The sequence below is a fragment of the Pleurodeles waltl genome, unplaced genomic scaffold, assembly GCF_031143425.1.
Source record: "Pleurodeles waltl isolate 20211129_DDA unplaced genomic scaffold, aPleWal1.hap1.20221129 scaffold_37, whole genome shotgun sequence".
Classification (NCBI taxonomy): domain Eukaryota; kingdom Metazoa; phylum Chordata; class Amphibia; order Caudata; family Salamandridae; genus Pleurodeles; species Pleurodeles waltl.
In genome coordinates this window covers 7,971,572-8,043,660 of record NW_027150076.1, presented here as the reverse complement: position 1 = coordinate 8,043,660, position 72,089 = coordinate 7,971,572, and the positions used below count along the sequence as shown (strand labels likewise).

The 72,089-nt window shown below is 47.7% G+C and overlaps 1 protein-coding gene across 1 annotated transcript; it reads right to left on the bottom strand.

Moving 5' to 3' along the window:
• Window positions 1-19,351: 19,351 nt before the first annotated feature.
• On the bottom strand, window positions 19,352-60,990 carry LOC138276098 (zinc finger protein 773-like). The gene is made up of 3 exons (XM_069219154.1): window positions 60,906-60,990; window positions 40,350-40,897; window positions 19,352-22,621 (listed from the first exon to the last, which is right to left on the bottom strand). The coding sequence occupies exons 1-3, from the start codon at window positions 60,974-60,976 to the stop codon at window positions 21,801-21,803; spliced, it is 1,440 nt and encodes a 479-aa protein (XP_069075255.1). The 5' UTR covers window positions 60,977-60,990; the 3' UTR covers window positions 19,352-21,800.
• Between the last annotated feature and the right edge of the window lie 11,099 nt (window positions 60,991-72,089).

Genomic DNA, 72,089 nt, shown 5'->3' with positions numbered 1-72,089 from the left:
GACACTAAGTGGTACTGTAGTAGCTTCACACGTCTCCTAGTTCAGCCTAAGCTGCTCTGCTAAGCTACCATTATCTATCAGCCTAAGCTGCTAGACACCCTATACACTAATAAGGGATAACTGGGCCTGGTGCAAGGTGCAAGTACCCCTTGGTACTCACTACAAGCCAGTCCAGCCTCCTACATGGAGCCACGATGAACACAGACTAGTTTACATGTCTAAGGCCCAGGGAAGGTTGGCCCATACACTTAAATCAGTTTGCAGAGCAGGGAAGATGGGATGGTCTATACAAAATATGCAGCTTGATAGAGTCTTTACCAGAAAAGGTGTTACCGAATGTAAGTAACTTGTTCATGTGATAGAGACTTCTAGTCGTGGACTCCTTACCTTAGAAAAGATCCTTCCTGGAGAATGGCCCACGGAATAGAATGCTTAGACCAAAAAGTCCTGCATGACCGAACAGGTGAAATGCCCATTGCGACAGTCCGGACTATCCAGGCAGAAGTGCTTCATACACATGTGCAAAAGATGTCCATGTTGCTGCTTCATAGCTGTACAGGGGTGTAGGAAAGTACCATCTTGCCTGGCATGTTACCCCCATTTTTCATTGTATATATGTTGTTTTAGTTGTATGTGTCACTGGGACCCTGGTAACCCAGGGCCCCAGTGCTCATAAGTGTGCCTGAATGTGTTACCTGTGTAGTGACTAACTGTCTCACTGAGGCTCTGCTAATCAGAACCTCAGTGGTTATGCTCTCTCATTTCTTTCCAAATTGTCACTGACAGGCTAGTGACCATTTTTACCAATTTACATTGGCTTACTGGAACACCCTTATAATTCCCTAGTATATGGTACTAAGGTACCCAGGGTATTGGGGTTCCAGGAGATCCCTATGGGCTGCAGCATTTCTTTTGCCACCCATAGGGAGCTCTGACAATTCTTACACAGGCCTGCCACTGCAGCCTGAGTGAAATAACGTCCACGTTATTTCACAGCCATTTTACACTGCACTTAAGTAACTTATAAGTCACCTATATGTCTAACCTTTACCTGGTAAAGGTTGGGTGCAAAGTTACTTAGTGTGAGGGCACCCTGGCACTAGCCAAGGTGCCCCCACATTGTTCAGAGCCAATTCACTGAACTTTGTGAGTGCGGGGACACCATTACACGCGTGCACTACATATAGGTCACTACCTATATGTAGCTTCACCATGGTAACTCCGAATATGGCCATGTAACATGTCTATGATCATGGAATTGCCCCCTCTATGCCATCCTGGCATTGTTGGTACAATTCCATGATCCCAGTGGTCTGTAGCACAGACCCTGGTACTGCCAGACTGCCCTTCCTGGGGTTTCACTGCAGCTGCTGCTGCTGCCAACCCCTCAGACAGGCAGCTGCCCTCCTGGGGTCCAGCCAGGCCTGGCCCAGGATGGCAGAACAAAGAACTTCCTCTGAGAGAGGGTGTGACACCCTCTCCCTTTGGAAAATGGTGTGAAGGCAGGGGAGGAGTAGCCTCCCCCAGCCTCTGGAAATGCTTTGTTGGGCACAGATGTGCCCAATTCTGCATAAGCCAGTCTACACCGGTTCAGGGACCCCTTAGCCCCTGCTCTGGCGCGAAACTGGACAAAGGAAAGGGGAGTGACCACTCCCCTGACCTGCACCTCCCCTGGGAGGTGTCCAGAGCTCCTCCAGTGTGCTCCAGACCTCTGCCATCTTGGAAACAGAGGTGCTGCTGGCACACTGGACTGCTCTGAGTGGCCAGTGCCACCAGGTGACATCAGAGACTCCTGCTGATAGGCTCCTTCAGGTGTTAGTAGCCTTTCCTCTCTCCTAGGTAGCCAAACTCTCTTTTCTGGCTATTTAGGGTCTCTGTCTCTGGGGAAACTTTAGATAACGAATGCATGAGCTCAGCCGAGTTCCTCTGCATCTCTCTCTTCACCTTCTGATAAGGAATCGACCGCTGACCGCGCCGGAAGCCTGCAAACCTGCAACATAGTAGCAAAGACGACTACTGCAACTCTGTAACGCTGATCCTGCCGCCTTCTCGACTGTTTTCCTGCTTGTGCATGCTGTGGGGGTAGTCTGCCTCCTCTCTGCACCAGAAGCTCCGAAGAAATCTCCCGTGGGTCGACGGAATCTTCCCCCTGCAACCGCAGGCACCAAAAAGCTGCATTACCGGTCCCTTGGGTCTCCTCTCAGCACGACGAGCGAGGTCCCTCGAATCCAGCGACGCTGTCCAAGTGACCCCCACAGTCCAGTGACTCTTCAGCCCAAGTTTGGTGGAGGTAAGTCCTTGCCTCACCTCGCTGGGCTGCATTGCTGGGAACCGCGACTTTGCAGCTACCCCGGCCCCTGTGCACTTCCGGTGGAAATCCTTCGTGCACAGCCAAGCCTGGGTCCACGGCACTCTAACCTGCATTGCACGACTTTCTAAGTTGGTCTCCGGCGACGTGGGACTCCTTTGTGCAACTTCGGCGAGCACCGTTTCACGCATCCTCGTAGTGCCTGTTTCTGGCACTTCTCCGGGTGCTACCTGCTTCAGTGAGGGCTCTTTGTCTTGCTCGACGTCCCCTCTCTCTGCAGGTCCAATTTGCGACCTCCTGGTCCCTCCTGGGCCCCAGCAGCGTCCAAAAACGCCAAACGCACGATTTGCGTGTAGCAAGGCTAGTTGGCGTCCTTCCGGCGGGAAAACACTTCTGCACGACTCTCCAAGGCGAGAGGGATCCGTCCACCAAAGGGGAAGTCTCTAGCCCTTTTCGTTCCTGCAGAAACCTCAGCTTCTTCTGTCCAGTCGAAGCTTCTTTGCACCCGCAGCTGGCATTTCCTGGGCATCTGCCCATCTCCGACTTGCTTGTGACTTTTGGACTTGGTCCCCTTGTTCCACAGGTACCCTAGATTGGAAATCCACAGTTGTTGCCTTGCTGGTTTGTGTCTTTCCTGCATTATTCCTCTAACACGACTATTTTGTCCTTAGGGGAACTTTAGTGCACTTTGCACTCACTTTTCAGGGTCTTGGGGAGGGTTATTTTTCTAACTCTCACTATTTTCTAATAGTCCCAGCGACCCTCTACAAGGTCACATAGGTTTGGGGTCCATTCGTGGTTCGCATTCCACTTTTGGAGTATATGGTTTGTGTTGCCCCTATCCCTATGTTTCCCCATTGCATCCTATTGTAACTATACATTGTTTGCACTGTTTTCTAAGACTATACTGCATATTTGTGCTATTGTGTATATATATCTTGTGTATATTTCCTATCCTCTCACTGAGGGTACACTCTGAGATACTTTGGCATATTGTCATAAAAATAAAGTACCTTTATTTTTAGTATAACTGTGTATTGTGTTTTCTTATGATATTGTGCATATGACACTAAGTGGTACAGTAGTAGCTTCACACGTCTCCTAGTTCAGCCTAAGCTGCTCTGCTAAGCTACCATTATCTATCAGCCTAAGCTGCTAGACACCCTATACACTAATAAGGGATAACTGGGCCTGGTGCAAGGTGCAAGTACCCCTTGGTACTCACTACAAGCCAGTCCAGCCTCCTACATTGGTTGTGCAGTGGTGGGATAAGTGCTTGAGACTACTTACCACTCTTGTCATTGTACTTTTCATAAGAGAAAAATATACAAAACAAGGTCAGTGTATATACACATAGCCAAAAAGTTTTGCATTTCCTCTTTTCACTCTTTTCTAAGTGCTGAAAAGTACTTCTAAACTTTCAAAAAGTTCTTAAAAGTTTAAAAAGTTTTTTCTGTCTTTCCAAAAAGTTCTGAAAACTTTTTTCTCTTTTTCTATCACTTTAACTCTCTCTAAAAAATGTCTGGCACAGGAAAAAATGTTGAACTGTCCAAACTTGCATATGATCACCTTAGCTGGAAAGGAGCAAGGAGTCTCTGCATAGAGAGAGGTTTGAGTGTAGGGAAGAATCCTTCCTTAGAACTGTTAATTAATATGCTTAGAGTACAGGATAAGGCCATAAGTGCCCAATCTGGTGAAAAAGTAGCTAATGGTTCTCAATCTGATCCAGGGACTCCCCCAGGAAAAGGTTCAGGAAAGAAACTTCTCAGCCTGCCCATTACTAGACAGTCTAGCATAGTTGGTACAGAGGTTGAATCACACCATACTAATGGTGTGCTCTCACATTATACTGGTAGCCAAGCTGTTAGGGTGCCCTCTGTAAGGGACAGGTCTCCTTCTGTTCATTCCCATCATACCTCTGTATCTAGAAATGTCCCTCCCACCCACCCTGATGACAGATTGTTAGAAAGGGAGCTCAATAGATTGAGAGTGGAACAAACCAGACTGAAGCTCAAGAAGCAACAGCTGGATTTGGATAGACAGTCTTTAGAATTAGAGAAGGAAAGACAGAAGTTGGGTTTAGATACCCATGGTGGCAGCAGCAGTATTCCCCATAGTCATCCTGCAAAAGAGCATGATTCCAGGAATCTGCACAAGATAGTTCCCCCTTATAAGGAGGGGGATGACATTAACAAGTGGTTTGCTGCACTTGAGAGGGCCTGTGCTGTACAGGATGTCCCTCAAAAGCAGTGGGCTGCTATCCTATGGCTATCATTTAGTGGAAAAGGTAGGGATAGGCTCCTTACTGTAAAAGAAAATGATGCCAATAATTTCCAAGTTCTTAAGAATGCACTCCTGGATGGTTATGGCTTAACCACTGAACAGTACAGGATAAAGTTCAGAGAGACCAAAAAGGAGTCTTCACAAGACTGGGTTGATTTCATTGACCAGGCAGTGAAGGCCTTGGAGGGGTGGTTACATGGCAGTAAAGTTACTGATTATGACAGCCTGTATAACTTGATCCTGAGAGAGCATATTCTTAATAATTGTGTGTCTGATTTGTTGCACCAGTACTTGGTGGACTCTGATCTGACCTCTCCCCAAGAATTGGGAAAGAAGGCAGACAAATGGGTCAGAACAAGAGTGAACAGAAAAGTTCATACAGGGGGTGACAAAGATGGCAACAAAAAGAAGGATGGTAAGTCTTCTGACAAGGGTGGGGACAAATCTAAAAATGAGTCTTCATCAGGCCCACAAAAACACTCTGGTGGGGGTGCTGGGTCCAAATCCTCCTTTAATCAGAACAAGGAAAAGAAACCATGGTGCTATTTATGTAAAATAAAAGGCCATTGGACAACAGATCCCAGTTGTCCAAAGAAAGGCACCACAGCTCCTACCACTACAACCCCTACTGCTACACCTAGTGTCCCTACTAATAGCAGTGGTGGTGGGAGCAAACCTACTAATAGCCAATCCAAGGGAGTAGCTGGGCTCACTTTTGGTAATTTAGTTGGGGTTGGTCTGATTAGGGAGACCACAGAGGCTACTTTAGTCTCTGAAGGGGCTATTGATTTAGCCACTTTGGTTGCTTGCCCCCATAACTTGGAGAAGTACAAGCAACTAACCCTAATAAATGGTGTTGAGGTCCAGGCCTACAGGGACACAGGTGCCAGTGTCACAATGGTGATTGAGAAACTGGTGCACCCTGAACAACACATACTTGGACACCAGTACCAAGTAACCGATGCTCACAACATAACACAAAGCCACCCCATGGCTGTTGTAAATCTCAACTGGGGGGGGGTAACTGGTCCAAAGAAAGTTGTGGTAGCTTCAGATTTACCTGTAGACTGTCTATTAGGGAATGATTTGGAGACATCAGCTTGGTCAGATGTGGAGTTGGAGGCCCATGCAGCAATGCTGGGCATCCCAGGGCATATTTTTGCTTTGACAAGGGCTCAGGCCAAAAAGCAAAAAGGACAGGGAAGCTTGGATCCTGGAACAATGGACCAAGTGCTCCCTAAAGCTAGGGCTAGTAGAAGCAAACCACTTCCTACTATCCCTCCCTCTACAGTGGATTCAACTTCTGAGGAAGAAGAATTCCCTCCCTGTGCAGAACCTACACCAGAGGAGCTGGAAGCAGACACTGCTGAGCTTTTGGGTGAAGGGGGGCCTGCCAGGGAGGAGCTGAGTGTGGCACAGCAAACCTGTCCCACATTAGAGGGTCTCAGACAGCAAGCTGTCAAACAGGCTAATGGGGATGTCAGTGACTCTCACAGAGTTTACTGGGAGGACAACCTCTTGTACACTGAGCATAGGGATCCTAAACCTGGAGCTGCCAGGAGATTAGTGATTCCTCAGGAGTACAGAAAGTTCCTCCTAACACTGGCACATGACATTCCCTTAGCTTAGCACCTGGGTCAAATGAAAACTTGGGACAGATTGGTACCATTGTTTCATTGGCCTAGGATGTCTGAGGACACAAAGGAATTTTGTAAGTCCTGTGAAACCTGTCAAGCCAGTGGCAAGACAGGTGGCACTCCAAAGGCACCCCTTATCCCACTGCCTGTGGTTGGGGTTCCCTTTGAAAGGGTAGGGGTTGACATAGTTGGCCCCCTTGACCCTCCTACTGCTTCAGGCAATAGGTTTATCTTAGTGGTAGTGGACCATGCCACAAGATATCCTGAAGCTATTCCTTTAAGGACCACTACAGCTCCTGCAGTGGCAAAGGCCCTCCTGGGAATATTTTCCAGGGTGGGCTTCCCAAAGGAAGTAGTATCAGACAGAGGAAGCAATTTCATGTCTGCATACTTAAAGGCCATGTGGAAGGAGTGTGGTGTAACTTACAAGTTCACAACACCCTATCATCCACAAACAAATGGACTGGTGGAGAGATTTAATAAAACTCTCAAAGGCATGATTATGGGACTCCCTGAAAAACTCCGCAGGAGATGGGATATCCTTTTACCATGCCTCCTTTTTGCCTACAGGGAGGTACCCCAGAAAGGAGTGGGCTTCAGCCCCTTTGAACTTCTTTTTGGACACCCTGTTAGGGGTCCACTCACACTTGTAAAGGAGGGTTGGGAACAACCTTTAAAAGCTCCTAAGCAGGATATTGTGGACTATGTACTTGGCCTCAGATCAAGGATGGCTGAGTACATGAAAAAGGCCAGTAAAAACCTTCAGGCCAGCCAAGAGCTCCAGAAGCAATGGCATGATCAGAAGGCTGTTTTGGTTCAGTACCAACCAGGGCAGAAAGTGTGGGTCTTGGAGCCTGTGGCCCCAAGAGCACTCCAAGATAAATGGAGTGGACCCCACACAATTGTTGAAAAGAAGGGTGAAGTCACCTACTTGGTTGACTTAGGCACTGCCAGGAGTCCCCTTAGGGTGCTCCATGTCAACCGCCTGAAACCCTACTATGACAGGGCTGATCTCACCCTGCTCATGGCAACAGATGAGGGACAGGAAGAAGACAGTGATCCTCTACCTGATCTCTTCTCTTCCACAGAACAAGATGCTCTTGTGGAAGGTGTAGTTTTGGCTGATTGTCTTACTGCTGAGCAGAAAGATAATTGCATAAATCTCCTAGGACAATTTTCAGAACTCTTCTCTACTGTGCCAGGCACCACTTCTTGGTGTGAGCACACTATAGATACTGGAGACAGTTTACCTGTCAAAAGTAAGATCTATAGGCAGCCTGACCATGTCAGGGACTGCATAAAGCAAGAAGTTCAGAAAATGTTGGAACTAGGAGTGGTTGAGCACTCTGACAGCCCATGGGCTTCTCCTGTGGTACTGGTACCAAAACCCAATTCTCAAGATGGAAAGAAGGAAATGAGGTTTTGTGTAGACTATAGAGGTCTCAACTTGGTAACCAAAACTGATGCTCACCCTATACCCAGGGCAGATGAGCTTATAGATACACTGGCATCTGCCAAGTATCTAAGCACTTTTGATTTGACTGCAGGGTATTGGCAGATCAAATTGTCAGAAGATGCTAAACCTAAGACTGCATTTTCTACCATTGGAGGACATTACCAGTTTACTGTAATGCCTTTTGGTTTGAAAAATGCACCTGCCACTTTTCAGAGGTTGGTGAACACAGTCCTGCAAGGGCTGGAAGCTTTCAGTGCAGCATATTTGGACGATATAGCTGTCTTTAGCTCCAGCTGGGATGATCACCTGGTCCACCTTTGGAAAGTTTTGGAGGCCCTGCAAAAGGCAGGCCTCACTATCAAGGCTTCAAAGTGCCAGATAGGGCAGGGTAAGGTGGTTTATCTGGGACACCTTGTTGGTGGGGAACAGATTGCACCACTTCAGGGGAAAATCCAAACTATTATTGATTGGGTTCCCCCTACCACTCAGACTCAGGTGAGAGCCTTCCTAGGCCTCACTGGGTATTACAGAAGGTTCATTAAGAACTATGGCTCCATTGCAGCCCCTCTTAATGACATCACATCCAAGAAAATGCCTAAAAAGGTATTATGGACAGCAAGCTGTCAGAAAGCTTTTGAGGAGCTGAAGCAGGCCATGTGCTCTGCACCTGTCCTGAAAAGCCCTTGTTACTCTAAAAAATTCTATGTCCAAACTGATGCATCTGAATTAGGAGTAGGGGCAGTCCTATCACAACTTAATTCTGAGGGCCAGGATCAACCTGTTGCTTTTATTAGTAGGAGGTTGACCCCTAGAGAAAAGCGTTGGTCTGCCATTGAGAGGGAGGCCTTTGCTGTGGTCTGGACTCTGAAGAAGTTGAGGCCATATGTGTTTGGCACTCACTTCATTGTTCAGACAGACCACAAACCTCTACTTTGGCTAAAACAAATGAAAGGTGAAAATCCTAAATTGTTGAGGTGGTCCATATCCCTACAGGGAATGGACTATACAGTGGAACATAGACCTGGGAGTAGCCACTCCAATGCAGATGGACTCTCCAGATATTTCCACTTAGACAATGAAGACTCATCAGGTCATGGCTAGTCTTATTGTCCTTCATTTGGGGGGGGGGGGGTTGTGTAGGAAAGTACCATCTTGCCTGGCATGTTACCCCCATTTTTCACTGTATATATGTTGTTTTAGTTGTATGTGTCACTGGGACCCTGGTAACCCAGGGCCCCAGTGCTCATAAGTGTGCCTGAATGTGTTACCTGTGTAGTGACTAACTGTCTCACTGAGGCTCTGCTAATCAGAACCTCAGTGGTTATGCTCTCTCATTTCTTTCCAAATTGTCACTGACAGGCTAGTGACCATTTTTACCAATTTACATTGGCTTACTGGAACACCCTTATAATTCCCTAGTATATGGTACTAAGGTACCCAGGGTATTGGGGTTCCAGGAGATCCCTATGGGCTGCAGCATTTCTTTTGCCACCCATAGGGAGCTCTGACAATTCTTACACAGGCCTGCCACTGCAGCCTGAGTGAAATAACGTCCACGTTATTTCACAGCCATTTTACACTGCACTTAAGTAAATTATAAGTCACCTATATGTCTAACCTTTACCTGGTAAAGGTTGGGTGCAAAGTTACTTAGTGTGAGGGCACCCTGGCACTAGCCAAGGTGCCCCCACATTGTTCAGAGCCAATTCACTGAACTTTGTGAGTGCGGGGACACCATTACACGCGTGCACTACATATAGGTCACTACCTATATGTAGCTTCACCATGGTAACTCCGAATATGGCCATGTAACATGTCTATGATCATGGAATTGCCCCCTCTATGCCATCCTGGCATTGTTGGTACAATTCCATGATCCCAGTGGTCTGTAGCACAGACCCTGGTACTGCCAGACTGCCCTTCCTGGGGTTTCACTGCAGCTGCTGCTGCTGCCAACCCCTCAGACAGGCAGCTGCCCTCCTGGGGTCCAGCCAGGCCTGGCCCAGGATGGCAGAACAAAGAACTTCCTCTGAGAGAGGGTGTGACACCCTCTCCCTTTGGAAAATGGTGTGAAGGCAGGGGAGGAGTAGCCTCCCCCAGCCTCTGGAAATGCTTTGTTGGGCACAGATGTGCCCAATTCTGCATAAGCCAGTCTACACCGGTTCAGGGACCCCTTAGCCCCTGCTCTGGCGCGAAACTGGACAAAGGAAAGGGGAGTGACCACTCCCCTGACCTGCACCTCCCCTGGGAGGTGTCCAGAGCTCCTCCAGTGTGCTCCAGACCTCTGCCATCTTGGAAACAGAGGTGCTGCTGGCACACTGGACTGCTCTGAGTGGCCAGTGCCACCAGGTGACGTCAGAGACTCCTGCTGATAGGCTCCTTCAGGTGTTAGTAGCCTTTCCTCTCTCCTAGGTAGCCAAACCCTCTTTTCTGGCTATTTAGGGTCTCTGTCTCTGGGGAAACTTTAGATAACGAATGCATGAGCTCAGCCGAGTTCCTCTGCATCTCTCTCTTCACCTTCTGATAAGGAATCGACCGCTGACCGCGCCGGAAGCCTGCAAACCTGCAACATAGTAGCAAAGACGACTACTGCAACTCTGTAACGCTGATCCTGCCGCCTTCTCGACTGTTTTCCTGCTTGTGCATGCTGTGGGGGTAGTCTGCCTCCTCTCTGCACCAGAAGCTCCGAAGAAATCTCCCGTGGGTCGACGGAATCTTCCCCCTGCAACCGCAGGCACCAAAAAGCTGCATTACCGTTCCCTTGGGTCTCCTCTCAGCACGACGAGCGAGGTCCCTCGAATCCAGCGACGCTGTCCAAGTGACCCCCACAGTCCAGTGACTCTTCAGCCCAAGTTTGGTGGAGGTAAGTCCTTGCCTCACCTCGCTGGGCTGCATTGCTGGGAACCGCGACTTTGCAGCTACCCCGGCCCCTGTGCACTTCCGGCGGAAATCCTTCGTGCACAGCCGAGCCTGGGTCCACGGCACTCTAACCTGCATTGCACGACTTTCTAAGTTGGTCTCCGGCGACGTGGGACTCCTTTGTGCAACTTCGGCGAGCACCGTTTCACGCATCCTCGTAGTGCCTGTTTCTGGCACTTCTCCGGGTGCTACCTGCTTCAGTGAGGGCTCTTTGTCTTGCTCGACGTCCCCTCTCTCTGCAGGTCCAACTTGCGACCTCCTGGTCCCTCCTGGGCCCCAGCAGCGTCCAAAAACGCCAAACGCACGATTTGCGTGTAGCAAGGCTTGTTGGCGTCCTTCCGGCGGGAAAACACTTCTGCACGACTCTCCAAGGCGAGAGGGATCCGTCCACCAAAGGGGAAGTCTCTAGCCCTTTTCGTTCCTGCAGAAACCTCAGCTTCTTCTGTCCAGTCGAAGCTTCTTTGCACCCGCAGCTGGCATTTCCTGGGCATCTGCCCATCTCCGACTTGCTTGTGACTTTTGGACTTGGTCCCCTTGTTCCACAGGTACCCTAGATTGGAAATCCACAGTTGTTGCCTTGCTGGTTTGTGTCTTTCCTGCATTATTCCTCTAACACGACTATTTTGTCCTTAGGGGAACTTTAGTGCACTTTGCACTCACTTTTCAGGGTCTTGGGGAGGGTTATTTTTCTAACTCTCACTATTTTCTAATAGTCCCAGCGACCCTCTACAAGGTCACATAGGTTTGGGGTCCATTCGTGGTTCGCATTCCACTTTTGGAGTATATGGTTTGTGTTGCCCCTATCCCTATGTTTCCCCATTGCATCCTATTGTAACTATACATTGTTTGCACTGTTTTCTAAGACTATACTGCATATTTTTGCTATTGTGTATATATATCTTGTGTATATTTCCTATCCTCTCACTGAGGGTACACTCTGAGATACTTTGGCATATTGTCATAAAAATAAAGTACCTTTATTTTTAGTATAACTGTGTATTGTGTTTTCTTATGATATTGTGCATATGACACTAAGTGGTACAGTAGTAGCTTCACACGTCTCCTAGTTCAGCCTAAGCTGCTCTGCTAAGCTACCATTATCTATCAGCCTAAGCTGCTAGACACCCTATACACTAATAAGGGATAACTGGGCCTGGTGCAAGGTGCAAGTACCCCTTGGTACTCACTACAAGCCAGTCCAGCCTCCTACAAGGGGGGGACTTCGCGTGCTGATGAGGTGGTCACAGCCTTGGCTCTGGTGGAATGAGCACATAGACCCTCAAGTCGTTGCTATCAGCTGATGCACAGCAGATCTTAATACAGAGCACTATCCATCTTGAGATGGTCTGTTTATGCACAACCTTCCCTTTCTTGGCCCCCAACATACCCTACAAAGAGTTGATTGTCCACCCATTTGTGCGAACATGGTAGAACAACAACACTCTTTTTAGGCTGAGGGGGTGGATTCTTCCTTCTTCTTTGGAAGGCAGAAGGTAGACAGGGTGATGCTCTGGCCTGCATGGAAGGTTGTCACAACCTTCAGAAGGAAGGAGGCACGTGTTTGAAGAAAGGGCTTGTCTGGATAAAAGGTGGTATTAGAAAGGTGCGGAGAGAGATTACAGTTCGCAATCCCTTCTGCCGGATGTTCTGGGGAAGGGAGCAGATGCAGCACGCATGTGGCTAGGAGAAGCAGACCAACTAGGTGGTGCTGGATGAAAGTGTGTCGCAGCTCACTGTGTTTGGCGGGGTGGCGGCCAGGCTTTCCCTGCCACTCAGGCTGCCACTCATTCCCCAGAACCCCTGTGCCCGACAATCATCCGCCTGAGCCAGGGAGTGAGTGCTAAGTGGCCTGGCAGTGTCTGGTGGTGAGGGTCAGGTGCCCCTGAGTGGGACAATCATCACGGAGGACTTGCCTGTGCGCTGCTCCCACCGCACCGGACACCATCCCTGTTACATCAATTGTGGGGTCAGGGCTAGGCACAGAGCCCAGAGTGGAGCAGTGTGGTGCTGAAACACATTGCGGGACAAAGCAACACCAGGATCAGGACCTCAGTACGGACCACATGAGGGAAGAAGGCCCATGGAGCGGTAGCAGAAAGTTTAGATGCTGGAGCACGGGTACAGCCCCGGCTCATGGAGGTGGCCCAACTAGGTTTGGGTGCAGCTTGAGGCCCGGGTCTGCTCCCCTGCCTTGGCCGACCTGTCAGCCAGCACAGACTACCCACCCCAGAAGCACCTAAGGGACGCTATATTTGCTCCCCTGTAACCTCATACAGAGTACTCGCTTTGCCACACTACAGCCATTGCATCCCTGCAACTACCACCTCTACCCCAGAGAGACGAACGTCAGGTTATTTGCCATGGGGGAGCACATCATAAGCAACACTCAGTACACTGCAGGGAGCGGCCTGAGTAAAAGGGAACTGTGTAGATTTTCCTCAACCCGCCTCTTCACCTCAGTTCCGGGGCAAAGCTAAGGCCCAAGTGAGGAAAAGAGTGGAGGAAGTGAGGCACCGTAGTCTCCCCTCCCACAGTCAATGGTACCTAACTCAACGCTAACTACCACCGGTGCAACACCCAACACTTTCAGAGGGCCCAGAGAAGAGCCAAATACTCAATTTAAGGCATGCAGGCACCTTCAAGTCAGATGGAAGCTACACTACAAGCTACCATACTTGGTGTACAACCTGTACAGTCTGAGACAGGCAACGCAAGGATCAAAAAGAGAGTTGGGCCTAATAGAAGTCCCTCTAAGAGCTCAGCCGTAAGAAGACCTGCCAACTCTATTCAAAAGTTAAATGACCCTGGGACTGCCTTAGCCCCAGCCCCATCTCCATAAGCATATTTTATGAAAGCACCTACATCAGACAGGGAACGCACCATGAAAACCCAGAAGAATCAACAAATACCAATTATATCGGATGAAGAGGCCAACCTAGTAGTACTAACCCGGGAACTACTCCTGGAACAAAATGTCCACGTCATGGCACAGCCTGAACCGCTGGGGGCCTCTTTCAGCTAATGCAGCAAGCAAATTCCACGCTGCAGCACGGCAGCTGTTTCCGTGGTGACCTGTTCAACGCACACAGGCCCTACTCATCACTGCGCCTCATCCCTCCTTTCAAACCACTGCAATGGAAGGCAGTAGGCACAGTAGGGGCGCAGGTCTACCCTGAAGCAACAGATGAAGTGTCACTGGGTGTGTGTACCCACTTGTTCAAACAACACATCCAGGGATCACAGGTTAGTGGCGGTGTACCTTCGTGGCACTGAGTGTGGTCCAGGTGTGGAAGGGCACCAATGGGCTTGCATTTGACGTACTAGCTGAGCGCATACAATGCACGGCCACGCTGCAGCCTCCATTCGGTAGGTCCTGGGAGAAGGGAGAGGCTCAGGGAGGCAGTGGGCGGCGTGAAAATGGGCGACAATGGGGGAAAAAAGGAATGAACGGAGAAAGAAAGGAGGGAAAAGGGGGAGAAAGTAGTCAGAAAAACAGTGGAAAGGAGGGGGAAGTGAAAACAAGGCAGAAACAATGAGAAAGCACTCAGAAAAACAGTGATAACAAGTCAGATAGCAGGAGAAAGGACTCAGAAAAACGGGGGGCGAAAGCAGTGAAAATGAGACAGAAAGCAGGAGAAAACACTCAGAGCAAACAGGTGGAAAAGGAGCGAGAAAGAAGTGAAAACAAGGCAGAAAGCAGGAGGAAGCACAAAGAAAAAACTGTGGGAGAGGAGGAGAAGGCAGTGAGAACGAGGCAGCAAACAGGAGGGAGCAGTGCGGCAGCAGGACAGAGCTGGCCTCTGAACTGCTCATTTTCCACAAATAACTGTGATATCTCTGCAGTCACTCAGCCCCAGTATCCTTCCTACCGCAAAAGAAATGTGCACACTCTCATGAAGAGTGTAATGGAACAAAATAGACACCTTGCACTTGGCAGAATGGAAAAGCAACTGGCAGTCAGAAAACACCAATCGTTCTGGTGCGGACATATTCTCACACTGGTCATCAATAGCAGCAGCTTTGTATCAACCGCTTCAAAGATCAACCAGCTCGCATCCGGCTCTCAAGGAAAAGGAGTGCTGCATGCGACAACCCTAAAGGTGAAAGAGAGCAAAAGAACTGTGAGGTAGGCCACTCGCCTCTACAAAGGAATTGGGACTGAGGAGCTTCGCCATAAAAGCGTAATATCCAGAAAATTACACAACGGTGTGCATGGCAGTATAAAAAAACAGGAAGACTTGCAATGAGCACGTTTACAGCCTCCTAAAACAATGACAGAAATCCATCAGCAGTCGTGCTGGCGGTTTCACCGCTGGCACCGCCTGCCAAAAGGACGCCGCCCGCCGTATTCCAACCAATAATACGCGCGGCAGTGTCCTGCCGGCAGTGGAAGTGCCAGGACCAATCTCCTCCCACATGACCCCCTCAACGGACGAGGTAAGTGATCGGCTGACAGGGGAGGAGGGTGAGGGGTGTTGTGTGTGTGCATGTGTAAGTGCATGTATGTTTGTGCGTGTGTGAGTGGGTGTGCGTGAATGTAGGTATGAGTGCGTGTGTAAGTGGGTGTGCGTGCATGTAGGTGTGGAGGGGGACGTGTATGCGAGGTGAAGGGGGAGTGTATGTGATGTGAAGAGGGAGTGTATGCGATGTGAAGGTGGTGCATGTGTATGCAGGATGGCGGGGTGAGGAAAGTGAGTACAGGAAGGTGGGGTGCAGGGAGTGACTACTGGAAGCAGGGGGTGGTGCCCTGGAACGGGATGGGATTCTGGGAGGGGGCGTGTGCTGGCAACAGGAAAGTATTTTCCTGTCTCTGGCAGCGTTTCCGCCAGGGTTTTTGGTGGCGGTGTGACCGCTGTGAAAACACTGGCGGACCACCACCTCGTAATACCGCTAGCAGTGTTACCGTGACCCCCAGCTGCTAACCTCTGGCCCCGGTGGTTGGACCGCCCTGGCAGTACCGAAGGCATTGTGGCAGTTTGGCAGGAGCCAAACCGCCACACTCGTAATATGGCGGTCTCCACCACCAGGCCCGCGGTGGTAAGACCACCACCACGAGTGTGGCAGTCCGAAGACCGCCATATTCATAGTGAGGGCCTATGTCTACAATTAGCACTAAGCACTGCAGTGTCTGTGCACCCTTGCTGCTTGTTTGTAAGGTCCAAATACACAGTTAATGGCTCCACTACTGGCAACTTTGTCATCCCTTTCAGATGCTCAAAACTGTTATGAGCACATGCTCCGTCTGGCAGGCTCCTTTGACATTTTCGTCCTTGCCTGCCACTCTTGACACACTAGCACCTCTGAGTGCCCTGCCAGCACATTGCACTTCAGTGTTGTTCTGCTTATTGCTGACAGCTGGAAGGGCTTCTCAGCACAAGTTCGGTTTAACGGTCTGGGATCAGGCTGAATAGACACATTTTGTCTTTTATTCCTCATTGTTCTTTTAGAGCCCCTCCAAACTGACAAATAACACTGCATATCATTCTACTGTTCTAATGGCCAACGAATGTTGTGTTATCTGTACTCTCACATATCATGACTTTTGTAACAATTTTAACTAATTATAACAAATAAGGTATTACTTACGCCTGCCCAGTCTTGATGATTATCAGCCTGAGAGGGCAGTTGTGCAGCATCTCAATGGGCATGCACATCAGAAATGTGAGTACAGTGTTCAAAGCCCATTGAGGCATGACTAGTGGCCTCACATCTGGAACAGAACCTCCTACATGACTGCTCCCAATCTGGGTTCCGCAGCAACCACAGCACTGAGGCAGCCCTTGCGGCTATAGATAAAATCCGAGACCTACTCGCCGGAGGAGAGACTGCGGCTCTGATTGTCCTAGACCTCTCGGCTGCCTTTGATTTGGTCTCTCACCACACACTCATCACAAGGCTACACAACATAGGCATCCAATGAGTCACTCTCATATGGATCACTCTCCCAAGCCACCACCAACACCAAGACCAAGTTCCACAACTGTATGACAGATGTCACCAGCTGGATGAAGGACAACTGCCTGAAGTTCAATATGGAAAAGACAAAGGCACTGATTTTTGGAAACAAATGCTCCCTATAGGACACATCTTTGTGGACCTCAAAACTCGAACCTACTCCTACCCCACACTAAGAAACTAGCTCCATCATGGACAAGCTAACCATGACAACTCAGGTCAACTCAGTCTCCTCCTTCTGCTTCTTCTCCTCCTCATGCTTTGTACACTATTCAAATGGCTACCACAAAGGTCAAGACACACCATCACCCAGGCTCTCATCTCCAGCCAATTGGATTACGGCAACGCTCTTAGTGCAAGGATCTCAGCTCACCTCCTGTGACAACAGACCTTACAGAACACTGCAGCCAGAATATTCCTGGATCTGCATAAAATAACCCACATCACTCATTACCAACGGCTCCCTGTACACAAAAGATACCAGTTCAAGCTCCTGACCGACGCAGATATTGCCCCATAGAACTCGGACAAGCCTATTTGAGCCACCAGCTGAACGTCCATGAGCCTACCTGACACTTCCACTCTGCTTACCCTTCTCTGGCCCTCACCACCAGCATCCAATGTAGCAGATGCAGAGGTCCCTCCTTCTCCTACCTAGCAGTAAAGACATGGAACGAGCTACCCTTTTATCTCCAGATCTCCCCATCTCTTCAAGAAAGTCCCTGAAGACCTGACTTTCTGGCTAATCAACTGGAACCTGCCAGTGCCCACATACCCTCATGGGTGATAAGAAGCACTCTGCAAGTCTGCTGATTGATTGAGGAGGAAACGTGTTGCATACCTTTTATGAACCAAGCCGCAATGGGTGACTTAAACACAAAAGGTTGGTCTGCCAGCTGAATGAATGCAGAAGTGGCTGAGAGGTAACCGTAACTGTGCTGGGAGTGGAGCCCTGGTGGGCCAAAGAAAGAACAAAAAGTAGAACCTGGGAGAGAGGTGCAGAAAGAGTGTCAATATGTCTGGATGATCACCACGCTATGAACTTATCCCACTGAAAGGTGTATACAGTTTTAGTGGAGGGACAACTGGCTGCCAGAATAACATCACAAGCTTCAGGAGGAAGATCGAAAGCTGTCAACTGTTGCCATTCAATCTTTACACATGAAGGTGGAGGGTTCACAGGTTTGGGTGCGGGATCCTTCTCTGGTGCTGCAACAGAAGATCCTCCCAAAAAGTCAGCCTGTCTGGAGGAGAGATGTTCATGCTCAAAAGTTCGGGATACCAGACTCTCCGTGCCCAGGTCTTTTAGTAATCTTGGATGACACACACAAAATATTTTACCAATGATTGATTGGTTTCCTCCCTCAGTTCAGCTAGAAGCTCCTTCACTGATTTGGGTTTGCCAGGCACTTGAATAGTAAAAGTTATTCCCTAGTTCATTGTCAGGTTCAATTTGATCTGTAACAGCTCAACATATCACTTTAGCAGTAAACTTTAGAGCACCAGTAACACAAACCTTATGGCGAGGGGTGTCCTTAACATAGGAGGAGACTATGGGCCTGATTCTAACTTTGGAGGACGGTGTTAAACCGTCCCAAAAGTGGCGGATATACCACCTACCGTATTACGAGTCCATTATATCCTATGGAACTCGTAATACGGTAGGTGGTATATCCGCCACTTTTGTGACGGTTTAACACCGTCCTCCAAAGTTAGAATCAGGCCCTATATGTGTCACTCATGTCTACACTTCAGTCCTGTAGACCCAAACACAGAAAATGTTTGTACATACAGAGCGCTGCTTTACCTACTAATTATGAATCTTATTGCAACTTAGAACTCCTGTTGGGCTATGAAGGGCACCAAGCATGGTTTTGTGGAGAACTACTTCATGTATTTCAGAAAATCAGAATGGCACCCTAAAGGTAATAAAGGGTCTTTGTGGTTTACTGTTCACCTAGTTCTCTATTTTTATTTTAGCATGTTGCCTCGATCTGTGCTGCCAGAAGGTCTTTAGAACCTATAGCTCGGACCATATTGTAACCAGTCTGTAGCTTGGTATCTTAGCCCTTGGCTGGAGGTTGGTATCTGAGCTTCTTCCCTTACTCTGTAACTGTTTCCACCTAGGTTTCTGCGTGATAATTGCAACCTAAGCAGATACATACCAAGATCAGCCCTATGTCTATGGTATTCTGTGTGGGCACCCAGTTCAAGTTTGCCATCTTAAAACTACATTGTTTCTATAGAGTGGACTGAGTGACGCCAGTGACTAGCTAGACAAGGAAACTGGTGACATGTCCTAGGCTCCGGCCTCTGTCCTACACACAAGAAGCGTGTGCTCTTCCCCCGTTATTTGTTTCTTTTGTTTCACTCAGGGGGCTGCTTCCTTATGACTCATTCCAGTGGCCACATTTTACGTGTTTTTTCCTGTTACTCTTACATCCTTTTTCTTTGACTTCGCTGTGTCGTAGTTTTACTCTTGCTCTAGGCAAGACTGTTGATTTAAGGTCGACAGCACTTTTTTGTTTGTAGGCGACTATGCCTATCCTACAACAAGTCACAACTGTCGTCCCAACCCTCCCAGCTCACAAGCATTACCTCACCAAACACAACAGTAAAAGGTGATTTGTACCAACCTTTACGCTTGGACTCAATAAGACGACATCTCAGGGAGGTTGAGGTTATTGGACTCAATAAGACGACATCTCAGGGAGGTTGTGGTTAAACGGAGATTACCGTTTTCTGGCATGAGCAATAAGTCTCATTCATACACAGGCAATGAAGGAGATGCAGTGAAGTTTACAATAGGTTTTATTTCAACAATACTGCGAACTGCTATAGAGTGCATGAGCTGCAATAATTAGGATAATGAACAACGCAAGGAACAGAATGGTAAAAACGAGAGTCATAAACACAAAATCCCCACCATCTTGCAATTACATGAAGTATGAATAGTTGTGAAATAGGCCTAGTACCCTAGCATGGAAAACCTAACCCCTAACCTAGAAGAGAGCTAGGTATGATAAACCTAAACTGCCACTGCCATGTCCATGGAAAGCGCCCCCAACCCTCATTACCTTGGAATGAGGTTTCTAGATCAGACTCCGTGAGGACACGAAGGCTGGGTCTGCATCAAAGCAACGTGTAGCATAGATAGCGTTGATGGCATCGGTAGGAATCCCTCTGATGGCCTTGTCTGTGTGAGATGTATGTATACAGATCTGGTGGGACTCCTGACGCAGGTGTGTTCTCAAACAACAGATAAGAAGGAATACTTGGATGGCAATTCTATAAACAATTCCTTGAAAAGTTCATTCTGGTGACTGTCACACATAAGTAGGAAAGTACCTAATGTGAATACCTACGTAACTTCTTCTGACACTGATAAGGATGTCTTTACGAAGTAGCACTGATAATGTATAATATAAACATCGTCCTAACTATAAACATGGCAGCCATGTTTGAAGAAATAATTAAATAAAGGTGCTAAAACAGAGCAGCCCACGTAGGTTAAAAGTCACTAGGTGACGGGACACAGACCTGCAAGCCTAAAGGCTAAACTGAACTCCTGATTCCCGATAAAAACTAATAGGATCCACTACAGCTTCAGATCCAGGTCTTGCTACAAGCAACAGCCCCCTCCCCACCCACGCCCAGCTGTGGGTGGTGAGCTGGACACTGGTGTCTGCGTGACTCCAGAGCAGCCTCACACACGCCCAGCTGTGGGTGGTGAGCTGGACACTGGTGTATGCGTGACTCCAGAGCAGCCTCACACACGCCCAGCTGTGGGTGGTGAGCTGGACACCGGTGTCTGCGTGACTCCAGAGCAGCCTCACACACGCCCAGCTGTGGGTGGTGAGCTGGACACCGGTGTCTGCGTGACTCCAGAGCAGCCTCACACACGCCCAGCTGTGGGTGGTGAGCTGGACACCGGTGTCTGCGTGACTCCAGAGCAGCCTCACACACGCCCAGCTGTGGGTGGTGAGCTGGACACCGGTGTCTGCGTGACTCCAGAGCAGCCTCACACACGCCCAGCTGTGGGTGGTGAGCTGGACACCGGTGTCTGCGTGACTCCAGAGCAGCCTCACACACGCCCAGCTGTGGGTGGTGAGCTGGACACCGGTGTCTGCGTGACTCCAGAGCAGCCTCACACACGCCCAGCTGTGGGTGGTGAGCTGGACACCGGTGTCTGCGTGACTCCAGAGCAGCCTCACACACGCCCAGCTGTGGGTGGTGAGCTGGACACCGGTGTCTGCGTGACTCCAGAGCAGCCTCACACACGCCCAGCTGTGGGTGTTGAGTTGGACACCGGTGTCTGCGTGACTCCAGAGCAGCCTCACACACGCCCAGCTGTGGGTGGTGAGCTGGACACCGGTGTCTGCGTGACTCCAGAGCAGCCTCACACACGCCCAGCTGTGGGTGGTGAGCTGGACACCGGTGTCTGCGTGACTCCAGAGCAGCCTCACACACGCCCAGCTGTGGGTGGTGAGCTGGACACCGGTGTCTGCGTGACTCCAGAGCAGCCTCACACACGCCCAGCTGTGGGTGGTGAGCTGGACACCGGTGTCTGCGTGACTCCAGAGCAGCCTCACACACGCCCAGCTGTGGGTGGTGAGCTGGACACCGGTGTCTGCGTGACTCCAGAGCAGCCTCACACAAGGCCTAATACCGGGTATCTGTAGGTTCGATGCTTCAAGGCCACAGATGAATGTGGCTGGATCTTTTTTGTGGGGTGGCAGAGGGGGAATGGGAGAGGAGACAACCTTCACCAGTATGCTTCATGACTCCATACACTAGAACAATTGCTTCAATGTAAAGGTTTGAAGGAAAGCCTTGTGCACTCACTGATGGCATAGGGCCCAGAGTAATCAGTCTATATTAATCCAAACAATAAGCTCAGTGAATACAAAAGACCAAGCGACAAATGTGCTTCCAAAACAATTACTCTATTAAACTCCATAAGTTGTCTTCGGAAACATCAATGGTGCAAACTGTACTTGTAACACTTGGGTTACTCTAAAAACACAGTGAAGGTACTATCTACACACTTGATTGCCTCACATCGGAGGGACTGCACAGTCTTTACTCTGAGAAAGTGAGAACCCCAGCCCTGATGGATCCTTAGATGCTGTAGATGGCCTAATTTCATCTATACATTCTTAGATAACGTAAAAGATCAGCTTTCTTTTTGTAAATGATGCTGTTTTGGCAGTGCTTTGGAAAGGCTTCTGTCTTTTATGTGTTACTTGATGTTGCTGAGGAGCCGCCTTTTTTTTAAACCTGTTTTCATACCCTGTGCAGCAACATAGCGTTTTCCTGTGTGTATTCTCTGATGTCCTAAAAGTCGGTCTTTACAATCAAAGCTCTTGGGACACTCACTGCAGTGAAAAGGCCTTCTGTGTGTGATTTGATGGTGTGCAAGGGTTTTCTTATGATTAAACCTCTTTGCACACACACTGCATTGATAAGGCTTCTCTCCTGGGTGTGTACTTTGATGCCCTGCAAGGCGTTCCTTGCGGTCAAAGCCTTTGCCACACACAGGGCAGTGATAAGGCTTCACCCTTGTGTGTATAGTGTGATGGAATACAAGGCTTTCCTTAGAAGCAAACCTCATAAAACACAGACTGCACTGATAAGGTTTCTCTCCTGTATGTGTTCTGTGATGTCTTTGAAGATTTCCCTTCTGAGTAAAGCTTTTCTCACAGATATTGCAGTGAAAGGGCCTCACTCCTTTGTGAGTTATTTCATGGAGTATAAGAGTTGCCTCGTCAGCAGACCTGGTTTCCTGCTCAGGGTAGGGACACTGTCTTAGTCCGGTGTGTGTTTTTTCGTGCTGTAAAAGATGCGTCTTTCCAGTAAATGTCTTCGTACACTCAGCACACGGATACGCTCCTGGGCCGCTCTGTTTTCTTTTGGGCCCTAGAAGTGCATCATTGTTAGAACTCTCACTCTTGTGTGACCTTTGGTGTTTCTTTTCATTCATTCTGTGAGCAAAATTCTTCCTTCCAGCAGAAGCGTGCTGTATCTCTTTACCATTCAGACTTTCTCTCCGAGACTGTGGTGCTGTGGAGTGAAAACAACACTGAAAGTTAACACGGGAAATATTTCTTGAAACAAATACACTGCTATAATACGTGAAAGGTGGACTAATATCTAGGAAAGAAGGGGAAACCTACTACCTGTAACCAATCGTTTGCTGCTTGTCGTACTGCAGATCACATGTGGTGCACTATCCTGCCATCACATTCCGGGCTCTGAAAAAACATGTTTAGTTCAAACATTGAGTTTCGATTTGGAGGATGACCCGTGATCCTGTAGCTGAAATGCAGAATGCTTCAGCACACAGACTCAAACTTAAATTATTGTATGTTTTCTCCATAAACAGACATCTGTTTACATGTGGAATATAGAAAATAAACTGCTTAGTGAAAATGAGTAACCTATATACTTTCCACCCACACAGCAAGTAGTTGGCGCATGTGACCATACAACATTACAAGTAATATTTTCCATTTGCACCATGGTGTGCAACAACTTAGAAAAATCTTTACATTTGGGGAGGAGGGAAAAAGAGGTATTTGTGTGACTAATGGTTTCAGAACAATTAGGCACATTTGGGTTTCTTTCCTTGCATAGATGCCCACCCAGAATTACTTTATGAGTGAATGCACAGAACCTCATGTTGCTGCTTTACAACTATCTACTATAGGTATGTTGCTTAGTAAATCCATTTGGCACCTTTTCTGCCTGTGGAACGAGCCTGTGGTTTATTTTGGGGGTCTCTGCGCGAGTGTCAAACCTAGTGCCAAGGTGAGCAAAAAGTGATGGATTAATTGCTTGAGTTAATCTCAGCCCTTGGTAATTACTTGGGGGGACATCCCAGTCCTTCGTTACTTTCGCACACCATACCACCTCAGTTTAAACCAAGCTATATGCAAATCGGTCCTGACCTTGCTCCAATGGGAACAGTCCAGCCAGAACTGTCAAGCCAGGTCTTCCCTGAACCGAACACAGACAATCCAAGGCTGTTTTCACCCTTGTTAAGGGCTCATCGGCTGAGTATAGCTTGGTTCCAGTGACACAGTGTACACCTTACCCACATCTGAGCACACCCTTCCCACTTAGTGTGACATATTAAAGTTTACATAAAGTGATGGATGGAATGCTTGAATTAATCTCATTGGTAATTAGTCGTTATTTTACACACCACGCCACCACCATCACATTCTGAATGCATTAAAATCTCAACTGGGAGCCAGAGTCCTCTAGGTGGCAATAAGCCTCCTCAACCCTTCCACGAACGTTTTAACTAGAGTTTTGTCAAATGTACTCAAACGTAAGTGTAGGCGAGGCCAGCTTCTTTATGTATATTTGTATATGATTTCTATGGTGCAAGCCTATCCTAAAGGCTGCAGAGCACTGTACAGGGACAAAGACAAGCACAGAGTTTGTTTAAAGAGGTGAGTCCTCAACTCTGTCCTAAAATGGACCAGCCCTGGGACGGTCCTGATGGATATGAGGATTTTGTTCCTGATCATTTGTCCATAGATGGAAAAGGCCTGCTAACATGTTGTTTTCTTTGTTACACTTGTAAGTCTGCAGTCTATTGGAGTTCTCCAATGCATTTGTTGTGTTTGAAAATAAGAGCTGGTCTTAAGGGAATAAGAATGACAAACCAGTGATTAACTTCATAAAAGGGATGACAGCTAGACTGACAAAATAGGAGGAAAGGGGGAAGGCTAAAAAAAGAAGCCATTTGTAACCGGAAAAGCAAGAGTACAGACCGGGAAGAGTCTTAACCTTTGCAACACAATACGATGAAGTAAGGAGAGAGGTAAAAAATGACACTGACACAAAGACAACAGGAGCTTCTGGCAGTGGAGTCCAGCTCAGAAGGTCACTCGGACTCAGGAGATTCTGCTGGTACTCCCCTAGAAGAAGAAACCCTAACTGCAACTTTCATTAGCCGAGTACAGGTACTCAGACTGGGGTGGACAGTGGAAAGTCATAAAAGAGGGAAGACACAACAAAAGTGGCACCAACAGAGGAAGAGAAGAAGGAGCAGCTGGAAGACAAAAAGACAACTCGCCTCACAGGAAGATAAAGGTGATGAGCAAGTCGAGGCATGACCATAGGTGGGAATAAACTCTCTATTATCAATCTGACAATGGATGAACAAGATCTCCTGAACCTTGGCTTATATTCCTGCCCCCGTAGGCACTTTGATTACAGTCCATGTAGAATTGACCTATTTCTGTTTCTAAGAGACCTAAAGCTGGTTGAGGCACATAAAATCAGGCCTAAGCCAATGAACAGGAGACTAGAGGAGCCCAAAACAGAAATGTGTTCAAGTGACACTAATACTTTAAAACATCATTGGGGCAGGATAATGGAAATACATGTGCAACAGAAGAGTGGGAAGCCAAGCTAGAACGGGGGTACAGGTAGATCCTATGTGGGTTCAAAAGGAAACCCACATATAACTCCTCACTGCCTCATGACAATCTGGATATCTTTAACACATTACGCAATGACAACAGCATTATCATAAAGTCCTCCGATAAGGTGGGATGTGGGATAAAATCTCTTGCCAAGCACTGTATAAGGATGGAGTAGAAAATACGGACTTGTTGTGTTTTGCACTGTTGCGACTCAACAGTAACAACAAACAATAATTTGATAATTATCTAGGATGTGATTTCACTAAATATATGTAAATAGCACACGTAAGGTTTAAGCGCATGCAAACACTTGTTTTGGAATAAAACAATATCTCAAAATGAATATACATTGATGTTTAGACTTTTGCCTACACAACAGTATTTTCATATTTAAAAGTATGTATTACAGGCAAACCTCTGGTACAGCAATGGCACCTGCTTTCCCCACCTGTGCACGTTTATTCAAGGGCTGATGAGAGAAGCAGGTGGTCTGGACATCACAAAAGTAATGTGGGAAGAACGTAGGAAATAGCTGAAAGCGTCATCCAGAGACTGACTAAACATGATCTGAACCTAACATTCACTCATGAGATCACACAGATCAACGCCAGCATCAGGGACTACCTATCCCAGGATCCTAAGCGCTGCCCCAGATGACTAAGACAAGAAGAGCCTGAGCTATAAACAGCGCTTTCCACTGTCCTGCAGCGTTGGAGGCACGCAGCCGAAGCCTGGGACAAGGACAGGCCATCCACTCCTGTCCGAGTCCAGTGGAGGCTGGGCTGAGCCACCCCTCTAACATTCACTGTCTTTTTATTACTGACTCCCCCCTGTTTGCCTTCATTGCTCACCATGAACTCCAGACGCAACTGGGCAGTTCCGTAGTCTCTATGTGTTTTCAGCACTAGCTGGTGTCAAGGGAAACCCTAAACAACCTCCTGCACCCTAAAACAACAGTGCAGGGGTTCCAGTATTCTAACAGTTTCGGACTTCTGCTGTTGACGCAATAACTAACGAAATCATCTCAGTAGAAGAAGGTCTAGGCGCATCTGCTGCCATACATAACAATCGTATCACTGGCTGTAGGCCTTCACCTGCAGGGGGTGTTCCTTCCACAGGTGAGGTCTCCAGTTCACCCACAGCGGGCAATGTACATTTGGTTGAGGCCACCAGCCACCTGCAGAGGGTTCTGTTCTACCATCACCACCCCTCAGCCTCTTCGGAAAAGAAAGAAAGTTGCAAAAGTCGGGGCACCATAGCAATGTTGTGGTGTCACCGGAATTTGTGGGTGACATGCATGTAAATCACTTTAATGAACTGCAAAAGGCACTACAATCCAATTTTCCAGCTTGTAATGATTGGTTGGCTAAGGGAAAGTTTGCTTTGTCGATCGAGTGGAGACATTACCACCTACTCAGTCGCCTGCGTTAGGGGTTCTGTTGTCTGGTATTATTTCAACAGTACGGTCCCGGGACTTAACATCATCAGAAACAGGTGATCAGCATACCATCCCAGCTCATCTAGTTGATTAGCTCCAGTCAAAGGTTTCCCACAGTTAAAATAAAACGAAGTTATTCATTGGTTAGAGGGGCAGTTAAGAAAAAAAAATCTACATTTGTATAATTCTATTATTATGGCACGAAAGGTAAGCTGGTTAGGCAGGCTCCCTAAAATATGGAGGGGGCTGTATTGTTGTGAACTTTAATAATCCTAGTATTGCTGGCCATTTGTTGATGGAGCTCTCACATCCGTGTATGACCCATGCCACTAAGCCGTCACGCCCTTTGTGTTATTTTTATAGACCTACAATTAAATCCTCTGCTCCTAAAATGCGCCATCAAATACCCTTAATTACTCATGCTGGAGCTGCAGTTAGAGACCCTACTCAAGGCGTTTCTACCCAAAATAGGTTTGGCCCTTTGAGTTGGCTCAATGACAATGAATGACTTTCCCGTGGCACGCCCTCTGACGACAGCGTCACCACAGTGACAGGATTCTGGAAAAGTTTGCTTAAGGTCAACCGGTTATTCTAAGTTGGAATAAGGCTGGGGTATCCCAAAATGCTAATAATGCTGGGTGGGTCTCTTTGCTGAGGAAGCACAAAGTGTTTTTCTTACATGAAACTTGGGGGGCATCGAACTGTTTGTTACTGGAGGGTTACAAGGGTTTTGTAGTCCAGGTGACAGGTTTTGGCTCGGGTAGAGCTAAAAAGGGTCTCTTAGTTTTTATTTCTCTAAGCCCGACCTCCGATGCTAAGCAAATGGATACTAGTTCCCTGAATTTGCATGCTGTTTGCTTCTCATTTCGGTATTATGGAAATAATTTGCTTGTTAGTTTTATAAACGCAAACCCGTCCCTATCCCAGATGACAATGCACTCAAGCTAAGAGATTTGTTGGATAAGCATTACTTTCCACAGTGCTTCTGGGTGATTTTAACACTCACCAGTGTGAGCCCGGTCCCATTCAGGATGATTGCAAGTGGTCTCCTCTCCCCCAGTTGCGCACCATTTTAGTCTCTCTGCCGATGGTGAACTTTTAAAATCAATTTTTAGCAACTTCAACCTGGTCTTGCTTGAAGATCCTAGCTCATTCATGTGTCTTTCTCCGAGTGGGCCCACCTTCTTCAGGAGAAGCTATTTGTCTGTAATTTATTTTATTTTTGTTTCCTTGGGATTGGCTCTTTCTTTATTGAACTTTGAGGTGTTTTGGGACTCTTGAAGCGACCATAATCCCTTAATGCTACTTTCAGCTGGGCAAATAATTCTGTACCCTTCAATCACGATTTGTGCGAGCCAGTTTCTATTAAAGATCAGGGATGGGGAATTAGCTGGGACAAAGTTATTCCCAGTCAACTCTATCAAGGATTTTTCTACTTGCTTTTACGAAGACCAGTAGATTTCAACCTCTATTACTACCATCTGCACTGAGGTGAAATCCATCATTATGACCAGTAGGACTAGTCTTCTAACTCCTAGATGATTTGACCATTCTTGTTCACTAACTCACAAAAAGCCCATGGAAGCCTTAAAGGAGAAGCCCAGAAACAAAAAACTAAAGTCAAATCTTGTTGCGATTATCATTCTGCCATTAGGAGTAGGAAGTTGATATTAAGGCAAGAAGTCTGAGAAGATTTGGTGAGCTCATGTAATTCCAAAGAATGTTTGAAATGCTGGGAAATAATTAATCGTCCTCCTTTAACTTGTTCTTCGAGGAGTGTTATTTCTCAGGTTATTTCTGTATAGTCATGGCTTAAGCGCTATGCTACCATTTAGGATGTCCCTGCCCCTGATGGCGGCACAGATGTGCAGCTGGATAAGTCTACGTCCCTTTCTTTGGTCTTTGTTAGTGCTCAATTGAGAAGAAGTTAGGGTTTCCATTACTGATCTCCCAAAGAATAAAGCCCCAGCTCTGATGCTGTACCACCCATTGCTTTTAAATCAAATGTTGACCTTTGGGTACCCTGCTCTAGGGTTTACGTATTATGACACGTATTTAGGGTTCCCAAGAAAGTCGTGATTGGAATGCGGCTGCGGGGTGACCACGAGGCAGCTAGAGCTGGTTGCTAATGAGGAAGGAAGTGCTTTCTGTGCTCTTTTCTCAATCGCTATTTTGCTGGATCTAAAAAAACGTTTTCCATGACAACTACATGGTGGAGGACCCCTCTTTTTCACTAAACACCTTTTGTAACTCTTTAAATCAATCTAGCCATTAGACAACAACTTCCGTCCTCATGGTCAAATTCTGTCATTGTTCCTGAGGGTGAAAAAAATGACCCTTGGTGTTGTGGCCCCATCTCTTTGATTGTTTCCACTGTAAAGGTGATGGGGATAAATCTGTTAGGTAGGTTAACCAAGTGGGCTAACAAGCAGCAGATTCTGTCGGAGGTACAATATGGTTTTCAGGCTGGCAAGGGTATGGTGGACCAAGGCTTAAATCTCTAAGGTGGGTACACTTCATCTAGGCTTCATGGACCTAACCTCTGATTTTGATAGGGTCAGCAGATCCAAACTGTGGAAAATGATGCTGGCCATGGGTGTTGACAGGTCCACTATGGGATTTCTTAGTGAGCTTCACTCTGATCTCACTGCTACTGTTCATTATGGGTCTTCAGGTGAGTGTACTTCAAAATTTGCCTTGAATAGGGAAGTCAAGCAAGGCTGTATATCAAGGCCTATTTTACTGGTTTTGTATATCAATAATTTGAATAAGGTTCTTTGAACGGTAGATCGCGAACTTTTTAAGGTAGGCTGCCAGTCAGTATCAGTTTCACTGTATGCTAATGAAGCTATCTTGATTTCTAGTACTGCAGCACCTTTTGAAGAGCTTTATCAACTTCATGGATAGTTTCAATTACACAAATTACATAAAATCCAATTTTATGATTTTCATACTAAGAGTAGAGCATATTATACCAGAGGTAAGATGTTCAGCTACAAACTGGATACACACTGGTGACAAGGAGCTAAAATAATAGAATACATGTAAAAATCTATCATTAGAAAAAGCAGTCGAAGAAACAGCATATAAGATTAAAAAAAGTATGCCATAGAATTAAACAACGGAATTGAGGAAACATCTGGTAAAGTTGAAGCAAAACCATCACCTCCAAGGAGAACATTTTTCAACATGGATAATTTTTGTTTCAGATGTGAATCTAAATTTCATGTAGATGCATCTAACAGTATCTTCCTAGAAGGGAAGAATGTGTTAAATGTAATTTGTTAGGGACTTTGGGTAGAATATGCAGGAATAGTACTAGAAAGAAGGTGGTCAATATGGTGGTGGTGAAGACAGACAAAGGGTTGCCACCCGGCTAAATAACGTGGTGTGCGTGTGAGTGGATGGGAAAGATGTACCACTGGCCAAGGATCCTATTCAGGGCTTCAATACTGTCTTTTTGGGGAATATTGGTAAACAAGGATGCATTATCAAGGGTAACTAGTAGCCCATGATTTGGATGCTGGCCACCTGGAGTGTATGTTGATCAGTACGGACCGTAATCCTTTCTTCAGCAATATACGCTGTTGGAAACGGTACACAGATGACATCTTTTTGATCGGGTAGGCACAGAAGGTACACTGAAACTTTTCACTGACTGTCTCAACAATTGCCAGCCTCACTTGAAATTCACATTTAATGTCAAACCCAAACTCTGCTCGCCGAAGCCAGCTGGAAGTGGCTGCCGGGAGCCCTAAATGCCCCCGCCTCGCATGAGAATCACAACCATCACGGGCACATCCAGACCAGGAGCACCTAGGGCTGCTATCCTGGAACATAGCAGGTGCCCAATCATTGTTGAAAACAGGCTCGCCACCAAAAGCTTGGCAGAACATGGATTTATTTGCACTCCTGGAAACCTGGTCACAACAGGTCTTTCCGCTATTGGGTTTCACGTCCTTTAAAAAAATCCACAGTTAAGCACAAGCAGCTTGGGAAAGAGAGGGGGGGTCTAGCAGTCGGCCTCTCACTAACCCTGAAAATGGACATAGAAGAACTGCCACAAGAAGACAAAGACTGCCAAGTGCTCAAACTCTGCAACTGGAATTCCCAAAGTAGGCCACCGGTGTTATTGGTTAATGATGTACACCCGGCTCTTACAGCAAACGAGCTGCATTAAAAAGCCTAACAGCCATCCTTACGTACCACCTCCAGACCTACCCTGGTTGGGACATCATTTTGAGAGGAGACTTCAACTCAAATCTATTCAAGGCTCAAGAGGAAGAAGAAATACTAAGCGCCGACAATTCCTACTGGAACGTCCCGACACAGGTGTCATCGACGTTTACTCACCGTGATCAACAGGGAGCACAGTTGGTGACGTCACTGGAATACCTCAAACTATAGGTATTAAACGAGAGACTCACTGGTGACCCTCCCCTGAACGACACCTTCCACGTCCCTAATTCACAGTCTATTCTAGACTACACCCTAGTCACGCTATGCCTGATCCCATTGATACAGCAATTTCAAATAAAATATACCACTTTCAGTGACCATTCGTATCAAATCCTGACCCCAAGGTCCTCCTTGCCTGTTCACGAACCTGCCCTACCACAAATGGGGCCAATAGAGTCAACGAGCTTGAAGAGACTACGCTGGTCATCTGCCACAATAGAAGCCTTATCTTTATCCGCAAAATTGCAGATGCTGGAGAACCTTAAAACCCGCGAACGCATAATGGATGCCTGGAAGGACTTCCATGTGAAAATACTGGACCATTATTCACATCACAACCCATCACGGCCAACTCGTCAAGTCACTCCGGCCCACCTCTCAAAACAAGCTCAACTCCTCAAAAAAGTTCAAAGGAAGCTTGCGAGACTTCTGAAGGTCCGCCTAGGCAACCTGCTACTCTGGGAACAACTTAAGAACTCAAAGAAAGCGTACAAAAGACAAATACATAAAGACAAGGCCAAAGTCACGAGCTCCTTTTGACTAAAAATAACACATGCCGCTAAAGGGAAAAATCCCAGGGAATTCTGGAGTATTATCAATAATCTAAATATGAGCGGAAACTCAATTAACAACTCAAACATCCCGGAAAAGACCTGGGTGAGTCACCTTAAGAAAATCTTTACAGCAAAGCACAACCCCAGGGGAAACACCCAGCAACTGCCAGCATGGACGCCCGACACAGGAAACATCTCGCTGGACAACGGGGAGCCGATCAAACTCACCCAGCCGTCTAATAGGACGTACCAAGCACTCCTTAAGGCCAACCGGGAAGGAGCCCCGGGTCCAAATGGCCTTCCACAGGCCATTTTTAGGGAAGAAACAGTTTTCTGTTCAGAAGTGCTAACCTCCTTAATAACTAGAAGCAAGTTTAGGAGAAGGCATCCCTGAGAGCTGGCGAGGCTCTATAATCAATCCAATCTTCAAGGGCGGCAATAGAGCCAATCCGGGGGACTACAGGTTAATCGCCCTTATTACCATTGAGGCAAAGACCTACGCCTCCCTGCTCCTTGCTGCACTAACAACATGGTCTCAAAAATATAAAATCATCCCCATCAACCAAACAGGCTTCAGGAAAGGAGTGGGTACCACGACGAATATCTTAATAACTTCCCTCCTGGTAAAGCAGAGTAAATGGCGGCATAGGAAATTAGATCTTGGCTTCATCGATTTCAAGGCCGCCTTCGATCGAGTAAACAGACAACTGCTCTGGAGCAAGCTTATGCAATGGGGCCTTCGGGCCCCCCTTCTCAACACAATAATTGCTCTATACTCAGACACATGGGTACGGATAAAGATGGGCGATGGCACAAGGCTTTCAAGGAAAATCTCTACAACCCTTGGCCTGAAACAAAGCTGTGTACTCGCTCTCATCTGTCCAATATATTTATGGCAGACCTAACACCTGCTCTGGACGCCGGAAACGTTCACCCCCCTCGCCTGGGAGGGTGCTCATTGACACACCTACTTTACGCGGACAATACTGTTCAGCTGCACTAAGGTCAGGCTACAAAGATCTCTAAACTTTCTTGCAGAGTATGTTCAATCCAACCAGCAGGAAATCAATGCGTCAAAATCGAAAATAATGTGTGCAGGCGGCAAGTACACCCTCAAATCAAGGATGGCCTTAAGCAATGTGTCACTGGAGATGGTGCCGTGCTACAAATATCTTGCAGTAATTTTAGATGCCCAAGGGCTCCTTCCATCAACAGAAGAAATTCATCGTGCAAAGAGTTCCAGCATTAATTTACGCTTTCTCCCTACTGGCCAAAAGGCTACACGGTCCATCACTTCATCCTCTATTAACAGTCTTTTCATCCAAACTGCTTCCCACACTAACCTATGCAAGAGTAGCAATGCACGGTCAAAAAGAGCCCCTGATAGACAAAGCACAGCTCAAAGTATTCAGACGAATCTTCAAATTACCAAACTTGCCTGCCAGGCACAGCTCCGTCTTGAATTCTGACTTGTACGGCAAGACTTGGCCGCAAGAGCAGAGGCGGTTAAAATATGGTACAAAATCAGTTGCTCTGCAGTCAAACTGAATGAGGGTCTTTGGCAGGCCCTAGAATATGACCAGCATTCAGCCCACCATAAGTACCTTTGTTCATCAATTGTCAAATTACGACTTAAAGATCTGTGGGAGGCAACCCGACATACAATTCTTTCTCAAGAGGGGCTTCTAAGGCCATTAAAATCCTTTCGTTCACAGAAGACAAAGACAAATTCAGCACCCGGGCACACGCATGGATGACCACAAAACACTATGCCAAACTTGAACCGGCTGCCTATCTCTCCACAATGTTTGCACCGCACATGAAACATAATCTTATGACAATGAGACTAGGCAGCCTGCCAACCCTGGCCAATGCTCCGTCCTGGAAGAACATCACCTCGCAACAGTGCAGACACTGTGCATGCCAAAAGGAAGATCTAATACACACAATCTGCATCTGTCCGGGCCTGCTAGATCTCCAAAAGAGATTTCTTAAGAGGATATTCACAGACAGACCCATCAGGGCCTGCAGGGGAGCCATAGTAGCCTGCTTCAATCCGCACGACCCCCAGCTAAACTGCAAGCTTGGCAAGTTCTTGAAACACCCAAAATGAAAATGAATGTCCCAAGGACACCTTGGGTACCAAATACGGAATCTCAGGTGCGTCTTAAAGAAGAGATCTCAGGATAACAAACCACAAAAAAGAAAAAAGCTTGAACTGATGAAAATTAAACATACACAATACAAAATTAATTTATATATAATCATAGTTTCATAATCTATATAAGCAATTACTAGGACCTAATAAACACTATAATGAACATCCTAAAAATGGACCCTGGAAAGAATAGAAATACTAAAACCAAAAAATCACAATCATACTACTTCATTCATACCATGTTAAAAAATGTGTAAGGACTCAATTAAATGCATTAAGACCAACACGGATAAAGCCACAAAGGCTGCAAAGTATTAACATGCCTGACGGGCCACTGAGTTTTCATCAGTGATAACATACACAAGTAGTAGTCCAATAATGTCGTAATATCGTGGTATAGGTAGGCCCAACAAAAGGAATCCTCAATGTCTATTATATATTTCTTAACAGTTCTACTTTCAGACTGCAAAAGTCCTTCTTAATTAGTCGAATATAATCTTTGAACTTTCCTCATGTTAAATGAATAAGTTGATTGTGGATTCCAAAGAAATATCCATGTGAGCCACAGCAAGTGTCTTGTTCGTGAAGAATAGTGCCGACGTACGTTTCGGTGACCAGCGGCCTAGAAAAGGTCGCCCACCTTCCTCAGGGCACAGGCCTTTATATGTGTCTAAACAATTCCAGAGAACAATTTGTTACATACCTGATCCTGAAATATAGAACATAAAATAAATGTGGCTGTAATCATGAGATCTCACAAAACAGATAATACAAAGACGAGAAACAAACCATGACACAAAAAGAAGAAAACAAAATAAAAGAGGAGAATAAGGAAGGATGAAGAAAATGGTGCCTAGGTCCAAAAATCCTTACAGAGAAGAAACCTTTGAGATACTTATATATCTCTGTGAGGTAAGCATGAAGCAAATAAATATATCCAACAATGTGCTGCACAACTCAAGTATAGTGCACCCAAATACTCTCTTCCTTATGACCCCAAGTGCTCTATAAAGTAAGTACTATAAAAAAGTTACCGATATCTAGATGTGTACCACATGAAAATGATGCCATAAGGGGAATGGGCTCACTACTAGCCAAATCTTATTTCCTCTGTGAACTGGTATCTGCAATAAATAGAAAATAGTATGTAGAGTATTTATCTCCTAACGGAAATGAATATCTGCAATACCACCATGAGCATGAGAGCTCATGCGCTGAAACGTCTCCTTCAATTGTTGTACTTCGGCATATCAGAAAACATGGACAAACTGTCCCATGTCCTACCTGCTGTATCTCACGATGGACTGGAGGATCAGCAGTCTCCTACATCTGTGGACGGGCCAACTCCGATCTCCCCGACACACTGGGCATGCGGAGAAACGTCCGATAGCGTAACCCACTCCAGAATTATACAATTGTGGGCTCAGCACGCTCTTAAAATGTGCATGGTCGTCAAAGCAACAAAAAATCTCATCAGGAGGAAGGACGCAATCCTGACTGACGAGGAACCCATAGTGCTTATGGACGCGAATACCGCGCCATGGTCTAAATAATATACATTCAATGATAGTATAACAAACACAAACAAGGGACTAGAATACCTAAAAAGGTAACTCAGAAGGAAAACGTGGGTGCCATCTTGGAATGTATATCGGAAATACATGGGTAGCCACCATTTCCTTGTATTGAGTCCTAAACCGGAACCTAACTAGCATCATCTTAGGAAAAACAGTAAAAATTCAAGAATAAAAGCTTCATATGTATACCCAAAACTAAACAGAAATAACAGAAAAATAATATGATTATTCTGAATGGATGCTCAGAGAAAAGCAAAAAATGTAATAATGCATAATCCTGGCTTACTATTGAACTCACAAGGGGACACAGCATATGTAAATATATATGTGAAAATAAACCGAGGTTCTATGAGGGCCTCCTAAAGAAGTTTATTTTAGTGTTATTAAAAGGATAGAGAAAAATAACATGTAAAACTTGTGTTTAAGGATGCTAGCCCCATTTTACAGGAAAGTGTCTCCCATGGAATACGTTCATTAAGACCTTTATGTACCGTATCAAAAAAGTAGATCCAAAAGACTTCCCTTTTCTTCCTATATTTCTCTTGATCCTCATATGTGAAATTAATTTTTTCTAGTATAGTCCACTGTAGTTTGCTTTCCTGATGTTGTTCTTCCATACAGTGATACATTGCTGAATTATGCTCACTGAAACGCACTCTAAACTGGCGCCCCGTTTCCCCTATGTATCCTAGATGGCATGGACATAGGATACAGTAAATGATATTACTGCTTAAACAATTTGTCAGGTTCTTTAGACTTATTGTATTGTTGTTGTATTTAAATACATCAGAGACTATGGCTTGGGCACAAGCATGGCAAGTGCCACAACAGTGGTTGCCCAATGAAGGTTGAGTCCCTGTAATACTCTTTTGAATGAATGTATTTTGACAGTGAACACAAGCTTGTACCAGTTTGTCTCTAAGATTAGAGTTTCTTCTGAATGCAAACATAGGTCTTGGAAGAGGAGAATCCCCATTGTTAGTATTAAAAAAACTCCAACTGGTGTTGATTATTCCTTGTATCTTATTGTTTATGTTAGAGTGTCTGATGACACACACCATCTTGTTTTGTTCTTTCTGTCGTTTGTAAAGGGTTTCTAGCAAGTTTTCACGATTATAATACTTACTACCCTGTAGGGATACCCTCTCTGAAGAAAATGTTCTTTCATTTTGGCTGCATTCTTATCATATTCAATTAAGTTACTGCAATTTCTTCGGATTCTGAGAAATTGACCAAAAGGGATGCTTTGTCTTTGGCTCATGGGATGATAACTATTGAAATGCAGTAGCGTATTCTTGGCCGTCGGTTTAGTGTACAAAGTTACTTGCAGATGTTTGTTTTCTTCAAAGATCAAAATATCCCAAAACTCTATCATATGATTGCTATAGTTGGAAGTAAATTTAAGATTAATGTCACAAAGGTTAAGCCATTTTTTGAACTCCAAAAGTTGCTCTTCTTTTCCTTCCCATATGAAAAAGATTTCATCAATATATCGCCTCCAGTTTGTGATATTCTCAAAGAAAGGGGCAATTTCATTATATATGTGTTGCCTCTCAAAAAGGCCCATGTATATGTCTGCCACACTAGGAACGCAAGCGGCTACCATGCGGACACCCTGGATCTGTTTGAATACTTCACCTTCGAATTCACAAAAGTTGTTTGTTAACACTATATCCAGACAGCGCAGAATAAACTCTACTGGAGCATCATTGGTTTCTTCCATGAGTACCTGCCTGACAGCATTGTAGGCTGCTTGTTGAGGGATGTTAGTATAAAGTGCTTCAATGTCCAATGTAACTAGGAAGGCCCTATTAGGATTCAACTCTATCCCCTCAGTTCTAGTAATCATGTGTCCTGTGTCTTTTATGTAGGAAGGGAACTTGATAACCAAGGGTTTAAGAACAAAGTCAACATATTTAGATATTGGTTCAATCGCGGATCCAATAGTAGAGACAATGGGTCTCAAAGGAGGATCCTGGGTATGTTTATGAGTTTTAGGTACTCCATAGATGGTGGGTAATCTAGGTTTGCTGGCAAGCAGATATCCCTCTTGGGCTTTAGTTATGGCACCACTAAGGATGCCGCTGGTACATATAGCTCTAATCCTAGAGCTAATGTATGTGCTGGGATTGGTTCTTATTTTCTGATAGTGGGCTGACACTGCTAACATAGTTCTCATCTTTTGTATATAGTTTTCAGTCTTCATCATCACAATGCCTCCTCCTTTGTCACAAGGTTTAACAGTGATTTCCTTATTATTCTGAAGTTCTCGTAAGGCTATACATTTTTCTTCTGAGAGGTTGGGAACCGGAGCAGGTATATATTTGAGTACCCTATTGATTTTACTGTGTTCTTGAAACAGGCCATACACGCTGTTTCCCCCAGCTAAACCTTTTAAAGATTTATTTATTTGCTTAACTTTTAACTTTCAACCTACATTTTATTTCTTTGTATTACAATTTTAATTTCTTCCTTTCTTTAGAATGTTTTACCATGTAATCTGGCAAAATTGTTATGGTTTTAATCAACTGAAACAATAAACAACCAATCAATCAATCACATTTAATGTAGACAAATACAAGGATATCCTTCTTCGATTTCCTGATCAAAAATGACAACCAACTTGTCACACCTTTCAGCAAACCAATTGAACGCGATGCATTACTGCATAATGTCAGCTTCTATCATAGGGGTCTTAAAGAGGGCTTGCCCTAGGGCCAAATCCTTCGCCTACAAATAAATTGCACCCGAAGATTCATTATTTTGGAGAAGGAGCTATTCTTAGCCAAAAATTGCAGGACAGAGGATATCGCAAAATACTGATTAGGAATTCCCTCAAAAGAGCATGGTGCAGTTCAAGGGAAGTAATTCTACAGACTAAAGAAAGGGCTCCATTGGATAAGATTGTCTGTGTGACTACATTTTGGCCATACACAAACACGATTATTAAAATTACCAAAAAGCACTGGTCCATCCTCAGAAATGTGGACCCCATTCGAGAGACTCTTCTTTTCTCCTATAAAAGTTGTAGAAACCTAAAAGATCACTTAGTATGTGCAGACCCCAGGATTCAAAAAACGGATATGACCATATTTCCTTTACTTGGTCTGGATCCTGTTAAGGGTCATTATAAATGTGGAAATTGTGTTGCCTGTCAATATATGTCTAATATAAAGCTGTTCATACATGGTGATATTCAGGTGACTTGACGGCATCATACCAACTGTGCTTCGACATTCTTGAACTGACTAGCCTAAAAGCACTTCCCATACTATGGGAACCTATTGGGTTTTATCTTCAACTGCTAAATGTATTCTCTATCATGGTCATTACATGTTTTACGTTTTGAGCTATACAGTCGCCGTGTTGCATTGCAGGACGCATAACATAATGATCCCCGCTGAGATATGGTTCCCTTCTGCCCAGGGTCATTCTATATGTATAAGATGCTATTTAGAGCAAATGGCTGAGCCCTGGCAATGGGTTATAACTTGTGCTCACTGTTTTTATTTTTACATTCCTCTCACAGGTTCCCTTTGGGTTGGTTGCCAGCAACAAGTCCAAGACAATTGCACAGATTTTTTGTATCTGTTTCAGACGCTTCATGTGCATCAGAAATTTGCCATTGTGCTTGTGGACTACATGCCAAGGTGGTTGGAAGTGAGGTTTGTATGTGCCAAAGTAGGTTTTCGGTGAATTGGTACTGGATAAAGTTATACAAATTGTCTTGGGGGAGATGGAGTTTTTTTTTTGGTGGAACTGTTATCAGCCATAAATGTACTAGTCTTTATCACCCAAAGAGTAATGGGCAAGCAGAGAGGATGAACAGAGTAGTCAGTGAGTGTATCAGAGGTTCTTTGGTGGCAGATATCAAAGTGGAGGACTATGCTTTGGGATTATCCTAACACAGGGTACTGCACCATTTAGTGCATTCAACGTAATGTACATTGGATAGTCTACACAGGCGCCAATATACATTAGCCATCTAAAGATGGCGAAAATATGAATCAACTCTAAAAAATGCATGTTAATTTGCAAAGCTATTGTTCGCACAGACATGGTCATAGAGCCAACAATTTCTTCAGCAATCATCCTACTCTAGAATTACTGGGGGAAGCAGATGTCAAATTTCCCCAGTTATTCTACATATCTCAGAACAATCACCATTAACTTCAACCACCCCGCAGCAGAGTTACTGGTATTGCTGATATTGGTGACTTAGTGGTAGGAAAAAGTGACAGAAATGTAAAGGGAGATATACCTGCAGGCACAGCAGAGGCATTATAATGGTGCCCATTTCAGATAAAATAAATGTTAGCAAATATATGACCTAAGCCTGTATACTACAATACAACTAAACAAGCTGGACCTTCAGACCACCTTATACTGTGTGCATAAGCCTACAGACTACAGCATCACAGACCCTAATTAATCTTCAAACCCCCTTGAACTGATATGTTGTTCTACATGATACAGTATACAACCAGCTCTCTCTGACCTGCAGGTCCACCAGTTCTACGCACATGTCCTTACACAATACAGTAAAACAGTCAATGTTTAAGAAAACACTGTAGATGCCATGGCCCTTGCCCTATCCATTCCATCACTACAGACCAAGCCTGACCTACACATCACTTTCTCCTCTACACACGGTCTTCCTCCCCTCCTGTCCTGAGCCACCTTTAATATGTTTAGTATGCACTAGCAAGAAAAAAGGAAGCTGTCTTTTACTCTCAGTGATTAACATCTCGCTCGCATCTGACACTTAAAGAACAAGGAGTACGAAGGTGCTTGGGGTGAAATCCCAGATTCTGCCACTAATTCCTCAGAGCTCCTGAGACCGGAATGTGGACTATTATGCATGGACCAGAATGCTGATCGTTTTTCATATGCAGAGTCCCAATTCTCAGCCTAGTTCTGAAGAGTATGGAACAGCTCCATTGTGGAAATAGAGGAAATACCAGGTACAAAACCACTTCAGGTGTATTCCTAAATTGTGATGGTTCACCCAAATCACGGCCCCCCCAAAGATACCGCTCCACGCAACTCAGATTAAGCCCACTTCAGGTGTTACTAAAAATCTGGAAACATCCACTTGGGAGAATTTTATGTTAAGTTCATTCAGAACTACACAGGTTAGTACCCACTTGTTACAAAACAAATACCTGGAATGGCTTTGAACAGCAATACATCTGATTCCATATTTCCTCTCTCTGATGGATCTGTGGTGATAGCTCCACCCTGAAATGCTGGATGTATGCAGTGGTTTTGCTGTGGACCCTCGCGATCAAACCACAACAGCTCTTGTTCATCTGGTTCCTTCTCATCTGACCTACTGACAGAATATTCTCCATCCCTCACCGGACTGACCACCTCCGAAGACACACTATCATTGTCAAGGTGATACTGACCCCGTGCTATCCAGATTTGTTCCGTAAGTCCAGCGACCCTAGACGGTACATCCTCTAGGGTATTCTGTAAGTTATCCAATTTGGCATCCAACTTCTCTAGCATAGATAAAAGGATCACATTGGACAGGTTCCCAGATAGAGGCTCCAGCTGATGGTTCCTCTCAGCATTATTTTGGGATCTTGAAGCTGACACATTATGGACAGGAGAAGATGGAAGTGTGGCTCTTATAGGTTCAGGTGAACAATGTACTTTTCTTTTTTTTCCTGGAGCTGCTCTTCTCCCCATTCTGATATTCAAGTGCCTGTGAAAGGAAGAAGAGAGAACAGAAAAACACATCATCACATGATAATTAAGTCACAATACTCCATCCTGTCTTGCCAAGCCCCTGTGTTCTCAGTTTCAGCTTTAAGTAAACATATGATTCATTATTTTTAATGCTATATGCTGCCCTTTTCAGATTACTAAAATCTAAATGTAAGGAAATGCATCCTTTTGCATGTTCACCACCACTTTTTGGAACTAATGCTGCTTGTTTTACTTTAAGAGTTCTCTGAGGCCTGCTAACCATACCTCAGTGCCAGTGATTAACTCTATACAAACGTATGTTTCTTTGGCTACCCCCCAATTGGCAAGCACTGCCTTACTTTTAAGTCCCTAATATATGGTACCCAGGGCATAAAAGGCAGTGTGTCCACACAGGACCGCAGCACTGTTTGTGCCAGACTACGTGCACAAATCGTGAAAGACACTCCGGGGTGCCACGGAATACTTGAAAGGGCAGTGTCAGAATCTTTTAAAGCAGGGCTAAAAAGCCATATGGCAGGGAGCAATATATTTGTGAATGAAGCATATGTTTTTATATATCTTTCCAGCAACACTTCCAAATTGTCATTTTGCTGGGGAAAATTAGAAGCCCCATTGGCTAACACAGGGTTAAATGGTTTACCCTTAAACACGTCTAATTCCTGAAGGGGACCACCTAACCAGGTCAAGTAAGGCATCAAATGAATGGTGAAATTAAATCCGATCTGATGGTCAGATCAGATTTAATGTCACTATTAATTTTATGCAACTTTAAGAAAGTTGCTACCTTGCACTTTAGTTAGTATATGGGCTCAAAACGGCCATTTATACGGACAGGGTTTCTGGCCGCCTGGTGAGATGTGTGAATGACTCCCTTACCTGGGAACAAAGGCCCTGGAGCGAGGTGTGACCTCCTCCCCAGGAAGGGTGCAAAGGGTGTTAGCGTAAAAGTTGAGCTTCAGGCGAAGCGCCTTTGAAGGGTTGCTGGGAACAACACTCCTGAGCAGTATGCCTTTTGTTTCTGCAGACATTTAGGAGACAGGGCCAAGAGGGAGAGACCACGGTTAGAACCAGATTTGATATGGGCATGTAGCCCACCGGTAGCCACACCCAGAGGGTGGGTACCCTGCTCCTCAAAACCAAGGAAGGGTCATGCCATTTTGGAAGGGGAAAGAAGGGGCACTTCTGGGATAGCATGGTGCCACACATCACAGGAACTGCATCAACAGAGAGGAGGGGACCCAATAGCTGACTGGACAGTGATCGCGTGGTCCTCTAAAGGCATGTTTCTGAGATAAAATGGGCAACCCTGGCACCCTTAGTTCACCACTGGAAAAGAAGAAAGTACAGGAGAAGGCTTATCCTGCTGGCTTTCGATTGTGCAAAGAGAAGCTGCACCGCTGAAAGGACTGCATCTGCTGCACTTTTGGGCTAGTGAGCTGGGATCCTGCCTGTGGCTCTTGACCTCTGGAAAACTTGATTTCCAAACTTCACCAACTCCAGTGACTCCAAGGATCAGGTGGCTGGTCCTTGAACTGACATAAGGGACACAAGAATTGAAAGGGCCCAAATAGACAAATTGGTAGCCTCTGTGGAAGTTTCCCTACTACCTGTCCCTGGGCGCACCAACAAAGGAATCAGAGATAGAACAAAGACTGCTAGACCCGGGAGAGCTATCAGTGACTAGATTCGTTGGATTACAAGGGGACAAGTCCCAGCCCAAGGTTTTGCCTCCAACAGCGGTGTACTGCCCCAGTAGTACAGCAGCACCTGTGCAACTACTGCAAAAGAAAGGGCTTTGAGGGACGTTGATCAACGTGACCAGGTTTGCCCCACATCACCCATGGACTGAAGAACCACAGAGACACCCCAATTGACCGGACCACAAATGGAGCATCCTTGTGAGCATCTTTGCCTGTATCAAGCATCAGGAATACTCTGTTGTTTCCTATGGCGGTCGTGTTCAATGTTGGAAACTTGCTTTAAAAATTGCCCTGGAGGGCAGCGAACTGTGCAAAGTATCCTTTCTGGCCCTCTGGTGCTCGTCCCCATCGGATTTGGTCACCCAAGCCGGGCCAGAACACTCTAAATTTTCCAGACCTCCCAAAAGTTTTCGTATTTTGTGTTTGCCAATGCTTGTTTGTGGTTGCACTTAAAAGTATTTAAACATTCTAAAATCTCTAACTCTAGAACATTCTGGACGATTTTAATGATCAAAGACTCCAAAAATTAATAAAAATACACTCTATTGTTATAAATTGTTGCTGTGTCTATTGGTGTGTGATTTTCTTATTTCGCTATATAACGTGTGGTTAAATGCTTTACACTTAGTTTGTTTACTGTGCCTTACTGCTCCCTGCCACAGCTGCCCAGGGTTGAGCTAGAGGTGAAGTAAATAAAACTGTTCTTTCCCAAAGCTCCCTGGGAGTGTACTTCACAATACGGCTACCTAGCCCTATTATATAGTACACTCAGATCCTCACACTGAATTAATGCTCTACACTATTTGAGAGCAGAACTCACTGTAACAGTCCCGTTTACCTCCCACCAACCTCCCACCCCAGCACTAGGAGCTCTCTCAGTAATAGTTCAACTACCAGCTTAAAACACTGGTCACTACAACAAAATTACTAGCACATGTCAAGAGCTGGGAAGGATCCACGCTCCTCAAGTTCAGGCTGGAGGATCCACCCTACTTGAGGTCAGGCTGAAGAAATCCACCCTACTCAAGTTCAGGCTGGAGCATCCACCCTACTCAAGGTCAGGCTGGAGGCATCCACCCTACTCGAGGTCAGGCTGGAGGGATCCACCCTGCTCGAGGCACTGCTGGGTAAGAATCAGAGCTGGTATATATGAAAGATGAAGTTTGCAGAAAACACTTGAATGTAAAAGAAAATCAAGAACCAAACACAAAAGTATTAGTTTTGGTTAAATTATCTGTCAAATCATTTAGTTTGTTACACTCTTCCAGTTGATCTTACTCACAAGACCTATCAAACAGTACATTAACCTTCTTATGTCTTTGTCCCTTCACCTACTGAGAGAATGTGCAACTTTTTTGAGAGTGTTGGACAAATCAGAAGAATAGAGGCCGAAAAATGAAGCAAGAATAAATTGCTGCTTTGCACCACAAATAGAGTAAATATGTTTGGTCAGTTGATCGTTCAGCCCTACTCGTACCCGTTGCCAGGTGTCAATATTGTGATCTGTAAGAAGTATTAACAATGAACGAGAAATATCTCAGCTGTGTAGTTTCTGTCAAAGCTTAACTCAAGCACCTTATTGAATACAGCCAAATAGTCTTTAAAGCATGTATACAGTTTCTCATCCTTAATGAGTTTTGTGTATTTACATTGCAGCACTGCAAAAGTCAATATATTGTCAGTGGCGGGGTACGTCATTGCGAAAAGGGGAGAATCCAAGTGGCTTTAACCATTCTTTAGGTTCATACAATTTTACTAAAGATTTGAGCATCACTACCAAGACGGGCTACGAGGCCATAGTTTTTCATCTCTTTTTGATCTTCCTTTTTAAATATCGATCTATCAAAGAGTCACGCCAAGAATCTAGGATAAGTTCTGAAGAGAAAGTATTTTTGAGGAACATAATTAAACTTTTGACTAAAACCTTGGGGCAAGCTTGAAACCTATCTACTGGAAGGCTACTAAGGGCAGGAGCCGTTCTGACTTCATGTGCAAGAGTTTCTACATCCTCTGCATGTACATGTGAAGGGAAATTAACATCTAAACAATGCAAATTGAAAACCTTTGTCAATCAGTTTACCCAAGTATGTGGTTTTACATGAAATGTTTTTATAGTTTAAATATTTCAATCTCTAGTATTTACTGTCTCCTAAAGGCTTTTCTTGTTTTTTTGCTGTATAATGATGAAGAGTTCCAGCCATTTACATTCATTCCAGACGGAGTCTAATGACTTCCAAGATGGGCAGATTATATACTTTCCTTCTTACGTTCTATTTCGTTTTTACATTGATGCTTTGATTGTGGTTTCTTTAAAATGTTAACATGTTTTAAAAGAGTTTTGGTAATTTCATCTAATAAGTGATGATTGTATCAAAGTTTAATGAGACTGTGAAGATCATACAGTACATTCAGAAGCTCAGGAATCAAAAAGCAGGCCTATGGTTCTCTCCAAGGAGTACATCAATTAATTTTTCTTACAAACTGGAAAAATAGGGTAACTGTGATAGTTAAAGCTCAACAAGGTTAACTAATTGTTAGGCCCCTTCAGTTTTTTATTAGACACAATGGCCCTCATTATGACCCTAGCGGTCATACCCCGACCCGACATCTCTGCTCCGCCGACCTTGCCCTCACAACCGTCCCACGCGTCGGCAGAACTACAACCGGTGGTAGATCATTCTCGCACCTCACCGCCAAAACGTGGAACACTCTTCCTACCCACCTGCGTCAGACCAAAGACCTCCTTACCTTCAGGAAACTTCTCAAGACCTGGCTGTTCGAGAAGTAGCAGCACCTACCCCCCACCCCCCTCAGCGCCTTACGGGTGAGTAGTGTACTTTACAAATTCCTGATTGATTGATTGATTGTGGTCCTAGGACTGCCAGGCCCGCGGTGGTGGTCAGACCTCCACGCTCGTGCAAGTCCGGCAGTCACATTAAGACCGTGGCGGAGCCGCCACAGTCGGACCACTGACACCACTAGGTTGCTGCCAGTCGGCAGCCTGGCGGTCCCGCTGGTCGTAATCCACCAGGGTGGCATGCAGCACCGCCCGGGGGATTACGAGTCTCCATTCTGCCAGCCTTTTTATGACGGTCGGCCCGCCATGGAAAGTTTGGCGGAATGGGGGTGTCAGAGGCCCCTGCACTGCCCATGCACTGGGCCTACGGCCTACCTTAGGGGTGTCTTACATGTAGTAAAAGGGAAGGTTTAGGCCTGGCAAGTGGGTACACTTGCCAAGTCGAATTAGCAGTTGAAAACGGCAAACACAGACACTGCAGTGGCAGGTCTGAGCCATGCTTACAGGGCAACCAAAGTGGGTGGCACAACCAGTGCTGCAGGCCCACTAGTAGCATTTGATTTACAGGCCCTGGGCACCTCTAGTGCACTTCACTAGGGACTTATTAGTGCCAAATCCACAGTACAACTTATATGGGGAGCACTTGCACTTTACCACTGATTAGCATTGGTACAGTGCGCAGAGACAATAAACCAGCAAAAACAGAGTCCAGTACACCATAAAACCAGGAGGTCAGAAGGCAAAAAGACTGGGGAGACCGCCAAAAAGCTGCCAGGTCAAACACATGTCCCTCCAGCTGAGAGTAGGGGGAACTACTCAACCCCTGGGGAGTCCTCGTCACTAAGGCAGAAGAACATGGACACACTATCAGTGTTGGCGTGTTCTGTGCCAGGGCGGTGTTCCACCGTAAAGTCCATCCCCTGTAGGGAAATGGACCACCTCAGCAGTTTTGGGTTCTCACCCCTCATCTGCATTATCCATCTGAGGGGCCTGTGGACCTGTGGTCGGTCTGAACGCGGAAGTGAAACCCAAACAAGTAGGGTCTTAGCTTCTTCAGTGCCCAGACCACAGCAAAAGCTTCCCTTTCAATTGCACTCCACTTCTGTTCCCTGGGGAGTAGTCTCCTGCTAAGGAAGACTACAGGCTGGTCTAGAGAGTGAAAGTACTGCTTCCACACCATGCGCAGAAGCATCTGTCTGTACCACAAACTCCTTGGAGAAGTTAGAGGCTGGAGGACGGGCGCTGTTCACATGGCCTCCTTCAGGGTGTCAAACGGGGTCTGGCATGCCTCAGTTCAGATCACCTGTCTAGGCTGCTGCTTAGAAGTCAGCTCTGTCAAGGGGGCAACACTGGTGCCATATTCCTTGACAAACCTTCTGTAGTACCCGGTGAGGCCTAAGAAGGCTCTCACCTCTATCTGGTTCTTGGGGGGGTGCCAAAGCCCGAATGGCATAAATTTTGGGTTGTAGGGGTGCCTCCTGGACACTTTCAACCTGGTGTCCTAAGTACACCACCGACCCCTGCCCTATCTGGCACTTACTGGCCTTGATAGTGAGGCCTGCAGCTTGCAGCGCCTTCAACATTTCCCAGAGGTGGTGCAAGTGGTCCTTCCAACTTGAGCTGAAAACAACAATGTCGTTAAGGTAGGCGGCACTGAAGTTTTCAAGCCCAGCCAGGACCTGATTGACCAGCCTCTGGAAGGGCCTGACCGGGAACTGGAAGTGCCCCTCTGTTGTTGAGAATGCTGACCTCTCCTTGGCCCCCTCGGTTAAAGCAATCTGCCAGTACCCAGACGTTAAATCGAATGTGCTGAGGAACTTGGCTGCCCCCAACCGATCTGTGAGCTCATCAGCTCTGGGAAGGGGTGGGTGTCTGTTTTGGTGACGGCACTGAGCACCCGGTAGTCCACACAGAACCGAAGTCCTGGTGTGGCACTAGATGCAGCAGGTTTGGGTACCAAGACCACTGGGCTGGACCAAGGGCTGCTAGAGCGCTCAATCACCCCTAAAGTCATCATCTTCCTTGATGCTGGCTTTCAATCTATCAGCCAACCTGTAAACTTTGTTTTTCACAGGCAGGCTGTCCCCAGTGTCCACATCATACAAGCATAGATGGTTGACACCTGAAGTGAGTGTGAATAGAGTGGCAAAGTGTTTTAGTAACTGGCGACACTCACTCTGCTGTTCTAGAGTCAGAGAAGGGGAGAGGACTATGCCTTCTACTGACCCATCCTGCTCCTTGGCAGACAGGAGGTCAGGGAGAGGTTCACTATCCTCTTCTGCACCATCATCTGTAGCCAGAAGCATGGTTAACTTGGACTTCTCAAAGTCAGGTTTGAGGCGGTTCACATGTAGAGCCCTCAAGGGGTTCCTAGGAGCCTGCAAGTCCACAAAGTAGGTGACGTCACTCTTGCACTCCTTCACCTCAAATGGCCCTGACCACCTGTCCTGCAGAGCACAAGGCTCTATGGGGGCCATGACCCACACTTTTTGGCCAGGCTGAAACTCAACCAGAGTGGTATTCTGGTCGTACCAGAGTTTCATCCTCCTGGCTTGCCTCATGGTTCTCTTGTGCGAGCTTCCTGAAGCGGGCGGTCTGGTTTCGGAAGGCCAGCATGTAACTAAATACATCCTGGGGTGGCTTCCTAGGAGCTTGCTTCCAGCCCTCTTTCACCAGACTCAGAGGTCCTTTGACCGGGTGCCCATACAACAGTTCAAAGGGGCTAAAGCCAACCCCTTCTGTGGTACATCCTGGTAGGCAAAGAGAAGGCATGGTAAGAGGACGTCCCACTTACACCTCATGGAGTCTTACAGACCCCCAATCATGCCTTTCAGGGTGCGTTTGAATCTTTCAACCAACCTGTTACTTTGGGGGCGTTAAGGAGTGGTGAATTTGTAGTTTACTCCACATTCCTTCCACATGGTCTTTATGTTCATGGACATAATGTTGGTACCCCGGTCAGATACCACCTCCTTGGGGAAACTCACTCAGGTAAAGATCCCATCAGTGCCTTGGCCACAACGGGCACTGTCACTGTTCTCAGAGGGATAGGTTCCGGGTACTGGGTACCATGGTCCACCATGACCAGGATGAACTTGTTGCCTAGGGCTGTCTTGGGGTCCAGAGGCCCCACTATGTCAAAGCAAAAGGGGTGCTCACAACAGGAAATGTTTGGGGGGGGGGGCGTTACATTTCCCTCCACTTTTGCCACTTGCTTGGCAAGTCTGGCAGGATCCACAGAACGCGTCTCAATGTTTTCTCATCTGAGGCCAATGAAAGTGGGTAACAAGCCTGGCAAAGGTCTTGCTGTGCCCCAAATGTACTGCCAAAGGCATATCATGAGCCAAACCTGGTAGGAAGGCTCTGAAGCGCTGGGGTACCACCAGCGCACGGGCTGCCCAAGTTCAACAATCTTAGGATCGCTATACAGAAGATCATTCTCCCTGTATATCAGGTGATCCTTTGGGCTCAGCACCAGCGTCCTGGTCTTTGGCCTGCTGCCTAAGACCCATGAGAGTAGGGCACACCTTCTGCTCTGTGCAGAAATCCTCTCTAATGGGACCCCGCTCTTGCTGCCAATGGGTCAGCTCAGCTAAGTCTCTCAGTTCAGCCACTTGCTCCCCTGTAGGTGCTGGGGCTTCCCCCTCGAGGTCAGCCTCCTCCCAGACCGTGGGACCTTCTGGGGTGGGTTTCCCATGCCCTTTGCCCTTTCTCTTGGTGGTCATCTGGGGCACTGTTTCAGGCTCCAGGTCTGTCTGATCACCCTGACTAGCTGCCATGGACCGAGTGGTCAGGCATGCTCACTCTGGCAACCCCAACATCCCCAAGTTCGACCTGAGCTCCACCTCCTTCCACGTGGAAGCCTCCAAGCCGTTGCCTAGCAGACAGTCAACTGGCATGTTAGGACTCACAGCCACCCTCAAGGAACCTGAGATCCTGCCCCACTCAAAGGGAACCTGTGCCACCTTACAGTGGCGCTCCGACTTGTCCACTGCAACAACTTGGTGGAATACACCAGGAACCATGTGCTCTTCAGACACTAGGTGACACTGGACCATGGTCACACTGGCTCTAGTGTCTCTGAGAGCTTCTACTCTCTGCCCATTGATGGTCACCCGCTGCCTGTATTTCTTAGTGTTATCAGGCATTAGGTTTGTCTGGACCATCTCGCCGTCCCTTGTGGGATCCCCACACCCACCTGGGACCACCTCCTCTCCAAGCGCTACACTGGTCAACCCCTTGGTCTGCCCACCGCTAGGTGGTGGTGTCCACTTGGGACATTTGGGATCTCCCTTCATGTGACCCTCCTGGTCATAAGCAAAGCACTGCCTCTGCAGGCTTTCCTGAAGAGGCCCATGGTTTCTTATCTCCTGGGGGGTGAGATTTCCTACCTGGGTTAGTAGATTGGGGCACGTTGGGAAACTCCTTTTGTTTACCTTGTTCCCCCCACTCTGCTGCTGGGAACCCTGCCCACCTTTTTCAGAATCTCCCCCATATACCTTTTTGTGCACTCTGGTACTCACCCAGCAGTCCGCCTCCATAGCAAGCTTCCTGGGTTCAGTCAGCTTAATATCAGTCAATTGATGGCGCAGCTCTGCAAAACACAGCCTAGACAAATGCTCCCACGCAATTAAGTTGTACAGCCTCTGAAAATCTGTCACATTACTGCCCTTCATCCAACCATCCAGTGCTCTGCAAAACGAATCTACACATTCTAACCAGGTCTGGGATTCAGTTTTCTTACTCTGCCTAAACTGATCCCTGTACTTGTCAGGAGTGAGACCACACCGAGTGAGGAGGGCCTCCTTCATGTCAGCGTAGGTGAGGTTGTACCCCCTTACCAAAAGCTAACAAAGTATCCCTCCCCTCCTCTGTGAAGTGGTTCCACAATCCTGCCCCTCAATTCTTCTCAAGGACCCCATTCATGTGGATGGATGTCACAGAGCCCTGAAACCACCTCTGAATGTCATCTGCCTTCTTGTACTCTCTCACTACGTTTTTAGGAATGTGCACAATTCTGTCTGACTGCACTGATGAATTGCTGCCACCATCCTGGCTGGACCTGCTCCTCACACCCAGCTCTTTCACTTTGGTCCAAAAGCATCTTTCTTTCCTCCATGGTTCCCTGCTCCCTCGGAGGCTCCATTTTTAATCTCTCCAACTCAATTTGGTGCCTCCTGGCTTATCTCCTGTCCTCCAACTCCTCTGGAGTCAGGCCTTTTGATCCACCACTGCTGGCACAGGGGGTACCTCCCCCCCTGGCAGCTCCTGCACCCTCAGTACATCTTCCCTAGAATTTGTGTCAGAAAAATCTCCATTTGGATCCTCAGACTGCCCACTGGCAGCTCTGGTGGCTTCCCATGCACTTTTTGGTGAGGTCTCTGACCTGAACTTTGAGGTTTTTACAAACTGCTTTCAGCTCTTCTACAGTATAGGTTTCCAACCTATCCTCCTCAAAAATCAAATCCTGGGATGGAACTGAAGATGCTCTTGATTGAGACATAGGCCCTCATTCCAACCGCGGCGGTCAATGACCGCCGGGTTGGTGGACCGCGGGAGCACCGCCGACAAGCCGGCGGTGCTCCAATGGGCATTCCGACCGCGGCGGTAAAGCCGCGGTCGGACCGGCAACACTGGCGGTCTCCCGCCAGTGTACCGCCGCCCATTGGAATCCTCCAAGGCGGCGCAGCTAGCTGCGCCGCCGAGGGGATTCCGACCCCCCCTACCGCCATCCAGTTCCCGGCGGTCCGCCCGCCGGGAACCGGATGCCGGTAGGGGGGGTCGCGTGGGCACTGCAGGGGCCCCCGTAAGAGGGTCCCTAAATGTATTTCACTGTCTGCTTGGCAGACAGTGAAATACGCGACGGGTGCAACAGCACCCGTCGCACCTTCCCACCCCGCGGCTCGATTACGAGCCAGCATCCTCGTGGGAAGGGAGTTTTTCCCTGGGCTGGCGGGCGGTCTTTTGCCGACCGCCCGCCAGCCCAGGGAAAAACTTAGAATACCCTCCGCGGTCTTTCGACCGCGGAGCGGTATTTCGGAGGGGGGAACTCTGGCGGGCGGCCTCCACCGCCCGTCAGGGTCAGAATGACCCCCATAATGTAGTTGGGGTTCACTTGAACTCAACATCAAAATAGGTCAAAGAAATAAATTCGAAAACCAAAAAATCTGTATGAGGCACATAATGGTCTGTGATATGGTGATAGTGTACACCAATCACTGTAAGCTAAGTGCAAGTCCTATCCTCACCCCTGACAGCCAATGTAGAAATGGGGTCTTAGGTTGGCAGTCAGTTTTCACCCTGTAGGGACCCTTATTCTAGTCAGGATAAGGGAGATACCCGCAAGTCAGAGATATAAGGCTCTGTCCAAGCACTGGCCTTGGGTGCTGTGTATAACAGTTGGACCCACTGTAGGTAAGCTGGTGTACTGCATATCTGGCCAGCTCAACTATCTTGAAGTCCCATCCCAGGGTATCAAAGGTCTGACGGATATCCAGGGACAGACAGCCAGCAAATAGGTAGTGCTCTCGAGCGACATCCATTATATAAAATAACAATATATATTTAGGAAGATGTTACGCCAGGGAATGACGCCACATCGATCGGTTTACAATAACCTCAGGAGCAATGGGAGCAGCCTACGCACTAGGACTTTACATTTAGTGTTTAGCAGTGACAATGGTCTATACAAGGTGAGCTCCATGGGTGGCTGAGATAGGGGCGCTAAGGGCCTCTCGATCATATGCAGGCACCCCAGGCAATGCCACCTGGGGGAAGAAAGAGGCAATATCTGCTGGGTCAGGAGGCATCGAAGTGGTGTAAAGCATTTTATAAAAGTCTTGAAAGGCTGTGTTGATACCCAGCTGTGTCTCAGCTATTCCTTGGGTCAGTGTGTTTATTGATAGAATAGATGTGGTAGGGGTGTGGAATTTAATGAAATATTTACTTGTCCATGGGACAGGTTGCTTCATAAATCTACTTATCCTGTAGACAGAGCCACTTGTCCCTTTAGTGCCATGTAGTCCAGTGACACATTTTGGCAGCAATCTCTTAATATAATTATATTTTCCTCTATGGTTATGCTAGGGTTCCTACTATAGTAGAGCTTGAATTCCAGCAATTCCCTTATTTTGCACACCTTTCTGCAGATCTACAAACTGGGGCTGGAAATAGTGTTAGGCAATGCCCTTTTGGAATTGCCTTTGAGTCTGCAAACCTACTAACTTGCATGTTTTAGGGTTTTTGCCAGCTCTTCTTGTTAAAAACAAATTAAAATGGTTAAAAAAAAATACGTTTAATCGCGACTGCCATAATGTACTCCAGCTCCACAGAACTGCTTGAAAGCCTACAGAACATCAATCTGACCCAGCTTGTATAAGCCCTTGCCACATCACCAGACACCCCCTGGACCCCTACTTCTCCTCCAGCGACAAGGTTAAAGTCAGCCACATCACTCCACTCACATGGACGGATCACTCCATTATCCACTACCACATAGCAGGGAGACCAACCACCCCTACAGTACCCTACAGTGCAGCTGAAATAAAGTTACAGTAATGGAATGGCTCACCAACCTCCAACTAAACTACCCAGACTCCACCAACAACACAAACAACTTCATCCACTGGATCACCGCCTGCGCCAGTACCCAAAGTGCCCCTGAAAAACCCAAATCCAAAAGATCCAACTAACAGGCTAGCTGGTACAATGCTGACTTGAAAAGAAAAGGAGAACTACCCAAGTTACCATAAATGGAAACACCTACAAGGCCGCTCTTAGAAGCTAAAAACATCAATTGATATAGACCAAGAAAAGACTCTGACCCTGAGAATCAAATCCAGCTCAAATAACTAGAAGGAATTTTTACCATTGCCAAGGAATTCACCAACCCTAGCCGCCTTTATCCTCTTTGAACTCTCTGTCATCCTTAAAACAGTCTACCACCACACACTCATCACCAGACTACAAGCAGCAGGAATACACAGACCAACTCTGAAATGGATAGCCTCCTTCCTCTCCATAAGAACTCAATAAGTCAAGCTCACACTGTTCACATCAGAAACCAAATACCTCATCTGCAGAGTCCCACACGGGTCATCACTCAGCCTGGCACTTTTGAACAGGTACAAGACTCCTCTGGCTAACATCATCAGATCCCATGGAATCAATATAATCTCCTATGCTGATGACACCCAGCTCATTATTTCCCTTTCAGATGAAACCATCAGCACCAAGACAATCTTCAAACAATGCATGATCAACGTGGCCAATTGGATGAAACAAAACTGCCTCAAGTTTAACAGCAACAAAACTGAAGTGCTAATCCTCAGGAATAAAAGCTCACCTTAGGACTCCACCTGGTGACTCCCCCTGAACGTGGACCCCACACATCCCAACTGACTAAGCTAGGAACCTAGGCCTCATCTTCGACACCAACCTCACCATGAAGTCCCAGATCAACAGTGTCACCTCCTCATGTTTCCAAATCCTCTTCATGTTATGTAAAAACTTCAAGTGGCTCCCACTGGGCACCAGACATACCATCATGTTTGCACTAATCACAAGCAGATTGGACTATGGCAACACACTCTACGCTAGTGTCCCATCCCATCTTCCACACAGACTTCAAACCATCCAAAATGCCACCACCAGACTCATACTCGACCTCCTGCACCGAACCCACACCACACCACCTCAGACAGCTCCACTGGCTCCCCATCCAGAAGTGATGCCAGGTCAAACTTCTCACAGATGCATTGGAGTCACTACACAACATGGCACCTGTATACCTTAATCAACAGAACTACTTTCACCATCCCACCACACAACTTCGCTCAGCCACCAACGTAACAGACAACTTTGCTCAGCATCATTCTCTATGGCACACACCCTCCATTTACAGAAGTAGAACAAGAGTTCCATCATTCATAATTGAAGAAGAACGCACAGAAATAAAGGTACCAACTCTGGGACCATCATTTTGTGAAAAGTCAGAATTTTCTTATATTCAGACTAAAATAGATCTGTATAAATATAGTAGGAACTCGAGCTAATGAAAGTTTATAAAAACAATGTTAGTAATTTGTGTAAAATACTGAGACTCCACCAATACTGGGTACAGAATTTGCTGAAATCAGATTTAGACTTAATGAAAGAATTATTGGAACTGGAGAATAAAAGTGCAAGCAGCACTGGGAGTATTACTGAAAATATTATAGTCAGAGTGAGACTATATAAATTACTGAAGAAGGAGGTACCACATTTAGACCTGGATGTAGTGAAATGTGTGTTTTGACCACTGACTTTGTGTTGCACCATTTTGCACCAGGATTAGCTGTCCAGTGTTACCAGTTACAGACTACATTTTGTATTCAGTTTAGCTTTAGATTAATTCTGCCTACTGACATTATTGTAGCATTAGACACTGCCATGTTGAAGCTGCCCGTGATTTTCCACATTGTAAACTGTGCATTCTTTCTTGTTTTCGAGCTCTTTCTCACCGAAGAGCTAGTACATAATTGTAGGAGGCTGGCCTGGCTTGTAGTGGGTACCAGAGATACTTACACCTTGTGCCAGGTCCAGTTATCCCTTATTAGTGTAGAAGAGGTGTTTCTATCAGCTTAGACTGATAGAAGGTAGCTATGGCAAAGCAGCTTAGGCTGAACTAGGAGACATGTAAAGCTCCTACTATACCACTGGTGTCATAAGCACAATATCATAAGAAAACACAATACACAGAATTACTAAAAATAAAGGTACTTTATTTTTATGACAATGTGCCAAAAGTATATCAGTGAGTACCCTCGGTATGAGGATAAGTTATATACACAAGATATATGTGCACAAACCAAAATTATGCAAGTAACAGCAAGAAAAGTAATGCAAGCAGTGTAGAATTACAGTAGATTGCAATAGGAGCACATAGGTATAGGGGCAACACAAACCATATACTCCAAAAGTGGAATGCAAACCACGAATGGACCCCAAACATATGTGAGCTTGTAGAGGGTCGCTGGGACTGTAAGAAAACAGTGAGGGTTAGAAAAATAGCCCACCCTAAGACCCTGAAAAGTGAGTGCCAAGTGCACCTACTACCACCAGAGAGCACAGAAGTCGTGATAGGGGGATTCTGCAGGAAGAACAAACACCAGCAATGCAACAACAGTGGATTTCCGGACCTGAGTACCTGTAAGACAAAGGGACCAAGTCCAATAATCGCGACAGTGTCGAGAGTGGGCAGGAGCCCAGGAAATGCCAGCTGAGGATGCAAGGAAGCTGCCACTGGATGGAAGAAGCTTGGAGTTCTGCAAGAAAGAAGAGAGCTAGGGACTTCTCCTTTGGAAGATGGATGTCCCACGTCACGATGAAGCTTGCAGAGCTGTTCCCATGCAGAAAGACCGCAAACAAGCCTTGCTAGCTGTAAGGGTCACTGTAGAGGTTTTTGGGTGCTGCTGTGGCCCAGGAGGGACCAGGATGTCACCACTTGGAGGAGGAGACAGAGGGGGCACCCAGCAACTCAGGGAGCCCTCACAGAAGCAGGCAGCACCCGCAAAAGTACCCTTACAGGCACTTGGAAGAAGAGTGAACCAGAGTCCATGCAAAGTCCCACGACGCCGGAGGACAACTCAGAAGGTTGTGCACTGCAGTGTTGCAGTCTTCTGATGCCTGCGTTAGCAAGGGGAAGATTCCGTCGACCCACAGGAGATTTCTTCAGAGCTCCTGGTGCAGAGAGGAGGCAGGCTACCCCCAGAGCATGCACCACCTGGAAACAGTCGAGAAAGCCGGCAGGATGAGGCGATACAAGATTGCTAGTAGTCGTCTTGCTACTTTGTTGCGGTTTTGCAGGCGTCCTGAGCAGTCAGCAGTCGATCCTTTGGCAGAATGTGAAGAGGGAGATGCAGAGGAACTCTGATGAGCTCTTGCATTCGTTATCTGGTGAAATCCCCAAAGCAGAGAACCTAAATAGCCAGAAAAGGAGGTTTGGCTACCTAGGAAGGAGGATTGGCTACCAAGAGAGGTAAAAGCCTATCAGAAGGAGCCTCTGACGTCACCTGCTGGCACTGGCCACTCAGAGCAGTCCAGTGTGCCCCCAACACCTCTGTTTCCAAGATGGCAGAGGTCTGGGAAACACTGGAGGAGCTCTGGGCACCTCCCCTGAGAGGTGCAGGTCAGGGGAGTGGTCACTCCCCTTTCCTTTGTCCAGTTTTGCGCCAGAGCAGGGCTGGGGGATCCCTGAACCGGTGTAGACTGGCTTATGCAGAGATTGGCACCATCCGTGCCCATCAAAGCGTTTCCAGAGGCTGGGGGAGGCTACTCCTCCCCAGCCCTCACACCTATTTCCAAAGGAAGAGGGTGTTATACCCTCTCTCAGAGGAAGTCCTTTGTTCTGCCTTCCTGGGCCAGGGCTGCCTGTACCCCAGGAGGGCAGAAACCTGTCTGAGGGGTTGGCAACAGCTGCAGTGGAGACCCCGGAAAGGCAGTTTGGCAGTACCCGGGTTCTGTGCTAGAGACCCGGGGCATCTTAGACATGTACATGGCCATGTTCGGAGTTACCATTGTGACGCTATACATAGGTAGTGACCTATGTATAGTGCACGTGTGTAATGTTGTCCCCGCACTCACAAAGTCCGGGGAATTTGCCCTGAACGATGTGGGGGCACCTTGGTTAGTGCCAGGGTGCCCACACACTAAGTAACTTTGCACCCAACCTTCACCAGGTGAAGGTTAGACATATAGGTGACTTATAAGTTACTTAAGTGCAGTGGTAAATGGCTGTGAAATAAAGTGGATGTTATTTCACGCAGGCTGCAGTGGCAGACCTGTGTAAGAATTGTCAGAGCTCCCTACGGGTGGCAAAAGAAATGTTGCAGCCCATAGGGATCTCCTGGAACCCCAATACCCTGGGTACCTCAGTATCATATACTAGGGAATTATATGGGTGTACCAGTATGCCAATGTGAATTGGTAAATTTAGTCACTAGCCTGTTAGTGACAAATTTGGAAAGCAGAGAGAGCATAACCACTGAAGTTCTGGTTAGCAGAGCCTCAGTGAAACAGTTAGTCATCACACAGGGAACACATACAGGGCACATACTTATGAGCACTGGGGCCCTGCCTGGCAGGGTCCCAGTGACACATAGACTAAAACAACATATATACAGTGAAATATGGGGGTAACATGCCAGGCAAGATGGTACTTTCCTACAATAATAAGGAGGTGTTAGTCAGCATGATAAGGATGTATTAGACTGATGTTTTTTGTACAGCAGGGAACGGCTTAGGCTTGGGAGAGACACCTTGGGAAACTGGCCAGTTCCAACCTGTTTCTTTCAACCCTGACCTAAACTAGCCAGCATGTTTGAATTACAAAACGAGAAGGTTTTTCCAGAAAGCTCTTTTTGTTTTTTTTTAAGATATAAAAAGACCCACTGCGACAGTGAGCGGGTGAGTGGCCTCAATCAATCAATCAATCAATCACATTTATAAAGCGCGCTACTCACCCATAGGGTCTCAAGGCGCTGGGGGGGAGGGGGTCAGTGCTCGAAGAGCCAGGTCTTGAGCTGCCTTCTGAAGGGGAGGTGTTCGGGTATGGCGCGAAGGTGACTGGGCAGGGAGTTCCAGGTCTTCGCTGCCAGAAAAGAGAAGGATTTTCCTCCGGCGGTGGTTTTGCGGATGCGGGGAACGGCTGCCAAGGCCTGACCGGTGGAGCGCAGAGTGCGCGGAGGGGTGTAGAAGGAGACGCAGGAGTTGATGAGTTTGGGTCCGAGGTTGTAGAGGGCTTTGTGTGCGTGGGTGAGGAGTCTGAAGGTGATCCTCTTGTTGACCGGGAGCCAGTGGAGTTTTCTCAGGTGTCCGGAGATGTGGTGGTGGCGAGGTATGTCCAGGATGAGTCGTGCTGCGGCGTTCTGGATCCGTTGAAGTTTCCTCTGCAGCTTGGTGGTGATGTCGGCGTACAGAGTGTTCCCGTAGTCCAGGCGGCTGGTGACGAGGGCGTGGGTGACGGTCTTCCTGGTGTCGATGGGGATCCAGCGGAAGATCTTGCGGAGCATGCAGAGGGTGTTGAAGCACGCTGAGGTCACCGAGTTGACCTGTCTGGTCATCGAGAGGGAGGAGTCCAGGATGAAGCCGAGGTTGCGTGCGTGGTTGGTCGGTTGGGGAGTGCTGCCTAGGGCGGGGGGCCACCAGGAGTCGTCCCATGCGGAGGGGGTAGGGCCGAGGATGAGGACCTCCGTTTTATCTGTGTTCAGTTTCAGTCGGCTGTCTGTCATCCAGGTCGCTACTTCCTTCATGCCGTCGTGCAGTCTGGTCCTTGCTGATGTGGGGTTGTTGGTGAGGGATAAGATGAGCTGGGTGTCGTCGGCGTAGGATATGGTGTCGAGTCCGTGTTTGCGTGCGATGTTTGCCAGGGGGGTCATGTAGACGTTGAATAGGGTGGGGCTGAGGGAGGATCCTTGGGGTACGCCGCAGATGATCTCCGTGGCTGCGGATCTGAAGGGGGGGAGGCGAACTCTCTGGGTCCTTCCGGAGAGGAAGGAGATGACCCATTCCAGGGCCTTGCCTCTGATGCCGGCGCTGCAGAGGCGGTCTATCAGGGTGCGGTGGCAGACCGTGTCGAAGGCTGCAGAGAGATCCAGGAGAATGAGGGCCACGGTTTCACCCTTGTCGGTCAGGGCTCGGATGCCGTCCGTGGCTGCGATGAGGGCGGTTTCGGTGCTGTGGTTGGCCCTGAATCCGAACTGAGTGGAGTCGAAATCAGGATTCTAGATGTCGGATGCCTTATATCTTTCCCGTGAGGTTAGAGATCTCTTTCGCAGTCGAATCGGGTCATTGTCTTGCTGTCATGAGAAAATGAAGGACCTGACAGGCCCTACGGTGATGCATTTTTAATTCATTATTTGCTTTCCATTACATATATTTGCTATGCATATTGCAGTGGAGAATCATTTTGGTATATTTTCCTTTCATTGCTGTGGCTATTTTTAAACGTGTGCTTTTAACATACTAATCTCCTTTTAGGAACCTTGTGGTGAAATAATAAATGTATTCTTTGAACTAAGAAGTGCATTCCAGAGATTTTTTGTCAGCTCGGTCATTAGTGAAAAGCAAAACACTGGACCACTCTTTGTACTCATTATTTCACCCGATAGCATAGATGTGTTTTCAGAAACAGTGATTAGAGAACTTTGCAGTTTGAAAATAAAAACAACCAGGAAGAGATTGGCCATATCTCAACAGTGCTGTGGATAATTATAACCAGACCAGCACTAAATTGAGAGATAACAAAGATTGTGTGATAGGTGCATGACAAAGGCAGCAATGCAGTACTATGGCCGATTGAGCTGAATATGCAGGAATCATATAGTCAACTTTCAAATACTGAGTGCTATAAAAAAGATGAGAAGGCTTATTATCTGAATGAAAAACAAGATTTCACTAATGATTTAGTGGGATGAAGAGATCAAGGACACATTAGCTATGATGAATTCAGATTCCTGAAGACATATTAATCAAAACAGTCTGTTTTACCTTATTCCTAAAGTTCACAAGAACAGCAAGTTGCCTCTAGGGAGACCAAAGATAACGACACAGGAAGATCAATTTGGGAGCACATCAAACTGTGTACATAAATGAGTAACATAGTGGGATAAACAAAGCACTACAAGCATCCATGGAGATCATGGGGGACAGAATAGGAGTTCTTCCTCTAAGGAAGAGGTTTCAGTGGCACTGCAGGAAGAGGTTAAGAGGCGGGGAGTGAGTGACAGTGCAGGAAGGGAGTGAGAGGCAGTGCAAACAATGAGTGAGAGGCAGTGCAGGGAGTGAGTGACAGTGCCGGAAGGGAGTGAGTGAGAAGCAGTGCAAACAGTGAGTGAGAGGCAGTGCAAACAGTGAGTGAGAGGCAGTGCAGGGAGTGAGGGAGAGGCAATGGAATAGTGAGTGAGAGAGAGTGCAGGGAGTGAGTTGCAGTGCAGGAGGGGAGTGAGTGAGAGGCAGTGCAAAGAGTGAATGGAAGGGGAGTGAGTGAGAGGCAGTGCAGGGAGTGATTGACAGTACAGGAAGGGAGTGAGTGAGAGGCAGTGCAAATAGTGAGTGAGAGGGAGTGAGTGACAGTGCAGTGAGTGAGAGTGCAGGAGGGGAGTGACAGTGCAGGAGGGGAGTGAGTGAGAGGGAGTGCAGGGAGTGAGTGACAGTGCAGGAGGGGAGTGAGTGAGAGGGAGTGCAGGGAGTGAGTGACAGTGCAGGAGGGGAGTGAGTGAGAGGAAGTGTAGGGAGTGAGTGACAGTGCAGGAGGGGAGTGAGTGAGAAGCAGAGCAGATTGTTTGTTTTGTGTTGGGTTTTGCTTAATGAGTTTCTGCCTCTTTTGGGGGGCCCCGGCTGCATCACCCCCAGAGCTCCCTTCAGCCCTGTCTGTCTCGGCCTGGAGCTGTGTAAGGGGCTGGGGGCTGGTGTTTGTGTCTCCTAAATGAAACGCAGGTGAAATAACAGAATTCCGGGCCCCTTGTTACCTTTTCAGTTTCCGACGAGGCCCAAACAAAGGCTCCTTTTCGTCCTCCGGCGACTCGGGCAGTCTGCGCATGTGCGGGAGAGTAGTGTCTCATGTCGGTAATTGGTGCAGTCTGCGCATGTGCGAGAGTAGTGTCTCCTCTCGTAACTGGTGCAGTCTGCGCATGTGCGAGAGTAGTGTCTCCTCTCGGTAACTGGGGCAGTCTGCGCATGTGCGAGCGTAGTTCCCATTTACGTCTGGTGCCTGTGGGCAGTCTGCGCATGTGCCAAACAGTGGTGTCCAGCCACTTCCGGTGAGGTTTTTATTTTGTCTATTAGGAGAACTTTCGGATCAGCGGCGGAGTTCTCCTGGCACACAAGATCTTAGCAGCGGGAACACTTAGCTCTCGGGCATGCGCTGCAAAGACACAAATATCATGGTCCTACGTAATTAAGAGACCCCCCCACTTATCTAATGGGCATGCGTACTATAGACACGGCACTTAGCTCTTCAGGATGCGCAGTAAAGACACTACACTTTTTGAAATACGTCATAAGACAGGACACCTTTCTCCCGGGCACGTGCATTAAAGCACGACGGAGCTATCCCGGGCTCGCGCAGTAGCACGCGACACTTCTCTCCCGCGCATGCGCAGTAGCTGACACGCAGCCAAGGTCTCTTCATGGTATCACCAGTACTTGTGTCCCGGTGCACTGCACCTGCTGCTCATGTATCACCTGTACTTGTGTCCCGGTGCACTGCACCTGCTGCTCGTGCAAGTTTCACCAGTACTTGTGTGCTGGTGCACTGCACCTGCTGCTCGTGTATCACCAGTACTTCTGTCACGGTGCACTGCATCTGCTGCTCATGTAAGTATCACCAGTACTTCTGTCCCGGTGCACTGCACCTCCTGCTCATGTATCACCAGTACTTGTGTCCCGGTGCACTGCACCTGCTGTTCATGTATCACCTATACTTGTGTCCCGGTGCACTGCACCTGCTGCTCATGTATCACCAGTACTTGTGTCCCAGTGCACTGCACCTGCTGCTCATGTATCACCAGTACTTGTGTCCTGGTGCACTGCACCTGCCGCTCATGTATCATCAGTACTTGTGTCCCAGTGCACTGCACATGCTGCTCATGTTAACATCGCCAGTACTTCTGTCCCGGTGCACTGCACCTGCTGCTCAAGTATCACCAGTACTTGTGTCCCGGTGCACTGCACCTGCTGCTCAAGTATCGCCAGTACTTGTGTCCCGGTGCACTGCACCTGCCGCTCATGTATCACCTGTACTTGTGTCCTGGTGCACTGCACCTGCTGCTCATGTATCACCTGTACTTGTGTCCCGCTGCACTGCACCTGCTGCTCATGTATCATCAGTACTTGGTTCTGGTGCACTGCACCTGCTGCTCATGTTAACATCGCCAGTACTTCTGTCCCGGTGCACTGCACCTGCTACTCATGTTATTATCACCAGCACTTGTGTCCCGGTGCACTGCACCTGCTGCTCAAGTAAGTATCATCAGTACTTGTGTCTCGGTGCACTGCACATGCTGCTCATGTATCACCAGTACTTGTGTCCTGGAGCACTGCACATGCTGCTCATGTATCACCAGTACTTGTGTGCTGGTGCACTGCACCTGCTGCTCATGTTAACATCGCCAGTACTTCTGTCCCGGTGCACTGCACCTGCTGCTCAAGTATCACCAGTACTTGTGTCCCGATGCACTGCACCTGCTGCTCATGTATCGCCAGTAGTTGTGTCCCGGTGCACTGCACCTGCCGCTCATGTATCACCTGTACTTGTGTCCCGGTGCACTGCACCTGCCGCTCATGTATCATCAGTACTTGTGTCCCAGTGCACTGCACCTGCCGCTCATGTATCATCAGTACTTGTGTCTCGGTGCACTGCACCTGCTGCTCAAGTATCACCAGTACTTGTGTCCCGGTGCACTGCACCTGCTGCTCAAGTATCACCAGTACTTGTGTCCCGGTGCACTGCACCTGCTGCTCATGTAAGTACCACCAGTACTTGTGTCCCGGTGCACTGCACCTGCCGCTCATGTATCATCAGTACTTGTGTCTCGGTGCACTGCACCTGCTGCTCATGTTAACATCGCCAGTACTTCTGTCCCGGTGCACTGCACCTGCTGCTCATGTAAGTACCACCAGTACTTGTGTCCCGATGCACTGCACCTGCTGCTCATGTATCACCAGTACTTGTGTCCTGGTGCACTGCACCTGCCGCTCATGTATCATTAGTACTTGGTTCTGGTGCACTGCACCTGCTGCTCATGTTAACATCGCCAGTACTTCTGTCCCGGTGCACTGCACCTGCTACTCATGTTATTATCACCAGCACTTGTGTCCCGGTGCACAGCACCTGCTGCTCAAGTAAGTATCATCAGTACTTGTGTCTCGGTGCACTGCACATGCTGCTCATGTATCACCAGTACTTGTGTCCCAGTGCACTGCACATGCTGCTCATGTATTACCAGTAGTTGTGTCCTGGAGCACTGCACATGCTGCTCATGTATCACCAGTACTTGTGTGCTGGTGCACTGCACCTACTGCTAATGTTAGCATCGCCTGTAGTTGTGTCCTGGTGCACTGCACCTGCTGCTTATGTAAGTATCACCAGTACTTGTGTCCCAGTGCACTGCACCTGCTGCTCATGTAAGTACCACCAGTACTTGTGTCCTGGCGCACTGCATCTGCTGCTCATGTTAACATCGCCAGTACTTGTGTCCCGGTGCACTGCACATGCTGCTCATGTTATTATCACCAGCACTTGTGTCCCGGTGCACAGCACCTGCTGCTCAAGTAAGTATCACCAGTACTTGTGTCCCGGTGCACTGCATATGCTGCTCATGTTAACATCGCCAGTACTTGTGTCCCGGTGCACTGCATATGCTGCTCATTTATCACCAGTACTTGTTTTCCTGTGCAATGCACCTGCTGCTCATGTAAGTATCACCAGTACTAGTGTCCCGGTGCACTGCACCTGCTGCTTGTGTAAGTTTCACCAGTACTTGTGTCCTGGTGCACTGCACCTGCTGCTCGTGTATCACCAGTACTTCTGTCCCGGTGCACTGCATCTGCTGCTCATGTAAGTATCACCAGTACTTCTGTCCCGGTGCACTGCACCTCCTGCTCATGTATCACCAGTACTTGTGTCCCGGAGCACTGCACCTGCTGTTCATGTATCACCTATACTTGTGTCCCAGCGCACTGCACCTGCTGCTCATGTATCACCAGTACTTGTGTCCTGGTGCACTGCACCTGCCGCTCATGCATCATTAGTACTTGGTTCTGGTGCACTGCACCTGCTGCTCATGTTAACATCGCCAGTACTTGTGTCCCAGTGCACTGCACCTGCTGCTCATGTTAACATCGCCAGTACTTCTGTCCCGGTGCACTGCACCGGCTGCTCATGTTATTATCACCAGCACTTGTGTCCCGGTGCACCGCACCTGCTGCTCAAGTATCACCAGTACTTGTGTCTCGGTGCACTGCACATGCTGCTCATGTATCACCAGTACTTGTGTCCTGGTGCACTGCACCTACTGCTAGTGTTAGCATCGCCAGTAGTTGTGTCCTGGTGCACTGCACCTGCTGCTTATGTAAGTATCACCAGTACTTGTGTCACGGTGCACTGCACATGCTGCTCATGTTAACATCGCCAGTACTTGTGCCCCGGTGCACTGCACCTGCTGCTCGTGTATCACCAGTACTTTTATCTTGGTGCACTTCACCTGCTGCTCATGTAAGTATCACCAGTACTTGTGCCCCGGTGCACTGCACCTGCTGCTCGTGTATCACCAGTACTTGTATCTTGGTGCACTGCACCTGCTGCTCATGTAAGTATCACCAGTACTTGTGTCTTGGTGCACTGCACCTGCTGCTCATGTAAGTATCACCAGTAGTTGTGTCCCGGAGCACTGCACCTGCTGCTCATGTATCGCCAGTACTTGTGTCCCGCTGAACTGCACCTGCTGCTCATGTATCACCAGTACTTGTGTCCCGGTGCACTGTGCCTGCTGCTCATGTAAGTATCACCAGTACTTGTGTCCCGGTGCACTGCACATACTGCTCTTATATCACCAGTACTTGTGTCCCGGTGCACTGCACATGCTGCTCATGTTAACATCGCCAGTACTTGTGTCCTGGTGCACTGCACATGCTGCTCATGTTAACATCCCCAGTACTTGTGTCCTGGTGCACTGCACCTGCTGGTCGTGTATCTCCAGTACTTGTGTCCCGGTGCACTGCATATGCTGCTCATGTTAACATCGCCAGTACTTGTGTCCCGGTGCACTGCATATGCTGCTCATTTATCACCAGTACTTGTTTCCCTGTGCAATGCACCTGCTGCTCATGTAAGTATCACCAGTACTAGTGTCCCAGTGCACTGCACCTGCTGCTCGTGTAAGTTTCACCAGTACTTGTGTCCTGGTGCACTGCACCTGCTGCTCGTGTATCACCAGTACTTCTGTCCCGGTGCACTGCATCTGCTGCTCATGTAAGTATCACCAGTACTTCTGTCCCGGTGCACTGCACCTCCTGCTCATGTATCACCAGTACTTGTGTCCCGGAGCACTGCACCTGCTGTTCATGTATCACCTATACTTGTGTCCCAGCGCACTGCACCTGCTGCTCATGTATCACCAGTACTTGTGTCCTGGTGCACTGCACCTGCCGCTCATGCATCATTAGTACTTGGTTCTGGTGCACTGCACCTGCTGCTCATGTTAACATCGCCAGTACTTGTGTCCCAGTGCACTGCACCTGCTGCTCATGTTAACATCGCCAGTACTTCTGTCCCGGTGCACTGCACCGGCTGCTCATGTTATTATCACCAGCACTTGTGTCCCGGTGCACAGCACCTGCTGCTCAAGTATCACCAGTACTTGTGTCTCGGTGCACTGCACATGCTGCTCATGTATCACCAGTACTTGTGTCCTGGTGCACTGCACCTACTGCTAGTGTTAGCATCGCCAGTATTTGTGTCCTGGTGCACTGCACCTGCTGCTTATGTAAGTATCACCAGTACTTGTGTCACGGTGCACTGCACATGCTGCTCATGTTAACATCGCCAGTACTTGTGCCCCGGTGCACTGCACCTGCTGCTCGTGTATCACCAGTACTTTTATCTTGGTGCACTTCACCTGCTGCTCATGTAAGTATCACCAGTACTTGTGCCCCGGTGCACTGCACCTGCTGCTCGTGTATCACCAGTACTTGTATCTTGGTGCACTGCACCTGCTGCTCATGTAAGTATCACCAGTACTTGTGTCTTGGTGCACTGCACCTGCTGCTCATGTAAGTATCACCAGTAGTTGTGTCCCGGAGCACTGCACCTGCTGCTCATGTATCGCCAGTACTTGTGTCCCGCTGAACTGCACCTGCTGCTCATGTATCACCAGTACTTGTGTCCCGGTGCACTGTGCCTGCTGCTCATGTAAGTATCACCAGTACTTGTGTCCCGGTGCACTGCACATACTGCTCATATATCACCAGTACTTGTGTCCCGGTGCACTGCACATGCTGCTCATGTTAACATCGCCAGTACTTGTGTCCTGGTGCACTGCACATGCTGCTCATGTTAACATCCCCAGTACTTGTGTCCTGGTGCACTGCACCTGCTGGTCGTGTATCTCCAGTACTTGTGTCCCGGTGCACTGCATATGCTGCTCATGTTAACATCGCCAGTACTTGTGTCCTGGTGCACTGCATATGCTGCTCATTTATCACCAGTACTTGTTTCCCTGTGCAATGCACCTGCTGCTCATGTAAGTATCACCAGTACTAGTGTCCCAGTGCACTGCACCTGCTGCTCGTGTAAGTTTCACCAGTACTTGTGTCCTGGTGCACTGCACCTGCTGCTCGTGTATCACCAGTACTTCTGTCCCGGTGCACTGCATCTGCTGCTCATGTAAGTATCACCAGTACTTCTGTCCCGGTGCACTGCACCTCCTGCTCATGTATCACCAGTACTTGTGTCCCAGAGCACTGCACCTGCTGTTCATGTATCACCTATACTTGTGTCCCAGTGCACTGCACCTGCTGCTCATGTATCACCAGTACTTGTGTCCTGGTGCATTGCACCTGCCGCTCATGCATCATTAGTACTTGGTTCTGGTGCACTGCACCTGCTGCTCATGTTAACATCGCCAGTACTTGTGTCCCAGTGCACTGCACCTGCTGCTCATGTTAACATCACCAGTACTTCTGTCCCGGTGCACTGCACCGGCTGCTCATGTTATTATCACCAGCACTTGTGTCCCGGTGCACAGCACCTGCTGCTCAAGTATCACCAGTACTTGTGTCTCGGTGCACTGCACATGCTGCTCATGTATCACCAGTACTTGTGTCCTGGTGCACTGCACCTACTGCTAGTGTTAGCATCTCCAGTAGTTGTGTCCTGGTGCACTGCACCTGCTGCTTATGTAAGTATCACCAGTACTTGTGTCACGGTGCACTGCACATGCTGCTCGTGTTAACATCGCCAGTACTTGTGTCCCGGTGCACTGCACATGCTGCTCATGTAAGTATCACCAGTACTTGTGCCCCGGTGCACTGCACCTGCTGCTCGTGTATCACCAGTACTTTTATCTTGGTGCACTTCACCTGCTGCTCATGTAAGTATCACCAGTACTTGTGCCCCGGTGCACTGCACCTGCTGCTCGTGTATCACCAGTACTTGTATCTTGGTGCACTGCACCTGCTGCTCATGTAAGTATCACCAGTACTTGTGTCTTGGTGCACTGCACCTGCTGCTCATGTAAGTATCACCAGTAGTTGTGTCCCGGAGCACTGCACCTGCTGCTCATGTATCGCCAGTACTTGTGTCCCGCTGAACTGCACCTGCTGCTCATGTATCACCAGTACTTGTGTCCCGGTGCACTGTGCCTGCTGCTCATGTAAGTATCACCAGTACTTGTGTCCCGGTGCACTGCACATACTGCTCATATATCACCAGTACTTGTGTCCCGGTGCACTGCACATGCTGCTCATGTTAACATCGCCAGTACTTGTGTCCTGGTGCACTGCACCGGCTTCTCATGTTATTATCACCAGCACTTGTGTCCCGGTGCACAGCACCTGCTGCTCAAGTATCACCAGTACTTGTGTCTCGGTGCACTGCACATGCTGCTCATGTATCACCTATACTTGTGTCCCAGTGCACTGCACCTGCTGCTCATGTATCACCAGTACTTGTGTCATGGTGCATTGCACCTGCCGCTCATGCATCATTAGTACTTGGTTCTGGTGCACTGCACCTGCTGCTCATGTTAACATCGCCAGTACTTGTGTCCCAGTGCACTGCACCTGCTGCTCATGTTAACATCACCAGTACTTCTGTCCCGGTGCACTGCACCGCCTGCTCATGTTATTATCACCAGCACTTGTGTCCCGGTGCACAGCACCTGCTGCTCAAGTATCACCAGTACTTGTGTCTCGGTGCACTGCACATGCTGCTCATGTATCACCAGTACTTGTGTCCTGGTGCACTGCACCTACTGCTAGTGTTAGCTTCTCCAGTAGTTGTGTCCTGGTGCACTGCACCTGCTGCTTATGTAAGTATCACCAGTACTTGTGTCACGGTGCACTGCACATGCTGCTCATGTTAACATCGCCAGTACTTGTGTCCCGGTGCACTGCACATGTTGCTCATGTAAGTATCACCAGTACTTGTGCCCCGGTGCACTGCACCTGCTGCTCGTGTATCACCAGTACTTTTATCTTGGTGCACTTCACCTGCTGCTCATGTAAGTATCACCAGTACTTGTGCCCCGGTGCACTGCACCTGCTGCTCGTGTATCACCAGTACTTGTATCTTGGTGCACTGCACCTGCTGCTCATGTAAGTATCACCAGTACTTGTGTCTTGGTGCACTGCACCTGCTGCTCATGTAAGTATCACCAGTAGTTGTGTCCCGGAGCACTGCACCTGCTGCTCATGTATCACCAGTACTTGTGTCCCGCTGAACTGCACCTGCTGCTCATGTATCACCAGTACTTGTGTCCCGGTGCACTGTGCCTGCTGCTCATGTAAGTATCACCAGTACTTGTGTCCCGGTGCACTGCACATACTGCTCATATATCACCAGTACTTGTGTCCCGGTGCACTGCACATGCTGCTCATGTTAACATCACCAGTACTTGTGTCCTGGTGCACTGCACCGGCTTCTCATGTTATTATCACCAGCACTTGTGTCCCGGTGCACAGCACCTGCTGCTCAAGTATCACCAGTACTTGTGTCTCGGTGCACTGCACATGCTGCTCATGTATCACCAGTACTTGTGTCCTGGTGCACTGCACCTACTGCTAGTGTTAGCATAGCCAGTAGTTGTGTCCTGGTGCACTGCACCTGCTGCTTATGTAAGTATCACCAGTACTTGTGTCACGGTGCACTGCACATGCTGCTCATGTTAACATCGCCAGTACTTGTGTCCCGGTGCACTGCACATCCTGCTCATGTAAGTATCACCAGTAGTTGTGTCCCGGAGCACTGCACCTGCTGCTCATGTATCGCCAGTACCTGTGTCCCGCTGAACTGCACCTGCTGCTCATGTATCACCAGTACTTGTGTCCCGGTGCACTGTGCCTGCTGCTCATGTAAGTAGCACCAGTACTTGTGTCCAGGTGCACTGCACCTTGCGCTCACGTATCATCAGTACTTGGTTCCAGTGCACTGCACCTGCAGCTCATGTAAGTAGCACCAGTACTTGTGTCCCAGTGCACTGCACATGCTGCTCATGTTAACATCGCCAGTACTTGTGTCCCAGTGCACTGCACCTACTGCTCATGTAAGTAGCAACAGTACTTGTGTCCCGGTGCACTGCACATGTTGCTCATGTTAACATCGCCAGTACTTGTGTCCCTATGAACTGCACCTACTGCTCATGTAAGTAGCACCAGTACCTGTGTCCCGGTGCACTGCACATGCTGCTCATGTTAACATCACCAGTACTTGTGTCCCGGTGCACTGCACATGCTTCTCATGTAAGTATCACCAGTACTTGTGCCCCGGTGCACTGCACCTGCTGCTCGTGTATCACCAGTACTTGTATCTTGGTGCACTGCACATGCTGCTCATGTAAGTATCACCAGTACTTGTGCCCCGGTGCACTGCACCTGCTGCTCGTGTATCACCAGTACTTTTATCTTGGTGCACTTCACCTGCTGCTCATGTAAGTATCACCAGTACTTGTGCCCCGGTGCACTGCACCTGCTGCTCGTGTATCACCAGTACTTGTATCTTGGTGCACTGCACCTGCTGCTCATGTAAGTATCACCAGTACTTGTGTCTTGGTGCACTGCACCTGCTGCTCATGTAAGTATCACCAGTAGTTGTGTCCCGGAGCACTGCACCTGCTGCTCATGTATCGCCAGTACTTGTGTCCCGCTGAACTGCACCTGCTGCTCATGTATCACCAGTACTTGTGTCCCGGTGCACTGTGCCTGCTGCTGATGTAAGTATCACCAGTACTTGTGTCCTGGTGCACTGCACATACTGCTCATATATCACCAGTACTTGTGTCCCGGTGCACTGCACATGCTGCTCATGTTAACATCGCCAGTACTTGTGTCCTGGTGCACTGCACATGCTGCTCATGTTCACATCGCTAGTACTTGTGTCCTGGTGCACTGCACCTGCTGGTCGTGTATCGCCAGTACTTGTGTCCCGGTGCACTGCACCTGCTGCTCATGTTAACATCGCCAGTACTTGTGTCCCTGTGCACTGCACCTGCTGCTCATGTATTGCCAGTACTTGTGTCCCGCTGCACTGCACCTGCTGCTCATGTATCACCAGTACTTGTGTCCTGGTGCACTGTGCCTGCTGCTCATGTAAGTATCACCAGTACTTTTGTCCAGGTGCACTGTGCCTGCTGCTCATGTAAGTATCACCAGTACTTGTGTCCAGGTGCACTGCACATGCTGCTCATGTATCGCCAGTACTTGTGTCCCGGAGCACTGCACCTGCTGCTCATGTATCACCTGTACTTGTGTCCCAGTGCACTGCACCTGCTGCTCATGTATCACCAGTACTTGTGTCCTGGTGCACTGCACCTGCCGCTCATGCATCATTAGTACTTGGTTCTGGTGCACTGCACCTGCTGCTCATGTTAACATCGCCAGTACTTGTGTCCCGGTGCACTGCACCTGCTGCTCATGTAATTATCACCAGCACTTGTGTCCCGGTGCACAGCACCTGCTGCTCATGTAGGTATCACCAGTACTTGTGTCTCTGTGCACTGCACATGCTGCTCATGTATCACCAGTATTTGCCTCCTGGTGCACTGCACCTACTGCTAGTGTTAGCATCGCCAGTAGTTGTGTCCTGGTGCACTGCACCTGCTGCTCATGTATCACCAGTACTTGTGTCCCAGTGTACTGCACATGCTGCTCATGTTAACATCGCCAGTACTTGTGTCCCTGTGCACTGCACCTGCTGCTCATGTAAGTACCACCAGTACTTGTGTCCCGGTGCACTGCACCTGCTGCTCATGTATCACCAGTACTTGTGTCCTGGTGCACTGCACCTGCCGCTCATGCATCATTAGTACTTGGTTCTGGTGCACTGCACCTGCTGCTCATGTTAACATCGCCAGTACTTGTGTCCCGGTGCACAGCACCTGCTGCTCATGTAGGTATCACCAGTACTTGTGTCTCTGTGCACTGCACATGCTGCTCATGTATCACCAGTACTTGCCTCCTGGTGCACTGCACCTACTGCTAGTGTTAGAATCGCCAGTAGTTGTGTCCTGGTGCACTGCACCTGCTGCTCATGTATCACCAGTACTTGTGTCCCGGTGTACTGCACATGCTGCTCATGTTAACATCGCCAGTACTTGTGTCCCTGTGCACTGCACCTGCTGCTCATGTAAGTACCACCTGTACTTGTGTCCCGGTGCACTGCACCTGCTGCCCATGTATCACCAGTACTTGTGTCCCGGTGCACTCACCTTCTGCTCATGTAAATATCACCAGTACTTGTGCCCTGGTGCACTCCACCTACTGCTCATGTAAGTAGCACCAGTACTTGTGTCCTGGTGCACTGCACATGCTGCTCATGTATCACCAGTACTTGTGTCCCAGTGCACTGCACATGCTGCTCATGTATCACCAGTAGTTGTGTCCCGGAGCACTGCGCCTGCTACTCATGTAAGTATCACCGGTACTTGTGTCTTGGTGCA

What these genes read in the sequence shown, in the direction of transcription:
- LOC138276098 (XM_069219154.1), bottom strand. Translation starts at nt 60,976, where the DNA reads ATGCGCAGACTGCCCGAGTCGCCGGAGGACGAAAAGGAGCCTTTGTTT. An exon ending in CCTCGTCGGAAACTGAAAAG is followed by an intron (nt 40,898 to 60,905) that starts GTAACAAGGGGC and finishes TTCCTTTCACAG; the next exon opens with GCACTTGAATATCAGAATGG. An exon ending in GCTGTTCAAAGCCATTCCAG is followed by an intron (nt 22,622 to 40,349) that starts GTATTTGTTTTG and finishes TTCACTCCACAG; the next exon opens with CACCACAGTCTCGGAGAGAA.